Source organism: Dermacentor andersoni, chromosome 7 (assembly GCF_023375885.2).
Source record: "Dermacentor andersoni chromosome 7, qqDerAnde1_hic_scaffold, whole genome shotgun sequence".
NCBI lineage: Eukaryota > Metazoa > Arthropoda > Arachnida > Ixodida > Ixodidae > Dermacentor > Dermacentor andersoni.
Genome location: NC_092820.1, coordinates 113,675,030 through 113,747,118, shown reverse-complemented (window position 1 = coordinate 113,747,118; position 72,089 = coordinate 113,675,030). Strand labels below are relative to the sequence as shown.

Sequence of the window (72,089 nt, the reverse complement as noted above, 5' to 3'; positions counted from 1 at the left end):
ACAGACGAGTGATGCGATCACTGGTTTGACGTTTCGTGGGTAACACTACCGCTCGTCTACAAGTTAAGTCTCATGCGCTACATACGCCAAGACTGCGTGACGGCCTCGTAGTGCCAGCAACGGGCCACAGGAAGACGTATCATATTAATGGAGTGACACGTGAAGGAGATAGGCTAGTGTAGTAGGACAATCTCTTCGGCCCATTTTTATTTTGCTCTTAACATACAATGTCTTTCTCGTCTCCGGACCGGTCGAGCTCTTAAACATTACATTTTGACCTGGATTCTTCGCGTACGCAATCTCGCGATAACCATTTTTTCCAGCTATGCTGTTAGCTTCTGGTTGGCCGGGATTTTTCGCGTCTGCGTGCGCGCTTTTATCAGACAAAAACAAATGGCAGTGCAAGGCTCTGTGTTTGAGTTGGCGCGTAATAGGATTAACTTTACAGCGAAGCTGCCTATTGCTAGCCGATTTGTCCGTCCATCGGCTGCCTGTACGCCGAAAGCTCCTCCGGCGCAACCCCATGCGCTTGCGCAAAAAAAAAGAAACAAGAGAGAAAGAGAGACGCGCGATTAGCCAACACCATCTAGATAGCACAAAGCTTGTTTACTCTGATGCATGACGTCACGCTACCTGGCCCGAAATTTTCATTGACAAGGCTGTCGTGGTGAAAGTGGTGACGCCAAAATCACTCTTGCCTACTCGGTAGCATTCCCATTACATTCTATGGCAGTCGGACCAGGTAACATGACGTCATGGATCGGAGCGAAAAGCACTTGCACTGTCTAGGTGGTGTTGGATTGGCTGCGCCAGTAGTGACGTCGTAGCTCTCCATCGCAGCCGAGCGCGCAGCTGTTTCTCTTCGGCTCCGAAACGGGTAGGCCACGCCTCATACGTACTCCTTAGGAGCAGGCAGCTTTCGATCAACAACGCCGCTAGTAGAACTGCGAACGAACTCGTCTCCATCGTGCCGATGCTGCAGCCACGGCACATGAATAGGCTCGTGCAGCAGAGAGCAACTGCGTACTGAGAACTGGGCAGCCTACAAAGCCGCCGTTTAAAGAACCGTCGGGATTAACCCAGTGACAAACACCGGGGCCGCACGTTTCAGCTTCACTGGTTAACCATCTGTACGTAGTGCTTGGACGGTGATTTTTTTTCGTATATTCGAATTACATTCGGATGCCATCATATGTGCAGGTTGTGCGTACGTCGTATTCTGCGAATTTCCGGGCGCATCTTACGTTGAGAAATATTGATCAATTAGTTCAATACCACACTTGCGCTAGTCGGAGGGCCTAGAAGAACACGCATTTTTCTGACGCGTTCTACTTCTAGCATCCATTTGGTTCAAGAATGCGCTTGCGATTCTCGGAGGGTCTAGAAGAATAAGGATGCAAGCTGCACTTCCGGTATACGAGCGTGCAGGCGTGACGTATGTTGCTTGTCGTGATGTGTTACGTCGGCAACAGCTTTGCTGTACGTCCACTTTCACAGTGTGGAATGAAGGCGGATTTCTTTAACGTATCGTAACTTTCTTTTGTTGTTTCCTGTTGCCGCGCGCGTGTATCAGTTGGAGTAACTTTCCCAAACACCTCACTACCAAAGCAAACGAATGAAGTTTCGTACCACGAGCTAATTTTATGTGCTTCGGCATATTTTTGGGTGCATGACCCTTTATTTCTGGGCTACCCATGGTCATTCAATATAGCCAGATTAGTACGTGAATAATTGAACCGCTAAAAATAAATGCAACTGGCAGTCAATCGTGTCAAAGACAGAGCGCGAAGAGGAATCAATTGCGGTTGAATTATTCGTTCTTTTGCGGCTGTCTTCCACACGCAATCGTCAACAAAACGACAACTGTATCCCACGCAATATATAGATTGTATTTATTGGTAGGAAAGACAGAGAGTCGACCTGAGATAAGTTTTTCATGATCGGTCGAAGAAGTGTGGAGTGGCGGCGCTTCATAACATCATTTCTTCTTTCGACAACCTTCGTTAAAACTTGGCAGCACAGAAATATTGCACATCGCGCTTTTTATTCGTCGGAAAACATTGCATTGCTTCCTTCTGTGTGCTTTTTTGTCTACTAGATTCGCACGTTTCTTGGTCACATCGAGTCGGGTGATAAGCAATTTTTTTTTTGTAACCGGTAGTGGCCCACGGCCACTACGTGTGTACAATGACGACAAGTATAATAACAAGAGCTGGAACGCTACAGGCCCACAGTGCTACTGTATGTTTGCCTTTAAATGACGCAATAACCGCACTGCACAAAAGTCGAGGCACGTGTACCCACAGAGTGCTTAACTGAGTGCTTCATTCGAAGAACGAGAAACAGAAAAAAATAAATGAATTAAGCAATGAAGATTCCATGCACTGCAGAAAGGGATGACTTTAAGCATGTTACGGGTGGCCTATCTACGGCTAGGAGATGGACAAATACAGTATTTGCAAAGTAAGTACCCTGCTTTGCATTTTCGCTCTGGGATCACTGTAGAACAATAATATATATTGCTGCGAGCGCCCTCCTTGAACTAATGAAGAAGAGGACGACCACCGTGACGCTGCATGTGTTCAGCCATCTTGGCCATCTCTGAAAACAGTTGGTTTATAAACCGTGCTTCGCTTTTCATTTGTTTGATGTCCCTTCACACATTGGTGGAGCTGCGAGGTATTCAAGCAAGACAACGGAGCTCCGATGTGGCCGGCCCTGCGGTGCGACCACCATGGCAGCCAGCCGCAACGTGCTCCTACGCTGCGAACCACGACTGTGTAAGCCGACTCTGGAGAGCCTGGAACGTTTAACGAGACCACTGGCATAGACGTTGATGACTGGCTGACGCAATAGGAAGGATAAGAATAACGATGATGCGATCACAGTCATTCGGACCTGACAGTCATGCTGTCCAATGTGGCCCTTTATCTTAGTGGATCGACGAAATTGTGGGTTAACAAGCCTGAGGCCGAACATGAGAGCAGTGATACATTTAAGCAAAAGCCCCGTGACCTATTCGGTGAGGCTACCAGTCGGAAAATTTCGTGCAATGAGCAGCCATAACTATTGTATCATGAATAAATTCTAAATAAAATATCATGAAATGATAAATAAAGCATGATGAAGTAAAAATATCATCATCATCATCATCAGCCTGGTTACGCCCACTGCAGGGCAGAGGCCTCTCCCATACTTCTCCAACTACCCCGGTCGTGTATTAATTGTGGCCATGTTGTCCCTGCAAACTTCATAATCTCATCCGTCCACCTCACTTTTTGCCGTCCCCTGCTACGCTTCTTTTCCTTTGGAATCCAGTTCGTAACCCTTAATGACCATCGGTTATCTTCCCTCCTCATTATATGTCCTGCCGATGCCCATTTCCTTTTCTTGATTTCAACTAGGATGTCATTAACTCGTGTTTGTTCCCTCACCCAGTCTGCTCTTTTCTTATCCCTTAACGTTACACCTATCATTCTTCTTTCCATAGCTCGTTGCGTCGTCCTGAATTTAAGTAGAACCCTCTTAATAAGGCTCCAGGTTTCTGCCCCATACGTGAGTATTTGTAAGATGCAGCTGTTATACACTTTTCTCCTGAGGGATAATGGCAACCTGCTGTTCATCATCTGAGAATGCCTGACAAACGCACCCCAGCCCATTCTTATTCTTCTAATTATTTCAGTCTCATGATCCGGATCCGCGGTCACTACCTGTCCTAAGTAGACGTATTCCTTTACCACTTCCAGTGCCTCGCTACCTATTGTAAACTGCTGTTCTCTTCCGAGACTGTTAAACATTACTCTTGTTTCCTGCAGATTGATTTTTAGACCCACCCTTCTGCTTTGTCTTTCCAGGTCAGTGAGCATGCATTGCAATTGGTCCCCTGATTTACTAAGCAAGGCAATATCATCAGTGAATAGCAAGTTACTAAGGTATTCTCCATTAACTCTTATCCCCAATTCTTCCCAATCCAGGCCTCTGAATACCTCCTGTAAACATGCTGTGAATAGCATTGGAGAGATCGTATCTCCCTGCCTGACACCTTTCTTTATTGGGATTTTGTTGCTTTCTTTATGGAGGACTACGGTGGCTGTGGAGCCGCTGTAGTTATCTTTCAGTATTTTTAAATACGGCTCGTCTACACCCTGATTCCGTAATGCATCCATGACTGCTGAGGTTTTGACTGAATCAAACGCTTTCTCGTAATCAAGGAAAGCTATATATAAGGGTTGGTTATATTCCCCACATTTGTCTATCACCTGATTGATAGTGTGAATATGGTCTATTGTTGAGTAGCCTTTACGGAATCCAACCTGGTCCTTTAGCTGACACAAGTCTAAGGTGTTCCTGATTCTATGTGCGATTACCTTAGTAAACACTTTGCAGGCAACGGACAGTAAGCTGATCGGTCTATAATTTTTCAAGTCTTTGGCGTCCCCTTTCTTATGGATTAGGATTATGTCAGCGTTCTTCCAAGACTCCGGTACGCTCACAGTAATGAGGCATTGCGCACACAAGGTGGCCAGCTTTTCTAGAACAATCTGCCCACCATCCTTCAACAACTCTGCTATTACCTGATCCTCCCCAGCTGCCTTCCCCCTTTGCATAGCTCCTAAGGCTTTCTTTTCTTCTTCGGGCGTTACTTGTGGGATTTCCAATTTCTCTATACTATTCTCTCTTCCATTATCGTCGTGGGTGCCAGTGGTACTGTATAGATCTCTATAGAACTTCTTATCCACTTGAACCATCTCATCCATATTAGTAATGATATTACCGGCTTTGTCTCTTAACCCATGCATCCTATTCTTGCCTATTCCTAGTTTCTTCTTCACTGCTTTTAAGCTTCGTCCGTTCCTAAGAGCATGTTCAATTCTATCCATATTATACTTCCTTATGTCAGCTGGCTTACGCTTGTCGATTAACTTCGAAATTTCTGCCAGAACTGGCAATACTTTCGAATTAAAAATATGCGTACCTGTAAAGAATGTGGCAATATTGTGTGCATTTTATCAACTTCACGTTTTGGAAACACGTACACTTACCAAATCATTTATTCTTTAAGATATTTTTTCGTGGAAATGTTCTCGTATATGTGTTTCTTTTTCTACAAATGTGCATGCTGCTCTGTGTGCCGTGCTGTGTTTGGCGCAAAGGCCTCTGTGAGGCTACTAATCCTTTTGTTTCTGCTCCTGTTTCTGTTCCTGCACATAAAGACACAAATAAATAAAGAGCAGGAAAATCGCTGGGGAGAAGCAGCTGTCAACTCGAGTTCAAACGTCGACAGAGTCATTCCTGTCTTACATACAGGATATGCTGACAATGGGTCGTAAAGCTGACAGCGACATGCTACACTCTGACAAGGTGGACAACGTCCTGAAGGGGATAGTTGACAACACATTCAACGCAAGTGCAGAAATTGTGCGACCGTTAATCTCATGATAGTAGAGTGCAAGGGCTTCGAGCAGGCGAAACGTCGCTGTATTGAACGAACATTCGCCCGGCTTCCCAATACCACCACGCCATCTTGGTGTGAAGAGCACCCACCATCTAACTTTTCACGGCGTTCGGCCGCATTGACGGGGATTTTTCACCGCGAAATCGCAGCGATGGCTTCAGCTAGCCTCTTTCACCACTACAACGCCGGTGATTCGAACACGCCAGCAGTTTCACTAGTTCAAGCCATGGTGCCAGACGAACTCGCGGATCTCGCAGTAACCCGCAGGGGCGTCTGCGTCAGCAGGCGTTTGGTGTGTTGCGACACCACGGACCCGAGCACACGAGGGCTGGACCCTCCCGCGTGTAGCCGTGCGCGGCTTAGCCGTGTCTGGGGAAAAGGGGATCCTGGTGGTTGAGCCGATGCTGGGTGTTTGGACCATTAAGGCCCCCCGGCGGAGGCAACACACCTCTTCGGCCTCTGCTTCACACAGATGGCACCTCCAGGCTGACCCACCTGGGGGAAATCGGCAGTCGCCTTTTCCTGTCTCTCTCTTCGCACATCTTCGTCTTTCCCTCTCCCTTTTAGTCTTTCCTGTCTTCTTTTTCTTCTGATAACTTCCAACATTCCTGGCGGCGAGGGTTAACCTGGTGTGGTATGACCTACCTTGGTTATAACATATGTGGTTATGGCGACGACGTACAGTTGGCATGGCAGGGCTTGTTTCACCACATACCCTGCCTTGTCCCCTTGTTGGGCTTGGTGGTGGGTGACTGACATCGTCGCTGAATATAAACATATTTCATGGGAACTTCCAACCCTTTTTCAACCGATCGTCCCTCTAAAAGGGGGCGCACCGATGCTACATTTCAGTTTTCTCTCAAACCCACTCAGACTTTCCCGAAATTTCACGTTGTACACAGTGAAAAACCTGACAAGAAGGCAAGAACGATTTCACCATTCATTGTGGCGAAGTATCTCACAGAGACCATTGGAGGCGGCTATAAAATCACCAAGCTGGCCAGTGGCGACTTGTTACTCGAATTGAAAGACAAAGCACAACACGACAAGCTAACGAACCTTGTACAACTCGGAGACATCCCCGTCAGTGTAACAGCACACCGAACCATGAATACGGCCAAAGGCGTAATTTATGACATTGACTTGATGGATTTGACCGAAGAAGAACTCCTGGAAGGATGGAAGGATGAAAATGTAATAAACGTACAAAGAATAAAGATCAGACGGGACAATAAGGAGCTGCCAACTAAACACCTCATAGTTACCTTTGGCTCTAGCACGTTACCAGAGACAATAGAAACTGGATACATCAAAATCAGAGTACGACCGTATATCCCCAACCCGCGACGCTGTTTTAAATGCCAGAGGTTTGGCCACGCTTCCCAGAGCTGCCGAGGGCGGCTAACATGTGCAAAATGCGGCATCAATGATCACTCCGCAGATGACTGTAAGGCGGAGCCCCATTGTAGCAATTGTAACGGTGGCCACCCTGCATATTCTCGATCATGCGTGGTCTGGAAAAAAGAAAAAGAAATAATTACGATAAAGGTAAAAGAAAACATAACTTTCAGAGAAGCACGAAAACGCATTGCACCAACATTCGCACAGAGCACATCTTTCGCCGAAGTGGTACGTCGGGGGGCAGCACCACAACGGCACTTGGCGGACGCCAGCGGGACGCATAGCGAGCATGTGGCAACGCTATGCGTTGCCACATGCCACAGGCTGCCCTACCTCTCCCGAATTTGACCCCAGCGGAGGCCCCTGCTAGTGCTGGCACCAGTCAGCACAGCTCAGAGGTCAACACAAGCCCATCAACCACCAGCACGGTGGGCTCCAAGGCCTTGTCTTCCGAGACAAGGCCTCCACGGAAAAGACACTGCTCGCAAGAGCACGTGTCCAGTGCCTCTCAAGAGGCCATGGACACAACACCCAGTCAGAAGGCGCAGCTGACGCCTAAGGAGCGGCGCGATTTTCTCGACCGCTCCAGGAAAGACAAAATTCCAATTACAGGACCCCAAAAGGGCTCTGTAACCTAAATGATGTACATTCTCTTCGACACATAGCACAACATTTATTTTAATATGGATACACTAATTATTCAGCGAAATATCAGAGGCCTGCTTTGCAACCTCGATGATATCCAAGAAATCCTTAATGAACTAACTCCAAAAGTGCTGTGTGTCCAAGAGACTCACTTGAAATCCAAACATAAACACTTCCTTCGTCACTATGTTATTTTTCGGAAAGATCGCGATGATGCTTTCGCATCATCAGGCGGTGTAGCCATCATAGCAGACAAATCTATAGCCTGTCAACACTTACAGCTACAAACGCCCCTTGAGGCAGTGGCCATTCGAGCTGTACTTTTAAGTAAACTGATAACCATCTGTTCCTTGTATATACCACCGCATTTTCAGCTTCACAAACAAGAATTCCAAACATTAATAGATCAGCTGCCTGAGCCATATCTTGTGCTTGGAGATTTAAATGCGCACAGCAACCTATGGGGCGACTCGCGCTGTGCCGCGAGAGGTCGCTTGATTGAACAGTTCCTTTTTTCTTCAGGTGCATGTCTTTTGAATGAGAAGGAGCCCACATATTATAACATAGCAAACAAAACATACTCCTCAATAGATCTTAGCATTGCATCTCCTACCCTTCTACCTTACTTTAAATGGAAAGTTATTAAAAACCCATACAGGAGTGATCATTTCCCTGTAGTTCTAAGCACACCAATGGCTAATGAATGCCTTCCACAATTACCTCGCTGGAGAACTGATTCAGCTGCCTGGGAAAAATTCAAAAAGCTTGCTTCTTTATCCTGGGACGACATGTGTGCTCTAAGCATAGAAGCTGCGGTTAAATATTTTACGGTTTTTCTCCTTGACGCCTCCTCCAAATGTATCCCTGTAACAAGTGGATTGTCCACGAAACGCCGTCTTCCGTGGTGGAACGATGACTGTCGAATAGCGCGTAAGAAACAGAACAAGGCATGGGCTTTACTTCGGGATTCTCCGACGGCAGAAAATCTTGTCAATTTCAAACAGGTCAAATCCCAGGGTCGGAGAACGCGGCGACAAGCTAGAAGAGAAAGTTGGAGAAAGTATATATCGGGCATTAACTCATACACTGATGAAACAAAGGTTTGGAATAGAGTGAAGAGAATAAACGGTCGACAGCCTTACTCGCTGCCTCTGGTAAATACTCAAGGCGACAGCATGGAAGATCAGGCGAACTTTCTTGGCGCACATTTCGAACAGATTTCCAGCTCGTCGCACTACTCTGAAACATTCCAAAGATACAAAAGGCAAATAGAAAGACAACCATTAGAACGGAAAAGCACAAAATGCGAGGCATACAATAGACCTTTTTCCATGGCGGAACTTCAGGCAGCACTAAATAGCTGCAACAAATCTGCCCCAGGTTCTGACCGCATCCTATACGAAATGCTAAAACACCTGCCGTCTGAATCACAAAAAACCCTTCTTTGTCTCTACAATTCTATATGGTCTTCCGGCCACATTCCCTCTGCTTGGAAAGAGGCCATCATAATTCCTATTTTGAAACAGGGTAAGGACCCTTCTGTGGCAAATAGTTATAGGCCTATAGCATTGACGAGCTGCTTATGCAAAGTTTTTGAAAAGATGGTAAACAGTCGCCTGGTCCACTATCTAGAAATAAACAAGAAATTAGACCCATATCAATGTGGTTTCAGAGAAGGCAGATCGACGACAGATCAGCTTGTGCGCATGGAAATGTACATCAGGGATGCATTTGTCCACAAACAGCTTGTATTATCAGTATTTCTTGACTTGGAGAAGGCGTATGATACTACGTGGCGCTTCGGGATCCTTCGTGATCTTTCTGCAATGGGTATTCGCGGCAACTTGCTGAGAATAACTGAAAGCTATCTCTCTGACAGGACATTTCGTGTTAGAGTTGGCAACGTGCAATCTCGACCATTCGTACAGGAGACAGGTGTACCGCAGGGTGGAGTACTGAGCTGTACGCTATTGATTGTTAAAATGAACTCCCTACACACCATATTACCTCGCACGCTCTTCTACTCAGTCTATGTGGACGATGTTCAGATAGGGTTCAGGTCGTGTAACCTTAGCATTTGCGAGAGTCAGCTACAGCTTGGCTTGAATAGATTCTCAAAGTGGGCGGATAAGAATGGTTTTAGATTGAACCCTCAAAAAAGCACATGTGTCCTGTTCTCAAGCAAGAGAGGTGTACTTCCAGAACCAGATATTAACCTTAAGGGAGAAAGACTAACTGTCAGCCTTGAGTACAAATTCTTAGGTGTTATCCTCGACAGAAAACTCAACTTCATTCCACACCTAAAATATCTTAAAGAAAAGTGCCTGAAGACCATGAACCTCCTCAAGCTGCTCTCTCGAACAACTTGGGGCAGTGACAGGAAGTGTCTGCATAGCCTGTATAAGAGTCTCGTACAATCACGCCTCGACTACGGAGCCGTGGTGTACCACTCCGCAACAGAGACTGCGCTAAAGATTCTTGACCCAGTCCACAACCTCGGTATACGACTGGCAACAGGCGCCTTTAGAACGAGCCCTGTTGAAAGTCTTTATGTTGAGTCCAACGAATGGTCCTTACATCTACGCAGAACATTCCTAAGTTTATCATACTACACTAAGGTAAAATCAGACACCGAACATCCATGCCATTCCATCGTTAGCGACCTCTCCGCTGCCAGACTTTACCGTAACCGCCCACTTATTAGAACTCCTTTGAGCCTGCGCTTGGAAGCAATGGCAGAAAAAACAGACATACACTTCCCAGAAAATATTCTAATGCCTCCCACTCGCCTTCCACCGCCTTGGGAATGGCAGACCATGGAGTGCGATATCTCTTTTGTTGCAATAACGAAACATGCACCTGAGGCACACATACTATCACACTTCCTCGAACTCCAAGCGAAGTACTGCTGCGCCGAGTTTTACACAGATGCTTTCAAGTCATCTGCTGGTGTCGCATATGCAGGTCTTGGGCCAGTTTTTTCCACCTCCGGTACTCTAAATCCTAACACAAGTATTTTTACGGCTGAAGCGTACGCAATACTCTCAGCTGTAAAGCACATCAGACAAACAAATCTGAATAAGGCCATCATTTTCACAGATTCGTTAAGCGTAATAAGGGCCTTAATGAGTTTTCGAAAACATAAGAACTCTGTTTTTAATGAGCTGTACATACAACTATGCCTAGCATTAACGTACAACCAAAACATCGTCCTATGTTGGGTACCTGGTCATAGGGGCATAAAAGGCAATGTAGCTGCTGACGAAAGTGCAACGTCAGTCGTCTTTAAGGAAACGGATGTGAATAGACCCATAGCAGCAACAGAACTTAAGCCCTTCTTACGCCATAAACTGAGGAAGTGCTGGCAAGATCAATGGGATAATGCAATATTGAATAAGCTACACGCTATCAAACCAAAATTAGGGAACTGGATAACTGAAAGAATAGCACGACATAAGGAAGTACTTCTGTGTAGATTAAGAATAGGACATACGTACGCCACTCACTCCTACCTTTTGACGGGAAGCGAACCTCCGACATGTACCAAATGTGGCAACAGGCTTACAGTTATTCATGTTCTTATCCAATGCACTGAAATAGAGGCAGAAAGGAAAAAAGTACTTCCCCTCCGCTTATCTGCAACACATACCATTACACCCAGCATTCTTTCTCAGCAATGAACCCCTTTTTACTTTTCAATCAGTATTAAACTTTTTAACTGAAACTGACACCTTAAGTGTAATTTGGCCAGGCTACTTGTAGCACGGCCTCCACCTGGAGGTCGTAGCTGCAATGAAATCATTTTCTAGAGCACGTGCCTCCCAGCCCTTGCTTTCAAGGCCTTGCTGAGGCACTAGTGCTACAGCCATCACATATTTTACTGATCATCCATATCTCGCGAAACATCTATTTTCGTCGCAGGCACCATCAGTCACTGTCATTTTTTTATACTTGTATTTTACGCACTCCAGAGCGAATAAATTTTAGGCCCTTTTACAGCCACATTGCACCATATGTATATTTTCCATCTTTTAGCTAATATTTTAGGCCACTATGCAGCCGTGTATCATATACTCCCCATACTCCCCACAATCAACACTCACATAACATTGACAAGCACGGATCATCGACTTGGCGCTCTTTGGCCACATCTGGCCCTTGCGCCAATAAACTCTACTAATCAATCAATCGGATCTCGCAGTATGCGTTGCTTATGCCGTGCGCAGTCCCATAATCGTTTCTGTGGCCTTGACATTGTTCCTTGTTATCAACGGTTCGCTCCACGATCTAGGAACCCCACTGTTAGGGCAACTGAAGATTCTCGGCTTATTTTGCTTTAATTGCCGCCGTGTTGAACATTTTGTTCCGTACTGCAACAATCGCTGGTCGTTCCGGCAACGTACTCCATCCTTGGCCCATGTCCCCCGCCTTGAACGAAGGCCTTTCGAGCCACTATCTGGCACACACCCATGCAATCCAGACGCTTCCAAGAATGTTCTTGCCGCGCGCTGTCACCGAGAGGCCAGCAGACGCGTTAGTCACCTTTTCCGCTGCCTGTCTTCCCCGCCACCTCGCCGGGCGACTTCAGCGCACACCCTTTACTCCGGAAAACAGGGCGATGCAGCGCCCAGAGGTAACGCTGCATTCAACAATAATTGACTGTGCGACTGGCCTTCTGCAGCTGTATTTCACTCTCCAAGCCGATTATGCAAGGCCTCATTCGTCCAAACAACATTCCGCCAACTTGCGGCAAGTTTTTTTTTCATTCAATTTTATTTCCATTAATTTCCATCGTGCTTAATAAATGAAATTGTTTACTAAACACATTAAGCAGAATTTCCCCTATGTTGTCCTTGGTGTCAATGTCAGAAACGGCGGTTATATATATATATATATATATATATATATATATATATATATATATATATATATATATATATATATATATATATATATATATATATATATATATATATATATATATATAACCGCCGTTTCTTCCCAGCCATTACGCGGAATTGTTCCTCATTTAGACGTAGTCATAAATGACAAACAGTTTTTTTAGTGTGGCAACGGCGCAGTCCATCAGTCCACGCCAGCAGGATCCAGTCCTGGCCGACCGCGCCCAAGAGCGCCCAGCCGAGCCTGGAACCGCCGCGCGCCCTCACTAGTCACTTTGTCCTCCACTTCGTTGACTACTGGCTCCGATGCCGGAGTTTCCAGACTGCCCCTCCCTCTGGGAAGGCACCATGGTCATGCACCAGGCCACGCAGGCGTCGCTATTGGCCGTGGAACGGGCGCTGCCCGCCTTACCCATGATCTTGGTCCGTCCCGGAACGCACCCGGGGTCCCACGTTACGGGTGCCAATGAGGCAATGGCGCAGTCCCTCAGTCCACGCCAGCAGGCCGCAGCCCTGACCGGCCGCGCCAAACAGCCCCTCGCCGAGCTTCGGACCACTGCTCGCGCTCACGCGTCAGTTTGTCCTCTTCGCTTCACTTCACTTTATTTCCTTAAGGGGTGGGTACAGGAATAAGTATTTGCATATAGAAAAAATAATTGATTAAATATGGCAGTTATACAATCAGGAAATGTAGATGGACAGGCGGTTGCAGTGACGTTGTGTGGAAGGCCATTCCAGTCTATGTTGAGTGAGGAAAGAATGATGCAGCAAACGTTGTAGTGTGAGTACGTGGACGAGCGGAGTGCGGAGTGAGAGGCATGCGTAGTGAAGCGCGTGCCGGAGGGCTGACGTAGGGCGGAATCTGGACTGAGCTGAAAAAAAAAACTTATGGAACAAGTACATACTGGCGATTCGACGACGACAAGCAAGGTTTGTTAGACCGGATTTCGTTTTTAAAGGTGATATGCTGGTATCGTATGATTAGCACGAATGAATGAATCTAGTGGCTCGAATCTGTAGTGATTCTAGCGAAGTTAGATAAGGTTAGGGCTCCAGATAGAGGATGCATATTCTAATTTTAGTCGTACCAGGGACTTGTATGCGAGAATTTTACATTTTGCGGTGCGTGGTACAAGGCGCTACTTCTTCAGCTGGTCAATCCGATGCCGGAATTCCCATAATAATTTGAAAATTGATAGACTGTAGTAAACGACAGGTAATACATTGTTTTAGACCATTTCCCCTTTTGCTGTTGTTGTCTTTTGCGGTTTCTAATTTGCAGCCTGATTTGACATATTCAGCGTCTCTGCAATTCGAATTGTCGTAGAATGTATCGGAAGTACGGACATCTCGGTATGGGGTGTGGGTAAATGTACTGAATGCTGATGCCAAGAAAAAAAAAACGAAACGAAAACGCGACAGAAACGAAGAGTCGGTGAACAGAAGGGTCCATTCTGTACAAAAATTTTTATCAAAAAGTTACAGTGACGTTAAACTTTGTTAAAGCGGGTGACTCGCATGCGTATGGGTGCTATAGTGCACACGACGACATCCGCCCTCGCTGCGCCTTCACACCTAGACTGTTCGCATCCCAGATCGTATTCAAGGCAGCGTTTGTGCGGCCGCGCCACACGAAGCAGCCATCGGTGTAGCATACCCCATAAAAACATTGAACGTGGACACGGTGCCAAAACGCTGGCGTGAGGAATCGCGGCAGCAGCAGCGAGCGAAGTGACCTTCATGCTTCTGTCACTTGAACGCAAAATAAGCGGTGAGAATACAGCGCACGCAAGCTAGGAGCCGTCGGCCCACCTAGACTGTGCCCCCAAAGTAGGCCGTTTTCAAGATAAAACGCGTGCGACCACGCGCGGCTATGCGCGGCCGAACTACAACGCCCCCGCTCCATCCCCTTCCCCCGGTAACATGGCGAAATGCGTGCGACGGAATGCGGCGCGATTCTTCCCGGTGCGCACGCGAGGTTTAGCTGCCATCGACAGCTCGCCGTCGCGCGCTTTCACTCGCACACACAGCGTACAGCGGGGGAGAACCACGTTACCACGAGACAAACGCACTACGTATGCATCGCAAAGAAAACCAGTAGCAACTACCAGAGGAGGTCAACCTAGCGCGCATCCGCCTACCTTCCTCCTCGACCTCGCTCATCCTTACGCACACATTCCTGCCGTGCGTTGAGCGCGCTCCTTCGTACTATCTCCTGCGCGCAATTTTCGTTAGCATCCAGGCGCCTTCCTAATTCGCTTGCTTCGCGGCCTGATACAGCGCCGACTTGAAGAGCTGGGCAGTTACGTCTGCGAATAAAAAACGAGAGAATATGTAACAACACGTCGTCATAAAAAGTCAACATAATGAAGGTACATTTTTAAAACGAATTCTTTTTCGTGCAATGCAAGTGAGGGATGACTGGTACAATCATAATTTTCTTTGCGTATGCGCCAAGCCTCGACAAATTAACGTGTTGTCTTGTCACGAAGCCTGGCTAAAACAGCGCTATGAAACGCAGGGGCGAATCCATATTCTTGCTGCGCAAAGGTAAGCGTGACTGCGTAATGATTGGGTGCACATGAATGAAGCTTGGTACCTGATTGTGACATTGAGGGAGCCCGATGTCTCAGTACTGCATTGTTCAGAAGGCTGTATTTGATTACCTTTACCATTACAAATCCCACCCATTATTTTATGTTTTCACAAGACCTTCCCTTCGCCTACATTGCCAACTATATTTGGGCGCGCGTTTGCACCGGGCCACAGTGTCGGCTACGCCTGTTCGCATGAAAAATGTAACAATATGCTGATGTCGCGGAACGTCACGAAGGTGAAAAAACACGCAATAAGATGACATAAGCTCAAGGAACAAAATCTCACGACAGAGACATACAGACAAAAATATTACAAGGACTACCGGTACAACCGAGAGCAATAGTGTACGGACCGCAGGGTCGCTGACAAAACATAATTTCTTTGTAATTACCAGGCATAAACAGAAACGGCGAGTGCACTAGAAAGTCCGTAATGCCAAGTTTGAACCGCAGTCTTTAATTCGAAGATGTATTCACAGACAGAGAAGAAAGTGAGTTTTATCGCGCAATCCCTGGTCCGTAGACATTTTCTCACGGGTGTACATTACAGGTACGGAAGATACCGCATATTATTTTTTTACTGCTTTCTTAGAAGCGGTGAGTCAGCAATGTACCTGCCTCACAAGTTCTCCTAGCCTCGCGGAACCGTAGGACATTCCAGATGCCACGTGATAAGGTAAGGAAACTTTCCTCTTTCCAGCTCGGCGCCTATATCCAGTGGCTACAATTAGTGAAGAAGGTAATGCCTTGAATTATTGTTATATAACCCCTGATTATGTAAAAAATTACATACGTTAGTCGAGCCGCGACTAATTCCACGTATTAGTAAACGAAACCATACATTCTAATACTCGCGCATCACGAAGGCGCGTGTGCCTCATCGTCCGACTCCTGCGGTAAGTCAATAATTGGCCATGTGACGAAGTGGTTATATCTATCGGCGCATAATTGGTGAACACATTAACTCCACGTGATAAAAGACGCGATATAAAATAAAGCCCAGTCGGTGTATACTTGAGATGGTAGTGTAATACGGCGGAATTCGGGGTTACCTGTTTTTGAGGCGCCGCACAAAGAGTCGCTGTTCCGCTTTGCAGGTGGTCGTACCTCCAGATTGAATCCAACGAACGGGTTCCAGACGAGCTCCAAGCTTACGCTGCCGGTGCTGTCGAGGCGCACCTTACGCGGCAGCTGATGGAGTACCACTGGATAAATATGTTCGGACGGTACTGCGAAGACCAGGCAACGTACTGTGACAAGCTCGCGCAGTTCTTCACAGAAAACTTGAAGTATTCTCAAGAGCAACAGCACCTTCTAAGGAAGAATGACTCCTTCTGGAACATGGTATTACAGTGTGCTATTCTTTTTTTATATATGTGACAAATTTCGTTAAACTAGTTATAAAGTGTGGTAAAAGTGACAAGTTTCAGCTTATTGTTTGTCAGCGTGGTGTGAATGCAAGAAAAACATTGACAGTTAATTACATTTGGCTAAACTGCCACAAAATTTTAACAAAGCGCAAGAAATACCTTTCATTCTTTAATCGCATTTGATCCTTCAACTTGAGTAGCAGAGAACAATATTTCATTGTTTATCAGCTAATACTCCATGCCACAACTTTCCTCCACTTCACGGAACTGCACCACATTTTGCAGCGACAAACTTCTAGATGTTCTAATCGCAGGTGCATCTTCAAATGAAGCAGCTGGCAGGCCTCAGCGATGCCTTCGAAAACAAGCAGCTTGATTTTTCCAGTGAAATTTCCAGTGTTTCAAGAATGGTGTAAGTATATGCATCTATGGAAAGTAAGGTGCATTGCTTTATAATAAAATTTAGTTCCGCTCCCTACAAGTGACGCCGCATTACATATGTGCACGGAATCGAAGTAGCGGTAGCTTTCTTTAGCAGTGTTGCCTATTGAGCGCCCTATACGTTAAATGCAGCGACTTGTGCTTAGCGGGATCAAGTCGCACAGCTGGTGGCTTTTTGTTGGCAAGACTAGTCACCATTTTTATCTACGCCTGTGGTGGTCCATATCTTGCGAGTACGCTGCTTAGCCATGTGCTTTCTAGTAAACAAGTCATAGAGAGAGAGAATAAGCGTTTAATAATCTGAATCAGTGAGAATGACTGCTTCTTTCTTCACCCAAGGCGGGCGACCTCCTCAGTCCAGCTACCGAGTGGCCTGTGCTGCTTTCCAGGCCTGGTTCACCAGCTTGCGCTGCTGCTCCCAATCTGGGGCAGCAGCCCCAGAATGGTGCTTTGGCGTCCCATATTTGCTTGGCGTCCCACGATTCTTGGAGGCCTTCATCGGTGCTTCTGTCTTGAATTCTTCATTCTCTGTCTCTATTTTCTTCATTTCTTGCTTCTGCAAGGTTAGGACGCCCCATCACTATGTGACAAAGGGTGTCGGCGCCCTGCAGGACAGGCAAAGTTATGCAAGTTATGCAAGTTATGCAAGTATGGGTTGCGTGCATTTTATTAATTGTAATGCCGTGTACTAGGAGTTTGTTTGGAGATGCCACAGAGTGGCGGTCTTTTCTCTGGTTAGCTTGGGGTGCGGTAGAGGCTATACGTTTCTCTCAAATTTTTAATGCTGCAGGATATCCGTATACTTCTTGATAATATCCTCGGACCTCATCGCCTTTGCGAACTCATCTGGCAGGAATGACCGGCTTGTACGATCTCGGGCTGCGGCGTGTGCCGCTTCGTTTTCCGCCAATGACTCGTGGGCAGGGGTGCACGCGACTTAGGTATCGGGGACTAGCGTGCATTTTGATATCTTTTGCTGGATTTTCAGTGCGTTGGTGGATATTTTGCATTTTTGAAGATTACAATGCGCAGATTGGGAGTAGCTCAGTATTGCGGCATTTTCCGTGCACGTGGAGATTGCCCACCTCTTCCGTCATGTCCGCATCTCTTGCGAGTATCGTGGCAGCAGCATTTTCTTTGCCTTGGGCATTAATTGCGCTTATTGCGAAAACAGGTATCCTTGAGTGCTTTGCCGTATCCGTGTATCTTGTGTTAGGGTCTCCAGATATCTTGTGCTGTCGCCTGTCTTCATTATGAAAGTTTGTATGTACATTGTTACAGTATGGTACGTCCCGGTAGCGCGAGAGCGGAAGAAGACGAGGTCGACTGTTTTGTGACATCGAAGAAGGATATCATATCCGATACTTTGGTTCGGAGCCCTCGTTATTGCGTTTAATTAAACACCGGTGCAGATCTCCTACATCGTCGCATTTGGTGGGATGTGCGGGTTACGCTCGCTACGACGCTGCGCTAGATCTCCTTAGTGGGCGCCACATCGGTTCCGTCACGGCGCCTTCAAACGACACCGCCTCTTCCACACCCGCCCAGGCTCCATCACATCTAGTGCTATCGCACCCTCATGACCCAGGGATTTTCACCGGCACAAATGGCATAGGCCTCGAAGACTGGCTCACCTGATATGAACGCGTAAGCAACAATAACAGATGGGACGCGAGACTCACGCTTGCCAACGTAATCTTCTACCTCCAAAGCACGGCTCGCGTGTGGTATGACACACACGAAAACCTGACTAGCTGGCAAGTCTGCAAACAAAAGATTCGTGACGTATTTGGAAAATCTGTCGGACGTCAGCTATCAACTAGAAAAGAGCTTGCGACACGGGCTCTGTCATCCACAAAGTCATATATTTGCTATAGACAGGGCGTGCTGACTTTTTGTAAAGACAGACAGTTGATGCCCTCCTTGGGGGCGTGCCAACGCATCGCACAAGCTAAAAGGCGACGCCTCGCACAGCGATTCGGTCGCCGGCCAAACCCCACGGATACTTCCTCCTGATTCAACGTTCCAGCGTTTGGTAAGCCGTCAAGTACACCTACCGCCACGGTGATCGTCTGTCTGGAACTAGAGGCCGTAGCTCCAGCGATCCGTTATTCCCGACCACTCGACAATGACGTGACGACCGTATCGCTCCTTCAGTCTGTCATCTTTGCCGTCAGCAACCGCTGCCCTCATCATCTGTTCTCAGACTGCTTTTCGGTCGCCACCACCGAGATGCCCACTTTGATCCTGGCTCACTGATCCTCTGGCGGCCCTTTCGTCACGTAGGCCTCTATGAAAAGCTGCTGCCGCGTTACGTTGCGCCCTATCGCCTGGTGTGCTAAGTGACTGACTTTACACACCGCGTCTCCCCTGCGGTTGCCCAGACTGTGTCTGCGGCCCTGGCTATAATACTTGTACGCAAATCGAGGCTCAAGCCCTACCACGTGGAATAGCGCCATATACCTTAGGCAGCACCAGGACGGCGCTTTTGCTCCCGGGGTTCCAGTATGGTATGTGCTGGAAGCGCGAGAGCGGAAGAAGACGCGGTCGACTGTTTTCCGATACTGTAGTTCGGAGCCCTCCCTATTCTGTTTACTTAAACACCGGTGCAGATCTCCTACACCGTCACAATATTGCGGTCTACTAGTGCCACCGAAATTGAGTAGCATGTGTGCGTTCGGATTTTCGATTTGTCGTACGATCTCGCAGTTGTTTCCGCGTCCGCAGCCGAAGTAGCACGCTTCTACCGGTGGGAGTAAATTATAAGCATTTCAATGGGGCCCATTTTGTGCGCTTCTGTGAGCTCCTTCCACGTGTGTTGTAGGTACAGTTTGAGTAATCGTGCCCTAGGTGCTCTTTCGGGAATTCCCGATGCAGTCATAACAGCTTTCCCAATCAGGGTGCTTAGTTTTTTTATTTCTATTTCCTCCAGGGCCAGATAGGGGGTGCCATACGCGATCCAGCTCCTGATGAGCGCCTGTTCGATACGCAGCGTGTCTTGCTCTTTAACGCTATGCCTTTGATTCGAAACTTTCTTAACGAGGTGCGCAGTTGGGACAGCGATGTTTGAAGTTTAGGGAGTGTCGCGGCTCCCAACCCGTCCTTGCATATGACAAGGCCAATGATTCGCAACAACTCCACTCGTGGTATTTCGATTCCCCTAATCATTACGCTCGGATCGGGTTGCTCGTAGTCAGCTGGCGTGCCTCGAGCTCTGGCTTTGAGCACTAAAAATTCTGATTTTTCAGGTGCGCAAACTAGCTTGCATTTCTTAAAGTAACGTTTGATTCAATTTACTGCGTTCTGTGGTGCTTTCTGTTTGCCCTTAGATGATGCTTTGGTCCATATTGTTATATCGGCTGCGTAAAATGCGTGACTGAGCCCTTCTATTTCATTTAGTTCTTTAGGTAATCGCACCATTCTGACGTAGAAGAGCAAAGGCGAGATTACCAAACCTGGAGGCGTTCCCTTCTTCCGCACGTTGAACTACTTTTCAGTTCTTAGGTTGCCAATCCCACTGGTGGTCGTTTTGTCTGACAAGAAATTTTCTACATATATGAACAATCGCTCACCACAGTCGGTCGCCTGGAGGTTGCGGAGCACCGCCTCCTGTGCGACGTTGTCAAAGGCACGCTTGAGGTTACTTGCCAGAATGGGGTACCTTTGACGTTTTTCCAGGTAGCCTAGTAGGTCTTCCGTGAGTTCTAACATGCTATCTTGCGTAGAAAGATGTTACCTAAAGCCAAACATAGTGGTCATTTTCTTCGGAATCAGAAGTGAGGTGTTCGTGCGCCATGCGTTCCATCAGCTTTCCTACACTCGGTGTCGGGGAAATGGGGCGGAGTTTCCCTGGTTGCAGCGGTTTGTAAGTGCCTTGCAACCATGACGATTTCAGCATGTTTGCATGCTGCTCGGATTTCGCCCCTCTCATAGCACTCATTCTTGAAATTTAGTAGATTGTTTACTTATTTCTGGTTGATATTTCGGAGGACTTTGTTAGTGACCTTGTCCATTCCCACTGAGTTGTTTAGAGTTAGCTTTGCTAGTGCTGCCTCAATCGGAGGGTGCGGAAAGGATCTCTCCAATTTTGGAATGGGTGTGCCCTTGCATGACTTTGAGTTACTCTTGCTCTGGCTTTTCGTCCAGTGGATTACTTTTGATTTCGTCCAATGCTTGCTACTCTGTACCTTGGTAAATGTGTAATAACATTGCAAGGCTATGACCCTGTTGTGTCTTGGTTTTTGTCTTGGTAGAAGTGACTTGAGAATGAGTCATGTCTGTCTTGTGCTTAGCGTGTCTTTAAGCTGGGCACAGGTTTGGTTCCAATTTTGCCTGGTAAGTTCTTCATCGTGACCCTCGGCCAATTGAGTAATGTGGACGATACATTGCCTGAGTTTTCGGCTGTGTTTCATCTTTTTCCATCGTCTGAGAAGTCCTGGTCGGACCTCCCATAGGTGGAGGAGGTGTGCGTCGACTGCTGCTGTGTCCGTTGTCAATTGAATTTCCTTTACATACTTTTTTCACTTCCTTGATGACGGTGCAGAGTCAAGCTCCAATTTCATCAACTTTGGCGGCTTCGTCACTTTGCTGAAAGCGGCCCAGTCTGTGAATTTAGTTCTCCTGGTTCTCATCTGAGTCTTGTGGTGCAATATATTAAACTGTATGATATGATGATCGCTACCAAGGTTCTCCTCGAGTATGGTCCACTGGGCCCCGGTGATGCCCTCAGTAACGGCTAAATCGGGCTGTCGTCGCGAGAGAGGCTGTTGCCCTTTCTCCTGGGCTCGTGCGGGTTATTCCACAGCGTCAGATCACATTGCTGTGCTGCGTCATGCACATCCGCTCCTTTCTTAGTGGTTTGATGGTATCGCCAAGCCGTATGTGGTGCGTTAAAATGCTTAGGTGTGAATGGCCGAAGGAATGAGGAGTCAATGGTTTGGTTTGGTTAGTTTGGGTTTAATGGCACAAAGGCAACTAAGGCAATGCTGTGCCAGGAAGAGTCAATGTTCAAGATAGGCTGGTTTCATGTGGACGCACGACATCGTCTCTTCTTTGCAGCGAACGCCAATCTTCAAGGTTTTCTCTGAGCGCGAAACTACACGAAAGGGTCCTTCATAGGAGTCAAGGAGTGGAGTCCTTCAAGGAGTCAAGGGTGGCTTGATAGCGTCGTGCAGCAGAAAGACGTGCGTGGTTGTGTCAGAAAGGCCACGAAGGAGTGAAGCATGCGAGACGACAAGTACACCCTTTCAGAACCAAACTCCAAGTGCTTGATTTTTCATGCGCCCCATAGCTCGTGCGCAGAGGACTGCTCTGGTCAGCTGAAATGTGGCGACCACTATAATAACCAGGAGCACATACTTAATAGTCCAAGCCAGTAGGCAACTTGGGTAACTGCGTCGGGGTAAGAGGCTAAATATATACAGGGCTGTCCCAGGTACTTATAGCCAGAGTTAAGAAATATGCGAATGCCACGTACCTGGACAAAACCTCGGTAATGTTGCTTGACGTCGCATGGAGATGCTCAAATTATATTTTAATTCCGCCTAATTAGATAATTAACCTTCATTATTCAACTTCAAAATATTATCATTACATGAAAGGTGCGAACGAGAAAATCGTAGAGCGACATGAAAAACTCCCGATACAGCTTTCTGTTGCTGAATACGTGCTGCATAAACGTACTTTTCTGAGCGGGAACGGAACCCGCAAATACACGCAAAGTGCCTCGAGCGGCTAGTCGCACGTCTGCTGACCAGCGATAAGGTCCACGCCTGATCGACCATGAATCACAGGCATTAAACGAGAGGCCACGTAAAAACAAACGCACAGTTTAATCAACTGAAATTATGCCCTTCACATGATAAAAAAGAATACAAAAAGAAACTACAAGCAGACGGTGGAAAGCTTCGCAACTGGAGTACGGGTCACACGCAACACAAACACTGCCGTGACGCGTGACACAAACTCACCACACGGAATTTGCAACACTTGCGAAATAATAGATAATAATAAATAGTAACAACAAGAAAGCAGTGCTGCAACAACATATTACCACAGTAAGCAAGAAAGAACTTCAGGCACAGCAAGCCCATCCAAGGACAGACCCAGCTCAGTCACCCGAGACACCTGCACCCTCCACCGACACGCCATCACACCAAGGCATACAATCAATGGACACAACCCAAGACGAGCCCCAGGAGGAGAAGACCACTGATCCAACCCCCAAGAAACGAGCACGCACCGAACCTACACCCACCGCTGTCCCTGAGCAGAACACCGACACGTTATCGCACCAAGGCACAGAATCAAAGGACAAAACCCAAGACGAACCCCAGGAGGAGACGACCACTAACCCAACCACCAAGAAACGAACACGCACTTCATCACGACATTACAAGGACCTGACCCAATTGGAAACTCAGCTCGAAAACAAAATTGAAGCGTTCGCCAACACCTTCGCCAGCACGGCTGCCGTGACCGACCAACGATTGGCGCGGCTGGAGGAACTGATCACCACGTCTTTCCGCACCATACAAGAGCGTTTCGAATTCATTGAACACACCCTCAAGCTCATAGTGCGCAGCCACATCTTTTCAACGGAATTCGCCAACCACCAATAACCTCCAAGAACAGACGCAAGCCCCACCCTCGCCCCAACTATGCCCCAACCCCAATCCACAATAGGATCGCTACCGGGCCTTACGGTCTGGCAATGGAATTGCCACAGTTACAACAACAAGAAAGTAGTGCTGCAACAACATATTACAACAGTAAACAAGAAACGCGACAATATCCTGTTGGAAGAAATCGCGACGGTGACCCCCACCCTCCCTGGGTAGCGCGCTCACGTTAGCCAAGCTGAGGGACGGGACGTCTGCACGTTCGTCCGCAAAGGGCTCATGTTCATCGAGCACCAACTCAAACACGGCCGCAGCAGGGTGGAATACGCCTTCACCGAAATCATCCCAAGCAAACAACGGAAAGGCAGCCTGTTCATCGCCAACATCTACAGTAACCCCAAGCACCAAACACAGAAATTCAAGACCCTACTACACACAGCCAGCACCCAAGCCAGAGACAACACGTTGCTGATCGGAGGGGACTTCAACGCCACCCATCGAGCGTGGGGTTACGTGAAGGACACGGCCAAGTGACGGGGCTTATTACAGGATACCCTGAACCACAGCTGTGTCCTAACCACGGACCCCGCGCATCCTACCCGCATCGGCAACTCCGTAGCACGAGACATCATACCAGATCTTACATTCATCAAAAATGACTACACGGGCGTAGACCTGGGCAGTGATCACTACATCCTCGAAATTACTATACTCAACCAATTACGGAGCAATACCATTAAACACAAGTGGACGGACTGGGACGAATTCCGTAAGGGGCGCCTCACCACAGCACATCACAGAGATCGAAACCTGGACGGCGGAGCTCCACGATGCAGTGCGCTCAGCCACAAAGACCATAGAAACAGACGAGGACGTCATCATCATGGACAGCTGCCTGGCCCATCTGATCGAGGCCAAGCGTTCGATACAGGCGCGTTGGAAGCAGCACCGGTTGGATCGCAAATTGAGGAAGAAGGTGGCGGACTTAAACAGGGCCATTGAACACCATTGCATGCTCCTGTGTCGTCAGCAGTAGAACGAAATCTGTAACCGAGCTGACAGGGAACTGCATCGCAGTTGTACATGGAATCTATTTCGGCACCTCCTAGACAAAACAAAGACCAAGTCATACCAGCGCGACCGCTTAGCTCGCCTCATGCAGACCATCACACAACAACAAGGAAAAGACGCTCTTATCAGAAGCCTGGAAGCCAAGTGTCTGCCAGGCACGCCAATGGAAACCCATCCGCCGTATGGGGGGCTGCCCAACGCGTGGCTCGACCGAGACATTACCATATCAGAGGTACGAGTAGCGCTGCACGAGCTGAACACCCGCTTAGCAGCCGGCCCCAATCTCGTTACCAATAAGATGCTACGCAACCTCGACCATGCTTCGATAGAGGCCCTAACCCATTACTTCAATAAATGCTGGCATTCGGGGAAGCTCCCCCGACAGTGGAAAACGGCAAGAACGATCCTGATTCCGAAACCGGCCACACTACTGGACATCGGCAACCTGCGTCCCATCTCGCTGACGTCCTGCGTGGGCAAGGTGCTGGAGCATGTTGTCGCCAACCGGTGGCAGGAATACCTAGAGAAGGAAGGCCTCTATTCTGACACGAGGATCGGCTTCCGTCGCAGACACAGCCCACAAGATGCCATGTTACAACTCAAACAAGAAATCATCGACAACGAGACACAAGACAGCAAAGTAATTCTGGGTCTCGATTTACAAAGCGCATTCGGCAAACTCAAACACTTAGCCATATTAGCACACGTATCAAGACTCAACATGGGGGAAACGAGCTACAATTATATTCAAGACTTCTTGACCAACCGCGCGTTGCAACTGCACGCCGGAGACCTCAAGGTCCCCGAACACAAGCTCGGTAGTACGGGTACTCCACAGGGTTCGGTTATCTCGCCGTTGCTCTTTAACCTCGTCATGATCGGGGTAGCGAGGGCAGTAACGGGGACCGGCGTCCGGCATACGATCTACTCCGACGACATTACCCTGTGGGCGGCCGGTGGCACCGACGCCAGCATCGAGCAACAGTTGCAAGTGGCGGTTACCGCCATCGAGCAGCACCTTGACGGCACAGGCCTAATTTGCTCGCCCGCTAAATCCGAGCTGTTCGTGCTCACACCGCTTCGACCGGGACGGAAGCGCGCTCCCCTTCGGGAGTGTGACCACATCAAGATTCTGACTGCATCGGGGCAATGCATCCCCGAAGTTCCCAAGATCAGGGCCCTGGGCCTGCTGGTCAACAAGAGCGGCCGCAACGACGAGACCATCAACCAGCTTACCACCAAGGCAATGGACGCCTTCAGGCTCACACACCGAGTCTCTACACGATGGGCGGGCATGCGTGAAGACAGTCTCGTGCGCCTGTTCCAGTCGTTCGTGATCAGTCACATCGCCTACGTTGCGGCCTACCTCAACTGACACGTCACTGACAGGACCAAGATCAACACGCTGATCAGACGGGCTTGCAAGACGGCGCTGGGTTTAATGGAGACCACGAGTACGGCTCGGTTACTACAGATCGGCGTCCATAACACCCTAGAAGAAATAGCCGAGGCGCAGCTCACCGCGCAATTCAGGCGCCTCTCTACCACCAAGACGGGCCGCAGTATACTGACGTCCCTGGGTTACAACCCCCAAGCTCCCAGCCGGCAACCGTGCGAGATCACAGATGAGGCGCGGGCCCACATTTACGTTGGACCCCATCCCGAAGAACATGCACCCAGAGTACAACCAAGAACGGCGGCAGGCGCGGGCCAGGACCCTCACCGAACAAGACGGCCAACAGTCGCACGCCGGGTACGTGGACGCAGCGGAATACAAGCGGGAAGGCTTCGCGGCAGTGGTCGTTGCGGCGGCTACTGGCACCAAGACAACGGCAGCGAGCGTGCGGTGCACGAACGCCTATACGCTGAGGAGGTTGCCATCGCTCTGGCGATCACCGAGGCCGAGTGTCGCACCGTGCTCAGCGACTCGAGGAATGCCGTGCGCAACTTTGCCAAGGGGCGAATATGTGCGCCGGCAGCCGCCATCATCGGCAAGCTCCAACTTGAAGACCGCGACAGCACCGTCCGTATCAAGTGGTTCCCGGCGCACGCCGGCGAGTGTGCATCCTCACCGAACCACAACGAGAAGGCCCATTCGGCGGCGCGAGCACTTACTTTCCGCGCCCCCGAGAGTGACCGTTCTGTGTGGTCGTTCGAAACCAAGGACAGATTGGCCAGCTATACCGAAGTAAACGAGTGTTATCGCTTAGCTCGACGGACAATGCCGCCTCCCCACCCGGCACTCAGTCGGGAGGAGGCCGTAATCCTAAGGCAAATACAGACCGCGTCACTCCTCGCCCCCGCAATGCTGCACGTGCTTAACTCAGATCTCTATCCGAGTGGGCGGTGCGGTGTTTGTGCAGCGCGTCCGGCGGACCAATGGCACATCATGTGGGGCTGTGCCAGGTTCCCGACGGCAGCTACCTCCAGGGCTTACCCGCCCGAACTTCAAGGTGCACTGCAGAGTGCAGACAAGGACTCACAACTACGGGCCGCCCAGCAGGCCCGGGGTGCGCTCGAAAAGCGCAAGCCTCATGACCCGCTACAAACGGGCCCAACTGGGCTAGTGCAGAGTAGGGTAGTGCAGAGTAGGGCCAGCGTCACGACGCGTTGAACCATCGTTTGCCGGCACTTTATTAAAGTTATCCTTGTCCTATACCCGATAGAAATGAAAAAAAAAAAAAATCGCGCTTTCCAGCTCGTGAAGATGGTCGAACAGCGAACCTGTGCTGCGCTGCCGTTGAGCTTTGGCTTCTCGGGAGCGCAGCTCGGGGTCAACCTCCCGGTGCTGCCGATGTGTTTCCGCGTCGGAGGCGCGAACTTCGGGCTCGGCCTCAATGCGCTGCCGTTTAAACTCGACATCTCTGGCACGCAGCTTTGGGTGGGCCTTACGACGACGAGCCTGTTCACGAGCCAACTCTCGCTGACGCTCGTGGTAGGCCGCTTCTTCCTCAGGAGAATGACTATTCGTGGTCTTCCCATAGTTGTAGCTGTTGTGTCGGCTGGCGCTGATGTAGATAAGAGCACTCTGCGAAGTGCGCATGCACCACTATGGGTTAAAAGCAGAGTTCCGCTTGCTAGCGGGTGCTTTTCTTGTCCGAGCCTTAACCCACAAGCATGGGTTAATAAACGTCGTTCACCCGGAACTTGTCTGCTCCTTTCAGCTCGTTTGGTGGAAAACATTACTGTAGCTGGGATGGAATGTGCGGAACCAACAATCCAAAGCTCTTTATATTGTGCGCAAGGCAAAACACTGCAGATGCGGGCGCTGCAATCGTTTTGACGATTGGTTGAATTTGTTTACGATTGACGTCTTTGTGCTGCTTAACGAGGTTGCACACACGGTCAGCTGCGACGGAGGGAAGGACTTCAGTGACGGTATGCCGGCAGTCCGCCGTTGTCGCTCGGCAGCATCCGCCCGGCATTGCCGCTTGCGATTCTTCTAAATTAAATTGCTTCAAAATTAAGTTTGTCCGTCACGTAAGACAAATAATGGCGCATACCGCCTTAAGAAATGCTCATACTCCTGTAACGTGACTTTTATGAAACGGAAAAATTAAAGGCAGACTAGCTTCCTGACTATGCTATAGTATTTTCACCGTAGTAATTTATGAGCTACATTCAAGTACGTTATTTGTCATCATTTATTCAAGTGCTATAGGTCTTAACATCGGCGCTATGAGGCGGGGAATAGAAAAATGGGTAGGCATTGGCACGAATTTGTCCCCACTCCGTACTCGTGAATGGCGGCTTGCATGTACCTGAAAAGCAAAGTAGATAAGTGTTATACATTGCCTGTGGCGTTGACCTCTGGGCTGATATTCTCGATGGCGTTTGCACTCAATAACTTGCAACAAATGGAGACGCTGCATGTTTTGATCGAAATCAAACAGCCTTGTGAGAATAACGGGAAGCATTCGCGTTATAGCGAGATCATGCAATGCACACAATAGATAATCGTGTTTTACGAACAGCAAGTCTATTAAAGAAAGAAAAATCGGTATCCAGGCATGAGACGATTTAAAGAAAGTTGCAAGGTAGCAGAATGCTTGCTTGTTAAATGGATAAATCAGAGATAGCTTGCTTTAATCATGCGCGCTGATAGTGGTGATTACATATTCTCGCAGAAACTTTGAATCAAGCATGTTTCGCCTATACTGGGATCATTTGCAGTAAAAATCTATAGGACGGCACGAGCCCACTCATTAGTCAAATTAAAATGTCAGGAAATGCTCTGAATTTGCTTTACATTTCAGTTGTTACTTAGTATGTTTCCAAGATTTATCGCCATAGTACTTTTTTCTGAGCCTATTTTTGTATCCATTGGTGAGTGCGTTGAGCATGCCAAAGCCTTGCTAGGTGGCGATAGAAAATTTATAAAGTACATTTTATTTTCACATTGTGCAAGTACCAACAGCGCACTATAGGGTATTTTGGTAGAGGGGAGCAAAGCCGCAAACGATATTGACGAATGAGACCACACATATTGCGGAGACGATAACACGTATAACATCTACACATCATCCATACACACTCTGGTGCACCTATTGTACGTGTATATCGGTTCAGTCTATCTATGACTTTTAAAGTAAATTCTCTCGTTGAGATTTCTACCGTTTTTACTGGCGCTCTGCTATCCTAAACGCCTGCAGGGGTGAAATGTTTCACCTGTTGCCTATGCATTGTTTTGGCCAGGCAATACCCGGCGTATAGAAACACCAAATAACTTTTTGACTGATGAGTCAGCTGAGAAGCAGGAAGTTGCTGAGGAATACCATTCCCGCTCGAATTTTCGTTAGCGTGATTTTTTATCCACTCGTAGCCTTGCAAGAAATGTATACTGATATACAACCAGTGGAAAACCTTGAAATAGATGAAAACCAACGAAAGAATGTGTTGCCTACTTTGTTTCTTGTGCTATATTCATCACGTGTGCGTAACTTTATGACTGTTGTTTACCAACGCTACAGGTACCTCAACGCCCTCGCAGACATTCAAGACTTCGAAAATGTTTTGGGACGAACGCCAAACTTATACTCTATCGATAGGATACTAGCCTGCTCAGCACTTGTCAAGATCATCGGCGACTTCGAGGACCTCTACTTCGCCCACACCACCTGGTTCCTCTATAGGGCGATGCTACGCGTGCAGAAGAAGTACATTTTGCCATGGCACCAAACAGCTTCAAGGACTACACCGGGTGAGCGAAAGCACGCTTGCTCGATTTGCCTTCATCAATAATACTGTTGGCGGCCAGCACATTCGCGCGGCTGCGTTGCCAATTTTTGTCGCGAATGAAGTGTACCCGAAGCGTTAAGATCTCCCCGCAAAACAGCTTTCATGGGGCTGCCCACTGAGGTCGTTCTCAGGAAGAACTTAGAATTCACTCTTCTTCGTTATGGTCGGGGCGCAAGTTCATTTGCTTATGGGATTATGTCTTTTAGTAATACTAATTGGCCACAGCTTCCTGTACACATGTTCCCCTGTATTCTGACGCCTATGAGTAGGAATACGTTTGCAGTTAGAAAAAGGAAGCCATCTTAGAACTCTAGGTGGGCTTAGCACGATGAAGCTGTTTCTACGGCGGTGACTACGAAATGACGAAATGTAAAAAAAAAAAAAAATCGGCATAACCCATCTTGCGATGGCTGTCGACGGTAATGTGTTTAGGATGGAATCAATATAGCGACACAACGTATTCCCATCGCCAAAACCAGTTATGTATGAAGCGTGAACTGCAGCGGCGCTCCTCTTTCGCGATTTCGAAAGAACACTCTCCCTATGCATGTCCTCCGAAATGCATGGCGCGCCGATGCGTGCGAACGCTGAGAAACGCTTCAAACGGCAACCGGACTCCTCCATCGTTCTTCTTTCTGGAGACGCTGCGCCATCTAGACGCACTGCCGAAAAGCGTGCGCGCGGCCTCGATGCGTGGCGCCGCTGTACGTCCGAACGCTGAGAATTGTTCCATTGCTTTCCGCGCATTCCGTGGCAGGTACACAGTGACCCATGGTGGCGATAGGCTCATTGAAAAGCGGCACATACCCACTGTGCTTATGGCACAGCTCGATAAGGCGTTGTTGTGAAAGACGTTCATTGAAAAACTGCACGCACTGAGTGTATTTGTGGTACAGGTAGTGCTACAAGGCAGTTAAGAAGGTTTAGGGAAGAAAAACAATTTTAAGGCCATGTATACAGGTATGCTAGGAAATGCATTCGGTACCTGAATAAATCAAGCTGACTAGGTGATTGTGTCACCGCCGCGTTTCAAAGAGGATGCCAATAAATCACCATCATCATTATCGTCGTACCATGCCACTTGCCTTGCGATGTAACATGCGCGCTGCGTGGCATCTATACGTGTGCCCTTTACATTGCAGTTACATGTTTTTATACAAGGAGGTACTTCATGTAGCAGTCCCATAGTTAGCGGTGCAATGTAGATATGGAAGTCTTGAGGAAGAAAAAGAAGGTTATGGAGATGGATAGATATTGATGTAATGTAAAACATGTATGTCATATGTGATTAATTAAAGCAGGCTAGGTGATGGTTTTCAGCATCCCGATTCAAAGCGAATGCCATTTAATCGTCATCATCATAATTAGCAACGTATCGTGCCGTTAGACACATGATGTGACATGCGCGCTGTGTGACGTCTATACGTACAAACTGTGCATTGCCGTTCCGTTATATTCCACCAGGGGTTCAGACATGTGGCACTTCCACATAGCAGCGCGTATATGGTCCTGGTTAATTCAAGCAGGCTAGATGGCTATTTGTCACCATCCCGTTTCGAAGGGGATGCCAATAAAACATCATTATGATCGTCATCGACAGCAGCGCACCGTGCCACGCGTGAAGGGATGTGACATCTGCGCCGTGTAGTCTGGTTACCTGTATTTACTATGCGGCACACGTTGTGGTGCCTCCTCGCTAGATACAAACCTCTGCTGAAGAAACGAACCAGGCAACTTCGGGCTCGGCAGACCGCTGTGCAGAGAGTAGTACAAGCCGCAGCTCAAGACGCAGCCTGCAGCCGATGCCAGGCGGACAGTTGATATCCTCCTCGTGAAAACGGCGCGAAGAGACTTCGCGGCGAAGACCCTGTAGTGCATGATGCCAAAATGAACCGCCTGTGGAGCCGTTCGTCCTGCTTATGCTGTGACTGTGCTGTGTGTGCCGCGCATGCCTGTGACTTTATTTTTTAAGTACTGGGTTATTGAAGTTGTTCCAACGGTTTATCTTGAACCTTTTCCCTCAGCACAGCTGCCCAGTGCTCAAACATTCGATAATGGACTACAGAGTGAGCCAGGTTGACGGAAGAACCGTTAAATACAAACGTAAATAGATATATATATATAATGACTGATAGGTAGCCCCTAGGAAATCCGCGAAGCCTTCTAATAATGCTAGATACTTAATTCAGGTTATTTTAACGCGATTGTCATTTTGTGGGAACTTCACGCACTTTTCGCTATGTCCGTGTGTAAACTCTTGCACGTGCACTTGATCCATTGGGTATGTGCCAGTCGGTATGTCGCACTGGGTATGTTTGAGTGGAACGGCAATAAAAATGTGAACGTTCTTGGCCGGTGCTCGAGAGGGTGCAAGTGCCACTCGGTAGATGCCCAGTGAAGAAGTTAACTTGCCCAGTGTAGAAGGCAAGAGGTGAAGAATCGCACTTCTAAGTTACCGTTGTATAGTCCTATGCTATACCAGTCAAATCTACTTTTGCTTTACTTCTAAGCACACGGAAAACCACCTGCGTCTTGGCCAATCCCCATGGTGGGTATGCGCCACTGTTTAGGATACAAGACAAGACCGGCATTATTAGAGGCGCATAGTGCGGACGAAGTTGTGAAATGAACAGAACGAGATAAGAGCATGATTTGAGCTAGGAGCGTTAGAATACAGAAAAGTTAACATGTTGGTAACAAAATAAGTGGGGTACACACAAGTGAAGGATATGGCAATTGCAGTCTGCTTTGACATTGATTCAATGATAGTGGCATTAAGGGTGGACACCTGCAAAGACCTGCCTTTGCTCTCAATAAAGCTTTTTTTTTTGTTATTTGTCAAGAAGTTCATCGTGAGATAGTTTCTGTCGGAATTGTTCATCTGCTAAATATGGGCGACCAAACATTTGAGGTAGCACGGACTGCGCACACTGGGCACGCAAATGGTGCTAGTTGCTCTCGCTGTTCGCAAATACGCGCTGAGCGGCTGCTTTTTCGCATTACAGCGGCGAGCATACGCCGACAAGTGCTTACGATCGAGTATAGTGTTATCTACAGCATATGGTTTTGTAAAGTGCGTTACCTTTCGTGGCTTTCCGTACAGAGGACGTCGTGCCAGGTCATACCATGACGATAACAACGTATCCCGGGATGCTTATTTCGTGGGACAGCTACTACCTAACTTCAGCTGGCCTTGTAAGCTTTCTTTATTGCTTTCAATGTGTCAGTTAGGAATGAAACGCGCACAGACAGATAGAAAAAATGCTCTGTTCGCATCTCCATCTCCAAAAGCGCATCTCCATGGGGTCAATTAGGTAGTAGCACCCAGATAGTATTAGTTCCTATGCGGGACTGAGGGGAGAGAGACACACGGCTGGGGCGGGGAGCAAAGGTTCTGTTTTGGCTAGCATAGCAGCCATAGGTAGTGAGATGCTTTTGTTACCCCTTTGAAAATATATGTTCAAATAATAAGTGCTGCTATACGACATGCTTACGTTTGCTGTCGGGACGAGGGTGTCGAACACTTAATACGAGACATATGTTCGATGGACTCGTTTATTGCGGCCGAAATACGTGTGCAATGGCGTTTGGTTTGGCCGCCGCGTATACCGCTCTAGCGAGTATGAGTTATACCTTAGTTTGACGTACGATATCGTTGAACAAAAGAAAAAAGAAACCGACATAATACAGACGCAGGAACCATAGCTTCAGTGTTACAGTAATGGTAACGTCAATTTCCGTATTTAAAACAACCACCACAGTCTTTCAATTTAATTTGTTTTTCACGGTGGTTTTATTTCACGCAATTTTTGTTCCTGTTATTCGCGTTTTCATGAGTTTCTTGCTTTAATATTTAAAGGAGCTGTCTGAAACTTATAACACCATCTTTAAGCAGCACAGAGAGCTTTTCAGAAATGCCTACTATCGGCAGTAGCTTACGCTGAAAACGATGAGTGAGATTAGAGCAGCAATGTGTGAAGGTCGGCAGTATTCTGTCGGCGGAAGCGCTTTGTAAAATAATGCGTATTAGTCTGCACGGTTCTGGTGGAGGACCGCAATCAGTCCCGCTGCAAGGGAGAAACGAGTGCTGGTCTGAAACCGCAGTTGCAGACGAGTCGTTCTAAGTGAGATATTTAAACGTGTGAATCGCAGGCAATCACGGAGACACAGCTATTAAACGAGAATACGGATCTGAACAAGCTGGTGACTCCCACTGGCGTGGTCATGGGCTGGATTCGTGCAGCTGTGGCCTCTCGCCTCTCCACAACCGGTGAAGAGTGGGCGCGCACCATGTCTAAGGAAAACAGTGGCACGTCAGTATACGGCGATTCCTACGGCACGAGAGTCTCTGTAGGATACGTATAGATATGTGTTAGGGTGTTTTACCGTAAATTCATTTTTACTAGCATTATGACATGCTGGAATGGTGCAGTGAGCAGCCTGCCCCTCCGAGCGTTAGAGGAACGCCGTCGTTTCTGCGAAGACGATACGAGAGTGGCGCTTCGAAGAAAGGAAGGAAGGAAGGAAAAGGTGGAGAACGCAAGGCAGGGAGGTTAGGTAGTTTAGCTTAACCGGTTTGCTACCCTGCACATGGGAGCGGGATGGGGGGGATGAAAGATGGGGAAGGGAGAGAGAGAGTGGTGCTTCGAGCAGTTGACGCGTGCTCGGGACCCAAAACGTGAATTTGTGACGACGCGTAGCTTGTCAGTTTGAAAACAAGGCATTCCAATTTTCCAGCTTGCTACTCATTTATCCGTTGTACATAACTTTACTAGTCCACAGTAAAAAAAATACCAGAAATAAATTAGTTGTAAGTGCCAGCGCACATTGTGTCATTGTGGTCCTAAAGAACGGTTAGTCTTACTTGACTGCATGTAAACGGCACATTTCGCAACCTCATGAAGTAAGCAAAAGCTCAATCTATGTAGTACCTCCATGGCAGAAAGGTTATTGACCGATTCACTAGATCCAAAGGGAAACAAACCGACAACGCGCACACGCAACGCTGAGTGTTATTGCACTCCGAAGCAGAATAATGAGAAAATCAGAATTAACATTGGTGATTTGACGTCCGGCAAATGCACGGCGAAATATGACGGGAGCGATAGCCGAAGGTTCCGGATTGATTTTGACCCCCTGGGGGTTCCTTGAATTTGATCGAAAATCACGGTGCATCCCGCTTCCATAAGGCTGCATCTGGCTGTAATCAGCAGCGCAACCCGAGCTCGACCTGTTCGCAGACCCCGTGCACAGCAAGCGTGGTGACTGCGTTTATAGCCACTAAACGACTGTGCCGGCTTCGAACCCTACGCTTCGAAAATATGACTGGAAAAAATAGGAATATTAAAAAACACTAAATAAACGTTCAAGACGACAAAACAGTGTAGTAGAATTGAAAAAGAATCAAACTTTCTTTCGACTATCACCTGTCCTCATGCAAGTTCTTTTTTTTTTTTAATTTTCTTTCTACTTCACGATAATGCTGATCCCACGCAGGAATTTTTTAGAGAAGTAGACGAATTCAGGGTGTCCGTACAAGCCTCTTATACCCAGGTTCAATGATCAATGAAGTAAAGATAAAAGACGCAGTGTATAGATCACTGTTTGGGCTGCAGACACTAACTAAATGCGTGTTGAACTAACTAAAAGCGCTGAACTATTTATCTTGAATATGCAGCAACGTTTCCCACTATACTGGTAGGACTAGTGCAGCTTTCTTCGTATGCAGCTTGGCTGTTTCGTTTCCCTGTTATTGAACTATTTATTCAACACGTATGCAATATTACGAAGGAGAGGGGGAACGGGAGAATAGGGACTTTACCTGTTCCTATGCTGCACTGCACATCACCGTCTGTTGCTGGTCTTGAAAGGAAAGTGCCCTCTTTCTTTCGCGAACGTTTTTATAGAAATCCTCCTGCCATAGGGTTTCATCTCAGCTTCAGTCAGGGAGGTCAGTGAAGCCTTCACTGTCAGTGAGCGTGACCTCGAGTCGTACTGTGTTGCGCAGACGTAAAAACAGCAATAAATGGTCAAGCTATTGAATTCGTACCGGTGGGGTCGCATTTGAGCAACTTGACTGTTTCATCAATCCGCCTTGGTCAGCCAAAGTGCCCCAAAGGGCGACAGCGAGGAAACAGGCAAAACGTAGATGTGGGTGAACAAGCATCAGCAGCGCAAATATGACGTAATGCGGCGGCAGGCTGGGCGGAACAAAATGACAAAGTTATATTGACGCGACTTAACAACGAAGGCAGTAAAATACACAGCGAATGCAAGGCATTTGCTGACCTCAAAAACACAGCAAATATGAAGAAAAGCCGAATTATCAACGTGCCCAATATTCATTATATTTCGGGAATCTCAATTCGACGCTCGACAGTAGTCAGCGTAACTTTGAAAGCAAAGTTATCAGAGTTGAAGCGCCGGAACGTAAAGCTGGCGAAAGTACTAGTGTAGCTGAGCTCTGCTTAAAAAGATAAAATTTGCTGCACCTTGGTTTTTTGTTTTCAACGTTTCGCCTTCGAGAGAAAGTGACAAGTTTTTCTGTGTGACAAGTAATTTAGAATCAGAAGTACTGCGCAGGCCCCTACCCTCTACCACCCACTCTGGTCTGAATTAATCAATGTGTAGGAATTGGCTGCACTTGTCGATCAATCTCCACCGCTTGCCTACTATTAATTACAGCAAATTAAACGCGAAGAGAAAAAGAAAGGCGAGTCAACAGTGGTCGATCACCTGTGCTCAACTTGCTATAAATGTCCTAAAATTGCCCTATTTTGACGAAGGTGGTTAGAAAGTAGCGTACAAATGCCGAGATACTACAAACTCCAAACTCACCTGAAGCAGCGAAAGAACTCGCTATCCTTAAACAGGAAACTGATGCACACTCTGGTATTTCTAAATGTTTTAACAGTGAGTCCGCACCTACTGTTCTTGGCAAGCATATAAAGGAGCACTCTCTGCAACCGTTAACAAATGACGAATAATGAAAGAATACTGAGAAAGAAGAAACCTATACTTTTGCTTAATGGTGTGGTACACAAGAAGTCAACATGTCTGCGTCATTATTTCTTTGGTAAGAAAAAAACCAAGAAACAACTAAGAATAAACGGTTGGTACAGCAACTTCCTTTGTGCGTCCAGACTTTGATATTATGTGCTTTCACGTTAATGTTTGAAAATAGCACGAACTGGGAGACACCTATGATTTCAGTTTGCTTGAGTAATTTGAATCACTTTTAGTCCGTGAGCAATTTGTCCTGCTTTGCGGGCCAAACACTTTCGATGCCTTGTGTTGCCTTTTTTGTTGGGCTAGTTTCCTTGGTAGAGTGTATAAGCGCGACTGGACGAGGACGAAGAAAGAAACAGATACACAGACACAAAAGCAAAAGGTCGAAATGTACCACTCAATGTTCTTTTTTGCTGTTACGTTTGTTTCCGCTCGCACGGTATATATTTATCGATGCGTGCGAAAATAAAATCTATAGTTGAAAGTGAAGCGCTGTGTCTGTGTATCTGTTTCTTTCTTCGTCCTCGTCCAGTCACGCTTATACACTCTACCATGGATTCTAACCAACTAGCCCGCCAACGTGTTTTAACCTAGTTTCCTTGTTGCGCTAGGCCACACATAGCATCAACCTGATCCATATATGAGAATCAGTATATAAACTATGGTTACCCGCAGAGTGTTTCACGTGGTGCCTCATGTCATGCAGGGCGAACAGCCAAAAGCTTGTTTTAGACTATAAGCTTTTCCGTCCAGGAGCGCCTATTGCCAACGGAACATTCTGGATGCACGAACAAATGCCGTGCGTATTATTGTTTCTTCTTGTTGCTTATTTGTCTGCTTGTGTGCGAAATACTTTGCCGGACGACCTGAGGCTAGGGACAAGTTCAAAGTTATGATGGTGCTTCGTGCGATGTTAACTAGTTGCATCAATTGTTTGAAAGCGCTGTCATCTTAGTAAAATACAAATCCGAGCTTCAGAGTAGCTGCGAAGCTGCAGATTTTGTACGGTTCGTTGACATGCATGCTGACATGAACCGTCTTTGAAATGTAGTCTCAGCGTCTCCTCGTGATTTCTCTCTTTGTGCCTGTCCTAACATGCAGCTAAAACGTTTTGCATTTATGATGAACAAGTCGCTTACGCTATAGGCAGGTTGCGGAATTGGGTGCCCTTTAGATTATATTGAGCCAAAGTGCTATGCTGATTACCTTTGTCAGTTAATACCGCCTATTGGAGATGTTTAGGTGTGTTTGTCTGATTGTATGCGGAGCGGGTGAAGAGAAGGCGGAGTATATCGCGCATCTAATAATTGAATGTGAGGCAACGAGTTACAGAACTAATTAACTCGTAAGAGTGGCAGCACTCCCTCAGCAGTCATGGAGGCATTACGGAATCAGGCTGTAGACGAGCCGTATGTAAAAATATTGAAAGATTTATATAGTGGCTCTACAGCCACAGTAGTCCTCCATAAAGAAAGCAACAAAATCCCAATAAAGAAAGGCGTCAGGCAGGGAGATACGGTCTCTCCAATGCCATTAACAGCGTGTTTGCAGGAGGTATTCAGAGACCAGGATTGGGAAGAATTGGGGATAAGAGTTATTGGAGAATACCTTAGTAACTTGCGATTCGCTGATGATATTGCCTTGCTTAGTAACTCAGGGGACCAATTGCAATGCATGCTCACTGACCTCGAGAGGCAAAGCAGAACGGTGGGTCTAAAAATTTATCGGCAGAAAACTAAAGTTGTGTTTAACAGTCTCGGAAGAGAACAGCAGTTTACGATAGGTAGCGAGGCACTGGAAGTGGTAAGGAAATACATTTACTTAGGACAGGTAGTGACCGCGGATCCGGATCATGAGACTCAAATCATAAGAAGAATAAGAATGGGCTGGTGTGCGTTTGGCAGGCATTCCCAGATCATGAACAGCAGGTTGCCATTATCCCTCAAGAGAAAAGTGTATAACAGCTGTGTCTTACCAGTACTCACGTACGGGGCAGAAACCTGGAGGCTTACAAAAGGTTCTACTTAAATTGAGGACGACGCAACGAGCTATGCAAAGACGAATGATGGGTGTAACGTTAAGGGAAATGAAAAGAGCAAATTGGATGAGGGAACAAACGCGAGTCAATGACGTCTTAGTTGAAATCAAGAAAAAGAAATGGGCATGGGCAGGACAAGTAATGAGGAGGGAAGATAACCGATGGACATTAATGGTTACGGACTGCATTCGAAGCTAAAGGAAGCGTAGCAGGGGGCAGCAAAAAGCTAGGTGAGCGGATGAGATTAAGTTTGCAGGGACAACATGGCCACAGTTAGCACATGACTGGGGCAGTTGGAGAAGCATGGCAGAGACCTTTGCCATGCAGTGGGCTTAATCAGGCTGATGATGATGATGATGATTAGTGGCAGCACTCAAAGTTGGGCGTTGGGATAAACATGCCCGTTCCCTGTCGTCGATGCTCTCCATTGCGCCATCGTTGTTCGAACGAGCGTTCAGGCTCATGGAGTGAACTCTGTTCAGGTGTGTCTTTGGGCTCGTTACATCATGCGTATTTGTTATACAGCGGACATTTACCGAAAAATTTACGGCCTACAAAACTACTGGCCACAAATCGTCTTGTACTCTAATAATTTCCTGCTCCTATCAATGCCCCTAACATTTTTTTACGTATTTCTTCAATTATTTACAGAGGAATTGTGCATTACGAAGACCTCAGTGCACGATTACGTGAGCAAAAATACTGGGCCGGCTACAACGTGCCGTAAGTGGGTTTAGTTTATCTGAGAACAACTTTCCAAACGGCTACAATAAAACCTCTGGGTTCCACGGTGGCAGGTGAACGGAGGCGGGTGTTGGAACGCAGCAAACTTCATGTAGTAACCTCAAAATGTCTGTGCTAGTATTGGGCCTGACCAGCCGTCTCCTCCCCTCCTGAACCTTCTCGTCCCATGAAAAGTGCATGCTCCGCCCCCCTCTCCACAAAACAATTTCTGGCGACGCCAACATGCCCCGTTCAAGTTGTACTCTTTGCTTTTTGCCGATTCCAGAGATTGCGTTATGTGGTTTGAAGTAAGATGCTCCGGTGTGCATTAGGAAATACGATAGTTTCTAAAGGTAGGTTTTCTCGACTAGTAGTTGAGCGCATGCCTCCTCTCATACAGCAAGACAGTACGGTCTACAGGAAAACTCCTAAAGACGTTGGTTATTATTGATCGATTATGTGCTGCCTGGTACACCATCATTTCGAGCGCAGCTCTTAGGAGCTGTTCTTGCGGCGTGCGTGGGCGTCGGCGTAACCGAGCGAACGAGCACAGCGAAAGATTAAAGCAGACGTGGAGCGCCACGGCGGATGAAAGACGCGAGGAGGATAGCGGAGGAGGGTATGGCGAAATCGTGAAAGCCTCGTGCGGCCAAGGTGGCTACGAGATGGAGCCAGATTAGCGCGCATCGTCTGGGAGGTCTGTCGGCGGCGGCTGCTGTGTATCGCGCGCATGCGTCACCCACGCGCAGACTCTCACGTTCTCTAGATTAGCGACGCAGTCACACCGCCCTTCACTCCGTCTGAAACGTGCCCCACGAGGAAGGTTTTATATATATATGGCGAAATGAAAACACGTATAGAGCTGCGCTCAAATTTCGCATAAGGGAGTATTGTAATCATCGGTGAATTTTTTAGTGACACAATCTGCCGAAATTTGAGAGTCGCAACACCACAAGGTTTCCTATAACTACGAAAATGCAGTGCAGTGAACTCGACATTGCTAAAAGCTGATTCATGGCGAAGCTGGCGAGTTAATATTTAGTGTGACATGCTGTGACGCCTACTTTCGCAGACACTAAATTAAAACAACAAGAAACTTGCATACATACATTCAGTGTCAAACTAAATAAGCTTTTGATTCCATGCAATTGAGTATCTAGTCGGGAAACGCCAAGATTATTGTTTGAATATCGCATACATATCCAAAGTATTTTTGTGCCGCTTATATGTTGTTGTTTCGGAGGTATCATTTATACGCAAATGTTTTTTCCCTCTTCTTCAGCTATTTCGAGGACATATTTACGATCTCCGGTCAACCGGCCAAAGTGGAAGGGTATGGTGACTACTACACACACGAGAACTGCCCTCGCGCAAAGTTGTTCAGAAGAGACCACACCAAACTAAAGGACTTGGATTCTGTTACCGCTTACATGAGGTATGGAAGAGCAAGCATACACATATGTCGCCGTGAATCTGTGACAAATTTTTCTGATTTAATCATCTGCTTACTACTCATGAAGCTGAGTAAGTCTCTTTTCATTGTTTTAGTGACGACGATCTGCCATGTGGAGTCGCGTGAATAAGTTGGCGTAGGTTCGCCTACGTGTAAAAGGGATGTCATTGCATCGTCCAATTTATGCAGGTACAACGATTACAAGAACGACCCTTTGTCACGCTGCAACTGCACGCCGCCATACAATCCTGTGTTTGCCATCTCAGCGCGCCATGACCTACTTTGCCCGTCGGGGAAGTACGACGCGCCAGGAATGAATCGACGGGCTGTTGGCGGTATCGATACAAAGGTAAGATAGATGTTTACGGAGAATTCTGTTTTCCTAAACACAGCCATTGAAAGCAGGGGTCTCCAGTTTCCAGCCAACATGTCATGCTTGCAGGATTGTGTCTCAGTACACCACAACGAATAAACATGGCGAACCAAGCCACCGCCTCGTTTGTTGTGTACCTTGGGACGTTACAAGGGCTTACCTTTTTTCCACAGGATAACTTGCTGATAATAATACTCAGGACAACATGGCACAATAAATCATGAAGGGCCACAAAACTAATTAAATAAATGACCCACATCCTTGTCGATGCAGTACGAAGCTGCAAAGGCAGTCCATCAGTGTTGCTTGGATCCAATGATACGTAAAATGGAAGTAACCCGTTAACAAGAGGAATTCAGTGAACACAAATGAACTCCTACGCTTTGCCTTACAGCTTCACGTGGTTTAACTCGCAATCCAATGTTTTCCTTCACAAGTTTTTATACTCGGAAACCTCTGCACAAAGCAGAGCGGAAATAAAGAAAGAACGCGACAGAAGCCATTTCACGAGGTCTGTCGACAGTTATACGATGAGCATTCAAGCAATGTAGCAACGCACTGTGTTCAGAATCTGTAGTGGTCACTTTGAGTCTTCGCTTTCTTCGGCTATGCGCGACATACACTGTCTCTGATATAAGCACACTTTTATATGATACTCGCTCGCCAAAATATCTGTGAGCACGGCGACATGACGACGAGGAAGTAACAATGATGTAATGACGAAGAAGGAATTACATCAATGGTCCGGGGATGGCGGTAGGACAACGACGGTATGATGACAATGTGGTGAAGGTTATGAAACAATGACGATGGTATAATGGGGACAGCGTGACGACAGCTGCGTCAGGACAACGGCATGACAACGAGTGTGTAATGACGATGGCGTGACGATGACCGCATCAACATGAGGGTATGACGAGAATCTGATCACGAAACTGGAATGACGATAATTAAACGACCAGGAGAGTATTATGACGACGATGGCGATACAACGGCGGCATAATCACGATTGAGTGACGACAGCATGATTGCAATAGCATGAAGAAAAAATGACGCCGATGGAACGAAGAAGGCAATAAGACAACGCGATGATGTTTCTTAAGTGATGACGACGGTAAGATGGCGGTTTGACGGAGGCAACATGACAACCATGGCATTACGACGACGGCGTGAACAGGATGCCGTGATGACGGTGCCATGGCAAGACTCAGATAACAAAGTTAGACTGACGACGATGGAATGACCACGATGACATCACGGCAACGGTATAACAGCGAATGCATGACGACGAATCTAAGAGGATGACGGCATCACTGGAATGACGACGACTGTATGGTGAAGGGGATGTGACAACGGCGGCATCATGAGATCCGACAACGCTGAAGTGACGGTGATGGAACGACAACAACAGTATCGCGACGACAGCATCACAGTGAATGTAAGAGTGCTATAGAACGACGATGGCGTGACGATGACGGCATGACTAGAAACCAATCACGAATCTAGAAGAACGATGATGCAACGAACGCAATGACATCACGACCACGAGCACATACTTTGTGGCCTAAGCTGTTAGACAACGTTGGCCACTCGGTCGCCGTAAAAGGCGTGGCGACGACGGCATGGCTACGGATGTGGAACGTCGTTGTCGTTCCACATCGGCCGCCAAGCCGTGCGTGCTGGCGCTGGCTAACACTCGCAGGGTTAATTTTAGTAGAGAAACATAACTACCCCAGAAATTGGATGGGGAAACGGTGCCGTGGTGGCTCACTTGTTAAGAGCATTGGACGCAAAATCCAAAAATGTGGGTTCGTATTCCGCCTTCGGCCTGTAATTTTCTGATCGTGTTCATTTCCGTTCATTTATCACGTCTTACGTTCAATCAAGAACAAGTTTTTTCCGTTATTATGTTTTTGGTGTCATTGCTTGTTATATATTTACAACATGACTAATCAAAGCCACGTACCCCGGTTTTCTTTTTTCTCAAATTTCACACACACACAGACACACACACACACACACACACATATATATATATATATATATATATATATATATATATATATATATATATATATATATGTATATATGCTCATCGCAATAAAACTTGGAGAGGCCTTGACCCGTTATGAACACCAACCAACAACCTGAGCCTAGCTTCTCCTCAGCTGCAGACACGCTGCTGTTTGTTGGACACAGCTTTCAAAACTCCTGTTTGAAGGGACAGCACCCGGCACGCTTCGGATAACAAAAACTTCGTGAAAGATGATGCGACCCCGCCAGATTTTTGCCGGTCGAGACATATGCAGGTCAATGTAGACGTTGCCCATCCGAGGCATCGATGGCGCAAGTTATTTCAATTATCTTGCTCGCGCTTAGCAAAATAAAGGCAACTAATTGTCACGGACGCAATCATTATATGCTTTTCTCGTTTGTAAAATATGCTAGTATTTTAACCATACTACAGACATCTCATATTTTGTGCAAATGACAGCGCAAAAGTCGCAAAGAAAGCTGCAGAGAATATAAACAGCAAGGATGAAAGATTTAAATTGTCGCACCGATTACGCGCACCACTTTACTATCCTAAACTCACCGCACCGCGCGTCTTTCTGCCTAAATGTTTATAAGCAATAAAGCCGTTAATTGTAACGAAATTTTACATATGTACTTAATGGAAATTGCTGTTTATATATCAGTTCGTCCGTTTTACCTATGCCCGTCGATGGGCTTTACTTCTTCTGTATTTGCTCCGCACAATATGTTTACTGAACTTAGGCTAAAAACCAAGCTGTGCGCGATGGCTTTTAGTTTCTGCTGTGTACTGCAAAGTTTCTCCAAGAGATGCGTTACAAACCTAAATCTTTATTTAAAGATCCTACTTTAAAGCTGCATTTTCTTCAACATGCACTATAGTTCTGGCACATTTTGGCCAAAGGTATGATTGCGCCACAACAACCATCAATGCTATTACAGTAATCATGATTTCTACATAAAATAGTTGCTTCCATATAAGGAATTATTTCGTTCAAAAATCTTTTCGTACCTGCATTTCAAATTGTAAATCGTGTTGCGTTTCCGCGCAGGTGACAAACCAGGATCTTTTCGCGTCATCAGAGTTTGTTGCTATCAGTGGACCAACATGGGAAATGCTGCCTCCTTTTCAATGGAGCACCAGCGGGCTGCCAGATATCCACGTCGGCCATCCTGACAAGTGGCAGTTCGGACCCGTTCATCATAAGTGGAACGAGTGACGAGCGGCCACACCAGCACATCACAGAACCTGAGGATAGGTGGAATTCTTCGTGTTTTGTCGTCTCTTCAAACCCAGTAACTGGAACAGTGTATTCCTCCAATAAACGCCCATGTTTCGTGGATAGCACAGGAATGCAAACAGTGTCTATTCTATTTGCAGAATCTGCGTGTAGAACAAGGCTGCCAAATGACCTTGATTTTTGCGAAACAACCTCTGCTCTAATTAAAGGATATGCAGGGTCGTATCGAGCTATTTCCAGCAAATATTTCCTCCGGATCGAGTTCGGAGTCGACTCATATTTGCCATGGGACTGTGACCTTACATGGATGGCTGAAGACGATAATATGTGACTGCATGTAAAACAAGGGCCCAGATAACAATGAAGAATATGTTTCATCTGTAGTTGACACGTACGTTCGCTAAAATGCCCCATAGAGTACGAGGAAACTGACAGTACTCGCACCGACGCCGTGGTCACAGAAAGTTGATCGTAATGCTTCTCTATGTTTCTATTGTCAATTCAGAAACAGCCATTAAACAATTACGAATCTCTTGTTGAAATTCTGTAGACTGATGCAAGCGCAATCTTTGGTTACTGAAAGTACTTAGGTGACGTCGGTTGAATCCATTCCCTCAAAAGAATATCTTATATTATGAAAACATGCGTGGGTTTTCGTTAGAAAACAGCTTCATTTTTAAAGCCCAGGTCACGAATATGCATCAAAATATTATTAGATCGCATGTTTTTCTTCACTGTCTCTCTCTCTCTTTTTCTGTATCAAAGTATACCTTTAAGTCGCATTTGTTGTCGTGTTCAGGTTGAAGTTAAAGGATACTATGAGTGTTCTCCACTTGCTCCCCGCAGGGGCGTCTGCGTGAGCAGGCGTTTGGTGTGTTGCGACACCACGTACCCGAGCACACGAGGGTCGGACCCTCCCGCGTGTAGCCGTGCGCGGCTTAGCCGTGTCTGGGGGAAAGGGGATCCTCGTGGTTGAGCCGATGCTGGGTGTATGGACCTTTAAGGCCCCCCGGCGGAGGCAACACACCTCTTCGGCCTCGGCTTCACATAGACGGCACCTCCAGACTGACCCACCTGAAGGAAATCGGCAGTCGCCTTCTCCTGTCTCTCTCTTTCTAGAACCTTCGTCTTTCACTTACTTTCGACCTTTCCTATCTCCTTCTCTCTTCTATTCACTTCCTTCTTCTTGGCGGCAAGGGTTAACCCTGTGTGGCTATTCAACTTTGGGTACACCATATTTGTTATAGTGGCGGCGTACGACTGGCGTCGTGCAGACTTGTATGCAAGCTCGGCCGCGTCCTCTCGTTGGGCTCCGTGGTGGGCGGTCGGCGCTGTTGCCGAATTTTTATATATTCTCGTGGAAACTTCTTTCCCTAAACTTCCTGATCGCCCTTAGAAAAGAGGGCGCACCGAAGATGTCTTCAAGTTTTTTGGCAACAGAATACAAAGCTTTCCCCGATTCCACGTCATCCACTCCGACAAACCTGAAAAGACGATGAGAATGATTTCACTTTTCGTAGTGTCAAAATGTCTTACGGAATCACTTGGCGCAGGTTACAAGGCATCAAAGATGGCTAGTGGAGATCTCCTTCTGGAACTCCGCGATGCGAAGCAACATGAAAGCCTTCCTAACCTAGTTAAATTTGGAGAAATTCCAGTCAATATATCACCGCACCGAACTATGAACACCAGCCGTGGTGTTGTCTCTGACAGAAGCCGAACAGCTGACAGCTGACAGAAGCCGAACTGATGGAAGGCTGGACCGAACAGAATGCTATCAATGTCAAGCGAATTATGCTAAGGCGCGACGGTAAGGAAATCAAGACAAAGCATCTTATACTCACTTTTGGCTCAAGCATCCTGCCTGAGACAATCGAGGCAGGCTTTGTAAAGCTACGTGTCAGACCCTATGTCCCAAATCCTCTTCGATGCTTCAAATGCCAGCGTTTCGGACACAGTTCCCAGAACTGCCGAGGCCGGCAGACAAGTGCTAAATGCAGTGGCAGAGACCATACGTCTGAAAAGTGCGAAAGCGCTTGACACTGTGTCAACTGTGATGGCGAGCACGCCGCATACTCACGTTAGCGCCCGTCATGGAAAAAAGAAAAAGAAATCGTGACGATAAAAGTTAAAGAGAATATTTGATTTAAAGAAGCGCGCAGGCGGGTTTCCTACCTGCCTAAGAGCAGCTTTGCCGATGTGGCGCGTCAGGGGGCAGCGCCACAACGGCCTCCGGCGACTGTCCGACCCACACCCAGTGAGGCGGCAGTGACGCCTCCCCCCCCCCCCCCCCGGCGGCTGCAGCTAGTGCTGCTACGCCAGCCAAGCCGAAGGGGCCATCTACCTTAGAGCAGCTGGCCTCAAAGGTCTCTTCCACAGGGACGAGGCCTTCTTCTCGAACGCAGCGCTCGCAAGAGCGCCTGTCCAGCACCTCTTCCGAGGCGATGGACACAACCAGCCAGACGGCGTCGCTAGCGCCTAAGGAGCGGCGAGATTCTCGCAATAGCTCCCAAAAAGAAAAGCACCGTATCTTGGCGCCCTCAAAGGGCTCCGTGAGGTAACTCGTCTTTCTTAAACACACAGCACATAAACCACATTCAACATGGATACGCAAATAATACACTGGAATGTCAGAGGTCTGCTGCACAATCTTGATGATATCAAAGAACTATACAGGTATACTCCAAAAGTGCTGTGTGTACAGGAAACACACCTCAAACATACACAAACAAATTTCCTTCGACAATATGCTACATTTCGTAAAGACCGCGATGACACTCTCGTCTCATCCGGCGGTGTTGCAATCATTGTAGACAGAGATGTTGCTTGCCGGGAAGTAATACTTCGTACGCCCCTAGAGGCAGTTGCTATCGGAGGGGTGTTGTTTGATAAGCTGGTCACTATCAGCTCTGTATACATCCCTCGAAATTATCAACTTAATAAAAGCGAATTTCAAAACTACATAGATGAACTTCCCGCGCCGTACATAGTTGTCGGAGATTTAAACGCACACAACAGTTTGTGGGGAGACTCTCGTTGCGATGCAAGAGGTCGTCTAATTGAAAACTGTTTTTTCCTCAGGAGCATGTATACTTAATAAAAAGGAGCCGACGTACCACAGTGTGGCACATAATACATACTCCTCGATAGATTTAAGCATAGTGTCGAGTACACTAATGCTGTACCTTGAGGGGTCCGTTTTGAAGAACCCCTTTGGATGCGACCATTTCCCAGTTATATTAAACTTGACCAAACAAGATGAATCCTTGCCACATGCTCCCCGGTGGAAGATCGAGTCGGCTAACTGGGAACTTTTCCGCGAACTAACATATACAATCCGGCATGAAATTGATTCTTTCAATAGAGACGATGCTGTGTCGTATGTTACATGCCTTATAATTGAGGCTGCGAGAAAATGCATTCGTGAAACTAATGGAATGTGGAATAAGCGTCGTATCCCATGGTGGAACGAAGAATGTAAAAAAGCACGGGAAAACCAAAACAAAGCTTGGGGACGACTTCGCGACTTTCCAACCGCCGAAAACTTGATTAATTTTAAACAAATAAAGGCGCAGGGTAGAAGAACACGTCGACGTGCTAAAAGGGAGAGCTGGGAGAAATACATCTCTGGCATAAATTCTCACACGGACGAGACGAAAGTCTGGACAAGAGTCAATAAATTAATAGGCCGGCAGACGCATCCTCTACCCTTGGTAAGCACCCACGGTGAAAGCCTGGAGGCTCAGGCGGATTGCCTAGGTGAACACTTCGAATATGTCTCAAGTGCATCGCACTATACGGAATCTTTCCTGAGGTTAAAAGAACGTGCAGAGAGACAGCCTCTTAATCACAAAGACTCCTCGAATGAAGCTTACAATCGTCCATTTAACTTAGCTGAACTAAAGGCGTCTCTCGCTTCTTGCAAAAACTCGGTGCCAGGCGACGACCGCATTATGTACGAAATGATTAGATACTTACACCCTGAAGCACTGAAAACGCTCCTATCTCTTTTCAATGCCATATGGATGGCTGGGTATATTCCGTCCTAGTGGAAAGAAGCCATAGCCATCCCGATACTTGAACAAGGCAAAGACCCGTCCTTAGCCAGCAGCTACAGGCCCATAGCACTAACAAGCTGTCTGTGCAAGCTGTATGAAAGAATGATTAACCGGCGCTTAATCTCTTTCCTAGAAAATAGCAAAACACTTGACCCCTTCCAGTGTGGGTTCCGAGAAGGTAGATCGACAACAGACCAACTCGTCCGCATCGAGGCGAACATCAGAGATGCGTTTATACATAAGCAGTTCTTACTCTCGGTATTCTTAGATTTAGAGAAAGCATACGATACCACATGGCGCTTCGGGATTTTGCGAGATCTTTCCGCGATGGGGATCCGAGGAAATATGTTAAACACAATCAAAAGCTACTTATCCAACCGCACGTTTCGTGGGCAGCGCTTTATCTAGAACATTCACTCAGGAGACTGGGGTGCCGCAAAAGGGTGTGCGTAGTTGCACACTTTTTATTGTAAAGATGAACTCCCTGTATACAGTCATAACACGCACAATGTTTTATTCTGTATATGTTGATGACATACAGATAGGTTTTAAATCTTGTAACATTGCGATCTGCGAGCGTCAGATACAGCTCACATTAAGCAAATTATCTAAATGGGTGGATGCAAATGGCTTTAAGATAAATTGCCGCAAAAGTACGTGTATACTCTTTTCGAGCAGAAGAGGCATAACACTAGTGCTGAAACTCACCATCAATCAAGAGCAACTATCTGTGAGCAGTGAACACAAATTCGTGGGAATAATTCTAGATTCCAAGCTTAGTTTCATCCCCCATCTGAAATATTTGTAGGCAAGATGTTTGAAAACGATGAATATTTTAAAAATTCTGTCTCGCACAACATGGGGAAGCGATCGAAAATGTCTCCTGAACTTGTACAGGAGCCTTGTCTGTTCTCGTCTTGACTATGGTGCGATATTCTACCACTCTGCAACACCGAGCGCGCTAAAAATCCTAGACCCTGTGCACCACCTTGGTATCCGCCTAGCGACCGGTGCTTTCAGGACAAGCCCTGTAGAAAGTCTCTATGTAGAATCAAACGAGTGGTCACTACGTCTACAGCGGTCATATTGCAGCTTTACATATTATCTGAAAGTAAACTCGAATCCTGAACACCCTTGTTACACAATTGTAAATGATGTTTCCTGTGCCACACTTTTTAATAATCGGCCTACAGTCAGGCAGCCCTTCTGGCTCCGTATAAGGAATCTTAGTGAAGAAATGTCCGTCCCACTTGTAGAACACCAACTAATGCTTCCAGCGAAGCTGTCACCGCCGTGGCAGTGGCAGCTCCCGGATTGTGACACGTCGTTTATTGAAGTCAGTAAACATGCTTCTGAGATGAACATTCGAATGCACTTCCTGGAACTTCGGTCGAAGTATTGCTGCCCGGACTATTACAGCGACGCATCTAAGTCACAAGCCGGCGTCTCTTATGCAGCAGTTGGTCCGTCCTTCTCCGACTCTGGCATCTTGCATGCGCAGACAAGGCCTATGCATTATTTTCAGCTGTGAAACACATCAAGCAATTAAACCTAGGAAAGTCAATTATATATACCGACTCTCTGAGCGTTAAGGCGTTAGTATCGCTTAAAAAGCACAAAAACCCTGTAATTAATGCCCTTTATACGCTCTTGTGCGCTGTATATGAATGTAATCAACGTGTCATTATATGCTGGGTGCCAGGGCACAGAGGTATTGAGGGTAATGTGCTCGCTGACGAAATCGCCACATCCACAGCAAGAAAAGGTTTGAACTGTTCCATAGGTGTCCCCGCCATAGATTTAAGACTTTTATTCGCAAAGAATTAAGAGATTATTGGCAACACTTGTGGGACTCGCAAACCTCGAATAAACTTCACTTAATCAAGCCACATTTAGCCACCTCCCCATGTATAGCAAAATTACGAGAGACTATTGTCGCGTTCTGTCGACTAAGAATAGGGCACACATACAGTACACACAACTTCGTGCTGACTGGTAAGGAACCTCCTACATGAACACCAGGAACCTCCTACATGTGGTAGATGTGGTAAAAGACTGACGGTCATCGGCGTCCTCGTGGAATGTAGGGAAACAGAATGCGAGAGAAAAAAGCACTTTCCCTTGGCGTATCAACACCATATCGCATTACATCCAGCACAATTTCTCGGCTCGAACCCGTTATTGAACACCACATCAGTTTTAAATTATTTAAATGACATTCAAACATTGCACATTATCCGACCAAGTGTTACGTAGTACGGCTTCTTAGCAGAGGCTGCTGCTGCGTTTGTTACATTAGCATAGCACGTGTCTCCAGGCCCTTGCATTCAAGGGCCCCGGTGAGACATCAGTGCTGCGTTCACTACATGTTTTGTTTCATCATCCGCGTGTAACATGACAGTTCCATAGTTCACATCTCTGGTCATCGTCATTGTTTTATTACTTATTTATTTTACGCAATTCAGAGCGACTGATTTTAGGCCTATTTACAGCCATGCCACATCCACCATTCGAAGTACATTACTTCACTTCACGCACAATGCATTGAAAACCGATCACCATGTGTATGGCGCTCCTTGGTCATATCTTGCCCTTGTGCCATAAAACCCCATACATCATCAAAGAAAAAGAAATAGTCACAATCAAGGTAAAAGAAAACACATGATTCAAAGAGGCACGCAGGCGGGTTACATAGCTTCCTAAGGCCAGCTTTGCCGAAGTGGCGTGTCAGGTGCAACGTCACAACGGCCTCCGGCGGCTTTCCGACCCACAAGCTGTGAGTCGGCAGTTACCCCATCTGCCCCCGCGGTGGTTGCAGCGAGCGCTGCTCCGTCAACACAACAGACGGGGCCACCGACCCCGAAGGTGGGCGCAGCTGAGGCTGCCCCAACCTCCCCGGCCCCTTCCAGCGCTGGCAACAGCCGGCGCAGCTAAATCCCACAGGGAGCCCCATCGATCTCCGGGCTGGTTGGCGCAGGGGTCTTACCCTCCAAGGCGGGAGCCTCGCTGGTAACTTCCCGCCCGCAAGAGCACGTGTCCGGCGCCTCACCAGAGGCAATGGACACTACACCCATCCTCAAGGCGCACCAAGCGCCTAAGGAGCGGCGAGGCTCCCTCGAACGCTCCCGAAAGGGCAAAACCCCGATTACAGGGCCTCGAAAGGGCTCTGTAATCTAAGGCATAACTTCCGTTTCCGTACACACCGCACCTATTGACTTCCAATATGGATACACAAATGATTCAATGGAACGTCAGAGGACTTCTTAGAAACCTTGATGATGTGCAGGAACTCATCGAACGAGGCCTTCATTTCCATAAACGTACAATTTATGGGGGATTTAAGGAAAAAGTTGCTCGCAGCAACTTGACGGGGCTTAAACCCGGTCTGAGGGCAGCAGCAGAAGGCACAGGCACTGATATAGAACCGACAAAACAAATACATTCCAAACAAAAACACATTCCAAAAGTGCTGTGTTTACAGGAAACACACCTAAAATCGAAACACACAAATTTCCTCCTACAGTATGTTACGTTTCGCAGAGATCGCGATGATGCTCTCGCATCATCGGGCAGTGTTGCCATTGTTATTCAGAAACGCATAGCGTGGCAACGTTTGCAGCTACAAACGCCCCCTGAAGCAGTGGCGGTTCGTGCTATTCTCCTAAACAAACTTATCACTGTGTGCTCGCTCTACATACCCTCACATTACAAGTTAACTAAACATGAATTTCAGTCCTTCCTAGATGAATTGCCAGAACCTTATATTGTTCTTGGCAATATCAATGCACACAACTGCCTGTGGGGCGACCCTCGTATAGATGCGCGAGGACGACTTGTTGAACAATTCCTTTTCTCTTCTGGTGCGTGCATTCTGAATAAGAAAGAACCCACATATTACTCTCTTGCCAACAAAACCTTTTCTTCAATAGATCTCAGCATAGGTTCTCCTTCTATTCTCCCTGAACTCGAATGGCAAGTTACAAACAATCCTTACGGAAGCGACCACTTCCCCATATTGCTACGAACAGCTAAAGAAAACGAATATCCACCACAGGCTCCTAAGTGGAAGATTGATACAGCTGACTGGGAGAAATTCCGAACTCTCAGTAGTATTTCATGGAATGACATGTCCTCGTTAGGAATCGATGCTGCTGTGGAATATTTTACAGCCTTCATAATAGGTGCCGCAACTAAATGTATATCACAAGTAAACGGCTTGGCATGCAAACGACGTGTCCCGTGGTGGAACGAGGACTGTAGGATCGCTCGTAAGAAACAGAACAAAGCGTGGGGGTTGCTACGCGCCTCTCCCACTGCGGAGAATCTGTTTAACTTGAAGAAAGTGAAATTGCAAGGTAGGCGAACACGCCGACGAGCTAGAAGAGTGTTGGCAGAAGTTTTTATTCGGTATCAACTCGTATACAAATGAGGCCAAAGTCTGGAACAGGGTTCATAGGATAAAAGGGCGACAAACATATTCACTTGCTTTGGTAAACACACAAGGCCAAACACTGAAAGATCAGGCAGACACACTTGGGGAACACTTTGAGAGCGTGTCGAGCTCAAACCATTATTCGCAATCCTTTTTGAAATACAAACAAATAAAGGAATGTAAGCCAATAATACGAAAATCCAGGCAGAATGAACCTTATACCCGGCCTTTCAGTATTGCTGAGTTGAGAGCTGCCTTGAACAGATGCGAAAGCGCTGCACCGGGACCTGATAGAGTCATGTATGACATGATCAGAAACCTACATACTGACACCAAACTTACACTACTCACAGTTTTCAACGCTATTTCGGCTACGGGATACTTCCCATCTACATGGAAAGAAGCGATTGTGGTCCCCGCTCTTAAGCAGGGTAAAGACCCTTCCTTGGCGGCAAGTTACCCTCCGATAGCTCTTACAAATTGTCTTTGTAAGCTTTTTGAAAAAATGGTTAACCGCAGACTTGTACATTTTCTTGAACTCAAAAATATGCTCGATCCCTTTCAGTGCGGCTTCAGAGAAGGGCGGTCCACAACCGATCACCTTGTGCGCATTGAGGGAAACATTCGCGACGCCTTTCTACATAAACGATATTTCCTATCCGTATTCCTCGATATGGAGAAGGCGTAGGACACTACGTGGCGCTATGGAATCTTGAGAGACTTGTCGGGAATTGGCATCCGTGGCAATATGCTCGTCGTAATTGAAACCTATTTGTCCAACCGTACATTCCGCGTGAAAGTTGGCAATGTATTGTCGCGACCTTTTACACAGGAAACTGGTGTACCTCAAGGAGGTGTACTTAGCTGCACGCTCTTCATCGTGAAAATGAACACCCGTCGTGCTTCATTACCGCCAGCCATTTTTTATTCTGTTTACGTAGACGAGATACAGATGGGCATCAAATCCTGCAACCTTACAGTATGTGAGACGCAAGTACAACAGGGCTTGAACAAAGTGTCCAAATAGGCAGAAGAAAACGGATTTAAAGTGAACCCTAACAAAAGTTCTGGTGTGCTTTTCACAAGAAAGAGAGGGCTCATTGCAGAACGCAGTATCGAAATGTATGGTCAGCGAATTCCTGTGAACAAAGAACACCAGTTCTTAGGCATCATACTTGATTCTAAATTAACTTTTATTCCACACATAAAGTACCTCAAGGTCAAATGCTTAAAAACAATGAACTTACTTAAAGTGTTATCCCACACAACATGGGGCAGCCACAGCAAATGTTTAATGAATCTTTACAAGAGCCTCATTCGATCACGGTTGGACTACGGTGCCGTGATGTATCATTCTGCAGCCCCGAGCGCGCTAAAGATGCTAGATCCGGTCTACCATCTAGGAATCCGACTGGCCACTGGAGCTTTCAGAACAAGTCCCATTGAAAGTTTATATGTAGAATCAAATGAGTGGTCACTTCATCTGCAGAGAACATACATCAGCGAAACATATTTTGTGAAAGTCCACTCTAATCCTCAACATCCGTGTTTTAATACCATTAACGATATGACATATGCTACACTCTTTCATAATCGTCCCTCCGTAAGACAGCCTTTCTCGCTGCGTGTGAGGGAGCTTAGTCATGAAATGCATGTCGCACTCCTCGAGCTCCGCCTAATGCATCCAGCCAAGCTGCTACCTCCTTGGGAGTGGCAGCTCATACAATGCGATATATCTTTCACGCAAGTTACAAAACACGCTCCAGAGATTGAAATACAAATGCATTTCCGGGCACTCCAATACAAACACTCCTGCACGGAGTTCTACACATATGCATCGAAGTCACGCGACGGGGTGTCCTATGCAGCCGTCGGTCCATCCTTCTCGGAATCCGATGTACTACATCCGGAAACCAGTATCTTTACGGCTGAGGCCTACGCACTGTTGTCGGTTGTAAAGCATATAAAGGAATCAAAACTCGAGAAATCAGTTATGTATACGGACTCCCTTAGTGTTGTGAAGGCCTTGATATCATTCTGTAACCACAACAATCCGGTAATTAATGAACTCTACTCTGTCCTGTGCAAAGCATGTATATCTAACCAACATGTGATTATATGCTGGGTACCTGGACATAGGGGCATCGAGGGTAACGTTCTAGCGGACCAGATGGCCACATCAATTTCAACGCATGCAGTTAATCCTACTACTTCGGTCTCTGTCACAGACCTGAAGCCTTTCTTAAGAAGAAAACTGCGAAACTACTGGCAACGCCTGTCGGACCCGGACACAAATAATAAGCTGCATGTAATAAAGCCACAATTAGGTTTCTGGCCTCCTGTAACAAAATCCCGCCGGACAGATGTCCTATTCTGTCGTCTAAGAATAGGACACACATTTGGTGCACATAAATTTTACTCACGGGAAACGAGCCTGCAACCTGTGGTAGATGCGGGGAGAGGCTGACCGTCCTTCACGTCCTCCTAGAGTGTCGGGAAGCCGAATCTGAAAGAAAGAAACATTTTCTCCTAGCATACCGGCAGCACATCCCCCTTCATCCTGTTATGTTACTTGGTCCAGAACCACTCTTTGACACCAACGCAGTCCTAGGTTTTTTGAAAGATGTTGTGTTGCATGTTATTAGCCCCACGCGTTCGTAGCGTCTCCTCTCTTCAGAAGATGCCGCTGTGATACTTATTTAGTATAGCACATGCCTTTAGGCCCTTGTGGTTCAAGGGCTGTGGCGAGGCACTAGTGCTGTAAGCAGTTTAACATCTCGCGTATTTTAAATAATGCATCATTCTTCTACGATGGATTTTAATGTTCATAGTATTCGTCATTAGTCATCGCCATAATTTTATAGATCGTAGATTTTACGTACTTTACAGCGACTATTTTTAGGCCCTTTACAGCCAAGTCACATCTTCACAGAACTCATCATTATCACCACGAAATCACTAACACTGTCTTGGGGCTCTTTGGCCATATCTGGCCCTTGCGCCACTAAACCACACACATTCATTCATTTTAATTATTGCTACTTCCCCCATATCAAAATTCGGACTACACGTTGTAAGCGTCGCTGATTTTCATTTCATTGTTCATGTGAACGAAAGCACAAGCTCACGCATTCATAAAAAAACAAACAAAAAGAGATGCATGTGCACACAATTGCAAGCGCAAGGCGGCGTCATTCAGTCATCGCCTGCATTCGCATGCAGTGAACGGCACAAATATTTTATGGGGCCAAGGCAATTTCGAAAAGTAGAAAAAACACGAAAGTTTTGCGTGCACTGTTAACCGCAAAAAGGGAGTGCAAGCGATTATCAAAGCTGTATTTGCTTAAAGCAAGGTCGGACGCACGGAAAACTGAGCAAGGTGAGCTCGCTGTACTTTCGGGGGCGAAAACACATGGCCCGGAGTGTGGGCACCACCTCTATGCGGTAGTAGGAATCCATCCTTTCCAGTAGAAGCTGCTGGCAGGAATCTTGAGGTACGTGATTGCGCGCGTGCTGCAGGATGTGAAAGATCACGACACTAGATGAGTTTGTCCGCACAAGCTTTTGGCAGAGGATTTGCGTACGGTATTTGGCATAATTGCAGTGCTCCACTAGCCAATACCGATGGAAACTGGCATCTAAACACGAGAGAAAAAAAAGCGACATGGCTGAGAGCTTCAACGTTGGTTAGTGCTTCCGGGTTGGCTGTCCTGGCTGAAACTCCGTGTAGGCGGTAACGGAGGGCGTCGTTCGACGCGCGAGCTTTGCGAAGTACGAGACGTGGCCACGCTTGAGTATGCGCCTGACCATCGGACAGTGTTAACGTGAAACCTTCATTGTCTAAATTTTAAGTGAAATTCCGGGGTTTGGCGAGCCAGAACTACGATAAGGTTACGAGGCACGTAATGGGTTGTAAAGGGCGTCGAGCGCCGCCGCCGGCGTTTCAGCCAATCGGGTTCAGTCGCGGTTGCTAAGCCACTGTGTCTTCTACATTTTCAATATATGCATCCAGGAGATTCTACAGACTAAAAAATGCGGGAAGATAGGTGCTGCTGCGGTGACGATTGGTTGCCGTCTTGTTGCGGGTCTCTTTTTTTCTTTCTCGGTTTATATATATATATATATATATATATATATATATATATATATATATATATATATATATATATATATATATATATATATAACACAGTTACCTCGTTAACTCGTACTAGTAAAAACCGGAACAATTTGGAAATAAACGGATTTTCGAGTTGAGCAATGTTGCCCAAATTGCCGTGAAAAATCAAGTTCTTTTAAAGAAGATCACTATTTACCTGCTCTTCAACAGCAGCTTCTAATCTTGCTTTTTGTGAAGATTCGAAAGAGTTCGTGGCATTGCCATTTTATTTAGCAGAAAAAGAGAACTGCGTAATGCTGGTCTACTGTGCGGTCGCGCTCGGACCTCGGAAGGCGTCCTCTAGCTGCTTGACACATCGCGCGAGCCGATCTTCCCCGCCCCAGCACTCAACCTTATTTCGCAGAAGGCGCAGGGAATTCCTCGTTTCGGCAGATGTTGGCACCTCGCGAGGTGGTTCGTCGTCGTCGCCATCGTCTTCGCTGTCGCCTGCGTTTGTGGCCTTTTCAGCGATTTCGGCGTCCGTTAGTTCTCCTGTGAGCGGCACATCCTGCTCGCATAGTGCGTACTCGTGAAAGGTCGTGTCGCTTTGAGTTACACCGTTACCGGTAAGCTTTACTGCCTCTTGGCAGCATTCCTCACAATCTGTGAATTCACCTGTCTCCGCCTCCGGCAAACTGGCGGCACGTGAAAATGCAATTCGATAGCGCGGCACAGCGATGCAATTCGATAGCGCGCTAGCGCGGACAGGGGTATTTTTTTTTATTTTATATTTCGCGGGCTTTATTCAAACGCCGAAAAGAAAAATCGCCACGCAGCATCTAAACGGTTGCCGCAAGAAGTGGATCGGTCTTTTCTGAAAACCTCTACAACGCAACAAAACGTACTTCAAAATTGTGCCTAATTCATCTTAGATAATCAACTAATTAGGTGGAATATAAGAAAATACTGTAACGAGGGCCGCATTACGGCAAACCATGTGCCATTTGTTTCATTCAGTTGCGGCTAATCATATTTTCCTTTTTTTCTCTTAATCCTTGGTTCAAGTTACGTGAAACATCCTCCATAAAGGGCGCATGCACTTGGCAACAAAATTTACGACCGGAGGAAAGCAATACCGCCGTAGACGTGGAGTTCGTATAAGCACATAAAATAGGTTTCGTACAGACTTGTTCTCATTGAATGTCAATGCTCCCAATTACGCAAGAGAAAGCACTCTTTCAGGTATGAATCGCGCTACTTTCCAGCTCGTGGCTCCCATTCGTTGGACTTGTCTGATGCGCTACACAGGCACGACTCTCTGAGCGAGAGTTTGCGAATAAGGTTCGCCCATTTTGCCGGCGCTTGCTGAACGTAACGCTCCCGAACCTCCTGTGACATTGGAGCAGTTGCGGTGTCAGAGGATCGCCTCAGTCGCGATGAGCCGTACGCTCGCGGATAAAAACAATGGGAACGTGTGACGCTGTTTGGAAATAACCCACGTATGTGCATGCGGGTCGTTTGACGAATACAGAAAGTAGAAGTGAAGTAAAGTTAGGCGGGCGGTTCATACACAAGAGCAAGCTGGCATCGTTTCGCGCGACAACACAAAATGACAATGACAATAAATAAATCATTTACATTATTATACGGCCACATTCTAACAGAGTACCTCTAGCATCGAAGCCCGACACTGTAATTATTACACCATGGACGGTTACGACACACAACGGTGTGCGTCATAATCAGATTGTGATTTTCCCATGTAAAACTTGCGGAATTGTTCAAAATCAATTACCACGTCATCATCAGTCAAAATGTGCCCCGAAAATGGTCGGAAAATAGCGCAGTCTCAAATTGTAAGGCAATCCCGAACACAGTACAGTCTAAAATGTCTGGCGATTCAGATAATAGTGAAGCAAAAAAAAGAAAGAACATTAAGCCGACGATCCTCCAACTCCCCACGCTAGGGATGACGCCGTAGTGTGTCGTGCGCAGTGAATCAGCGTCTATGCCACCCACAACTGCCTCACGAAAACGTAGTCTCTCATTGACTTCAACTGCAGGCTGAATCTTTTTAGGACTTTTTCTTTACTCGTTTAATTACTCTGTTGCTCTAGTGCCAGCATTGGTAAAACTTGGAAAGGTCATTTAGTGGTCATATGATGTGACAGGTGCGGAAGACTATATTATAGAGCACCGCAAAATGTTTACGAAGCATCGCAATTGTTTCTCCATGAGCCGTAAAGAACACTTCCTGTTTTGACAACAAATAGTCTGCGTTCTGCTCTTCTTTTCTTAGGTAATTGCAGGCAATCACGGGGTAAATGACTGCAACACAGTGTCGTTATCCGGCTCTGATTAACCGAATTAACGATAGGTACTTCATGCTTTGCTAAAGTATACCTGGCAACCAGAAACGACCCGGGGAATTCATGCTGTGCGCTCGACGGGCCCGTATATAGAGCTTTGCAAAAAAGACATCTGCATTATATACTTTGTATTGGCTCATTGGTCGGGGACCCACCCCGCCGTCACCCCTCCCCGTCAGCTGCCTTATTCAGAATGAAAAGGCTGGTTGGCTTCATGGAGTTCGTAATCGTATTTGTGTTCCCCTCTAGGCCGATATACGAGGACACTTCACAGGTGAGCAGCTAAGCGTATGACGGTGAACAATGTATTTGGGGTTTCGTTGACAGTTGTGCCAACTTGTAAAGTCCGTTTAAAACGCACAGGGAAAGTGTTGAAGGTCTTGTTTCATCTTCGGAAAAAGGCAACGGGAACACAGTTCTTCAAACGAAGTTTAAAGAGGCGCTAAGCCATAAACGAGTTTTTGAGTGGCTTGGGCGGTTAAACGAAGGGGAAATAAGCTTCAACAACCATCGTTATTCCGGCCTTTTGTCGAATTCTTCTACCCGCGAAATTTTTGAAGAGGTTAGAGAGAAAAAAAAAAGAACAGTGACGGTCGTTGCTACAGAATTTACAAGATCTCAGAACCTGTTGGCATAAATTGGAGGTTTTATGAGTGTATTTTGACCGTTCGTGGAATATGTGCAGCGAGGACTTCATCCTGCGATTCCTTCCTTCAATCAGTAATTTTCATGAGAATGTTGCTAGAACATGCGAAGGAAATGCTCAAAATTGTGGAATGTGGGTGATTGGCTTCTCCGTCACAATGGCGCATCCGCTCGCACCGCTTTGCCTCTGGCGTGATATAAAGTCGTGCGCTTTGTGATTTCTTTCGAACCTTTTCTTTGCTTTTACATAGAAGGAAGTTCAATCGACGACTAAGCTTTCCTACTAGAAAAGAGGTGAAGACAGGTTCGCAGGGTCCACACACGAGCATTGAGCTTGAAGAGTTGCAGAGTTTCTTCGAACATTGTCGGAGAAGATTGGACAAGTGCGTTGGTTTCGATGCAGCTTATAATGAAGGGAACTGGCTGCTTTTTTCACAATGAAAGTAAGATTTCTCTTTTAGAAACAGTTCGCTTCTTTATTTGTTTTCTTTTTTTGTGGGACGGAGGGGGGGGGGGGGGGGGTTGGGATTTGGGTTGGAACGCACCCTGTTCGCAATGTTCTTGTTTGAGGCCTCTGTGCTGACCAACAAATATTTTTGGCCTATTTGGCTACTTTGTATGCTGGCGCATCGTACTTTTGGTTGCCTGTATGGGCTTGTAGACGGTTTCTTTTTGCAGAAAAAGATGAGCCGGTTCTTCTTACGTTATTTCGTGAAAGACCAGCATTCAATAATTTCTGTCGCAATTTCTGTGATCGTCCCTGATAAGCGATAGGCTCGCCGCACGGTTGAGAGTGATGCAATTCGATAGCGAGCGAGCGCACACAGGCGTTTTATTTTATTTTTTATTTCGCGATCTTACTGCAAACGCGAAAAATAAAAACGAAATCACTACGTGGTATCTATACGGTTGCCGCGAAAATTGGATTGGTCTGTTTTGAACACCTCTACAACGCAATGAAGCGTATATTAAATATTGTGCCTAATTGATCTTAGATAATCAAATAATTAGGCGGAATAAAAGAAAATACTCTAATGAGGGCCGCATTACGGCAAACCATGTGCTGTCGGTGTCACTCAGTTGCGTTAGACCAAATGTTTTTTTTTTCTTAATTCTTGGTTCAAGTTACGTGAAATATCCTGTGTAAAGGGCGCATGTACTTGGCAACAAAGTTTACGGCCGGAGGAAAACAATACCGCCGTAGATGTGGAGTTCCTATAAGCGCATAAAATACGTTTTGCACAGACTTGTGCTCATTGTATGTCAATGCCCCCAATCACCCACTAGAAAAGCACTCTTTCAGGTATGAATCGCGCTACTTTCCAGCTCATGGCACCCATTTGTTGGATGCGCCGCACAGGCACGTACAGCTGACTGAGTGTTTGAGAATAGGGTTCTCCCATTTTGCCAGTGTTTGCTGAGCGTAACGCTCGCGAACTTCCTGTGACATTGGGGCAGTTACGGTGTCGGCGGAACGCCTCAGTCGCGATGAGCCGTACGCGCCTGCATAAAAGCAGTGGGAACGTATACCGCTGTTTGGAAATGACCCACTTTTGTGCATGCGGGTCATTTGACGAAAGTAGAAAGTAGAAGTCAGGTAAAGTTAGGCGGCGGTTCGGACACAAGAGCAAGCTGGGATTGTTTGGCGCGACAACAAAAAATGTAAAAATAAAAAAAGAATTGGAAGGCGGTTCAACCTAGAGTTGAGGTCGATGAAAGAAAAGGTTTTCCTGAGCGAGTGGGGTTGAGATAGGGGCGGAGTGATTGCGCAGGGCCCTCTATCGCTGTTAGCGCTCGCCTCCTGTGAGTGGGACGAGGGCGGGAATTTTAAGTTATATTACTGCACTGTCTTCGGGATCGGCACACATCTTTTAGACTGCGTGCACGATATTCGGGGATGGCATACATTTTTACGTACGTTTACGTGTGAACTCTAAAAAATTTCTGGAGTTTTAGGTGTCAAATTTACTATTTAATGTCAGGCACACCTGTTTTGGAAGAAAAGCATACGTTACGTAATGGTTACAGTGTTGGACTTCTGTTCTAGAGGTCCTCTGTCTGAATCAGACCGTTGGAAAATATTATGGATTTTTTTTTGAAATAGCAGTTTCGCCACCACGGCGAATCAATGGATTCGGTACCACATTGCAGAATATTACGCGAAGTGAGGCTCGTAGTTTTAGTGGCCATGTGAACTGCGGCAAACATAAGCTGACGGATGTAAATACGCGTGGTATGGCGTGCGCCAACACACATGAACAGCGAGAACTCGGTCAGAGCGAACCCTCCGCGGTTGCTTAGTGGCTATGGTGTTGGGCTGCCAGGCACGAGGTCGCGGGATCGAATCCCCGCCACGGCGGCCACATTTCAATGGAAACGAAAAGCGCACACACCCATGTACTGAGGTGCACGTAAAAGAACCCCAGCTGGTCAAATTTACCGGAGTACCCTAATACGGCGTGCCTCATAAGGAGAAATTGGTTTTGGTACGTAAAGCACCATAAATCAATCGATGAGAGCGAGCAGCATCGGTTAGAGCTACAGGGTCTTGTCGGCGTTGGGACTTAGCCTCGACTTTGTATTTATTTATTTAAACATACTTTACCGGCCTCTAGAGTCATTGTGTACTGGGGGAGAGTACACTCAACGAGTATAATACGTAATAATGAGGATCCATATGATAATACATATACAAGAAAATGACCTGACTTGGAAAGGCAAAGTAGAAGGGTGGGTCTAAAAATTAATCGGCGCAGAGCTAAAGTAATGTTTGACAGTCTCGGAAGAGAACAGCAGTTTACAATAGGTACCGAGGCACCGGAAGAGGTAAGGGAATACATCTACTTAGGGCAGGTAGTGACGGCGGATCCGGATCATGAGACGGAAATAATCAGAAGAATAGGAATGGGCTGGGGTGCGTTTGGCAGGCATTCTCAGATCATGAACAGCAGGTTGCCATTATCCCTCAAGAGGAAAGCGTACAACTGCTGTGTCTTACCAGTACTCACGTACGGGGCAGAAACCTGGAGGCTTACGAAAAGGGTTCTGCTGAAATTGAGGACGACGCAACGAGCTATGGAAAGAAGAATGATGGCTGTAACGTTAAGGGATAAGAAACGAGCAGATTGGGTGAGGGAACAAACGCGGGTAAATGGCATCTTAGTTGAAATCAAGAAAAAGAAATGGGCATGGGCAGGGCACATAATGAGGAGGGAAGATAACCGTTGGTCATTAAGAGTTACGGAATGGATTCCAAGGGAAGGAAAGCGTAGTAGGGGGTGGCAGTAAGTTAGGTGGGTGGATGAGATTAAGAAGATTCCAGAGACAACATGGCCACAATTAGTACATGACCGGGGTAGTTGGAGAAGTATTTGAGAGGCATTTGCCCTGCAGTGGGCGTAACCAGGCTGCTGCTGATGATGATACGAAAAATACAGTGTAAGAACGGCGCTAACATACGGTAATGTGGTGCGAAAATTGTACAAGGGACAAACCGAATGCTTTTGAGCGCGAGAGGTCGATGAATAATAAACTTACACAAAGTGAAATATAATCAATACATTTGCAGAGCGAGCTGGACATATTGTAGTTATGAAAAACAGTATTTAAGGGATAGTAGCCCTAGTCGCCCAGCGGCGCTCTAAGGATAGGGCGCCCCTGGCATTGAGCTGCAGCGTGCGTCGCACACGCAGCTCAGCCCGTTTTTGTTGCTGCACCTAGACCAGCGAAGTGGTTCTGGCGCGGCTGCGCGCCCGCCTTGCTTCAGTGCGATTAGTATTCCGCTGGAGCTTCTCGGCTGGCGTTCTGAGAATTAATACGCTAAGGCGTGTATGCGGGATGTATGGAGGATGCCGGATGTATATGCCGGATGGGTTTCGGCAGCGGTGCTTCGCTGCCGAAACCCCACGCGGGCAGGTGCTGCCATGGCTACTACATGTGCGAAAGTGATGGCGCGAGCCAGCAGGGACTGGCCTCGGCTGTGTTACAATTTGTTCCAGCAAGCCAAGCTGTCTGACCAGCTTATCCTGTGCGCCAGCGTGTTCGACTGGAACATGAACCCGCCCGGACATATTTCGTCATCTGGCGTTCAAACTGCGAAGCAAAGTGAAATCACACAGTTAATGTGCGTATTGTTCCTCAGAGAACATTTTAAAACTTAAGAAATCAATATTTTTATGTACAATTATCGACGACGGCGAAGGGTCGCGCGGAGTGTTCATATGGTCGATATTGCGATAAAATTGTGCCATCCTCTAAACGAGCTGGCTTGCACCAGGGAAATCCTTAAGGATGTCCGATTCCGCCTATTGAAGTATCCGCATGTAGCCCTCACTCTGTCTATCTGTATAACCAGAGTGAGTTGAACATGACTTTAGCGATTGCTAGGACGTGTTTCTTTTCTGGCATGATCTCCAGACGATATTCCTAATACTTTCCTTAAGGGACACTCTGAGTGGAAGGCACGTTACCTAACAATTATTTTCAGGAAGTCACTTGAGACATTTGCAATTCCGTGTATTTGGAAAACTGCTAACGCGGTCCCAGTCTTTCAATCTGGTAAAAAGCAAATAATCTCTAATGACAGGCTGATTTCCTTGTTATCAACTACATGCGAGTTAGTTAAACGCGTTATTCAGGAACAAATCTCGAATTTGTTAACAAAGAATAGTGCTACCTAAACGTGCCAGCATGGCTTTCAGCTCGGTTTCTCGAGAATAACACAACTCCTTGAGCTTTTTCATAATGATCATACGGTGCTAAATAGTCGATGCCAACTGGACGCTATATTTATCGATTACGCCAAAGATTTCGACTCGGCCTTCCGTAGAAAATTTCTTCTAATGTTTCGTGAAGTTATAAGAGATGACAAACCAATTACGTCGATTGTCGATTACTTGCATCAGAGAGCCCTGTACGTTTCCTTTAACAAAACTAAATCTAGTACCGTTGAAGTGAAACGCGGTTTGTTCTGAGGCTCTACATTATTGCCACTTTTATTTGTATTCTACAATAATGACGTGAAGGTCACTCAAAACAAGCCAGTCAAGCTACGATTATGCGCAGACGACTGTGTATAGTATTTTGAAGTCTCGAACAAAAATAACCAGTTATTATTAAGTTATGTTTTAATGGGAATAACATCCTTTGTCTACGTCAGCTATATTAAATCTATCTATCTATCTATCTATCTATCTATCTATCTATCTATCTATCTATCTATCTATCTATCTATCTATCTATCTATCTATCTATCTAATCTATCTATCTATCTATCTATCTATCTATCTATCTATCTATCTATCTATCTATCTATCTATCTATCTATCTATCTATCTATCTATCTATCTATCTATCTATCCATCAATCCACCCACCACCGTGATGCCATTGTGGTTCAGTTGTCATGACTGCCGTTTTATCTCACTGTCGTCGTCATGCCTTCTACTTCCACCAAGTGGTCCAAGTAGTCTAATTGCTTGTACCATTAAGTATGAGCTCGTGGTCGTGATGCTGTCGGGGTCGTTGCATCGTCGTCATTCCAGCTTTGTCGTCCGATTCTCGCCATGCCGTCACCGCACCACTGTGGTCACACAGTCGGGGTCATGACTTGCTGGTCATGCTGTAGTTTAAGTCATCCCATTTTCATCATGCTGTCGTCGTCATACTGCATTCGTCGTTTCATTGATGTTAATTGTTATTCGTCACTCTATCGTAATCATGCAGTCGTTATTGAAACGTGATTATGCCACCTTGACCTGCCGTTATAATAACACAGTCGCTATTATGAATCTATTGCCAGAACACCATCACCATACCCTCGTGGTGGCTCCACCGTCGTCAAACAAGTTCAAGTTCAAGTTTTATTCTTCTTCTAGTACAGACTAGAAACGTCCTCCCGGGCTAAAAGCTGCCGTCAGCAGCTTGACTGGACCCAGGAGGCGTTATACATGGCAGCGCGATAACAGTAACCTTTTTGGTACAAAAAACTTAAGCAGAAGTTTACTAAACATAAAATTGAAAACTCAGATACATGCCTATGAAAGGATATGTAAGAAACAACACGACATTTTAGTACAAATAAAAGAAAAAGGCAAAAAAGAAAAACATGGTCATTTATATGCATCGTTATACATGAATATATATGTTATAGGTTAACGAAATACATCTTCAACTCTTCACGAGAGAATTTATTAGCGTAAACATGACTATTTAGAATTTTCGGCAAATTGTGTTTAATAGATTGTAACTTATACTCGGTGCGAAAGCGCGGTACAAGCCAAGGTTCAGGATTTCTGAAATGCACAGTTATGTCATGGTGCTTTAAGGTCGCTAGTGATGTAAGAAAATCTCTCCATTCTTTCCTTGCAAAATAAAATATTTGTAAAAGACGATATTCGTAGTACCAATCTACCCATATCATTTGGTATGTTTGTGATAATGTTTTAGTTGTTGCTCGGGCTTCAATATTAGCAATGTGTCGGAAAAGTGCCTTTTGTAATGTAACTATTTTATTTATGTTAGTTCGTGTTGTCGTTGCCCATACTAAACTGCAATAATTAAATTGCGAGGTGAACAATGCATGATAAATTTGTAGCTTGGCTTTTGTCGGCATGTAAGCTCTACAGCGAGATAATACACCGGCGACTGCAGAAAACTTGTTTCGAAGGTTATTAAAATGAGCATCCCAACTCAAATGACATGAAAATATTACTCCAAGTATATTGTGTTCATTAACTAGTTCTATGTGTTTGCCTAAATAAGTGATTGAATGTTCCAACTGAAAAGGTTTGTTTCTGGCTCTGAAAAGAATAGCTTTCGTTTTAGTGGGATTAATTCTGATCACATTTGAATGTGACCAATCAGATAGTTTCATTAGCAATGCATTACACCTGATAATTAGTTCGTTTGCGTCTTTTCCACAGAAGAGTATAGTGCTATCATCCGCATATATAAAGAAATCAACTGTAGGATCTATATTTACTAAGTCATTATTATATAAGTTAAATAATAGAGGGCCCAAAACACTCCCTTGCGGCACTCCATTTTTAAGTGTCAAGAAAGAAGATAGGACGTTGTTAATACATACACACTGAGTTCTATTTCTGAGATATGATTCCATTAAAGTGAGTGGATGTCCGCGTACTCCATATATTGATAGTTTATATTTAAGAATGTCATGACTGATGGAATCAAATGCCTTGCTAAAATCGATGAAGAGCCCGAGGGCGAATTCTCCGTTGTCTATGCTTTGCACAATACTTTCTTTCAAGGATAAAAGGGCGGATTCCGTAGATCTACCTTTTCTAAAACCAAACTGTGAGTTTGTTACTACATCATATCTGTCTAGAAACTTTGTTAGGCGCGTAGCAATAATTTTTTCTAGCACTTTGGAAAAAATGGGTAGGACAGATATTGGCCTATAATTAGAAACATTATTTATATCGCCATGTTTGTATAGCACAGATACTTTAGCTCGTTTCATGCCGTCTGGGAAAGTCGCCGATTCTATGGCTAGATTGAATATATGGACCAACGTGCGGATAAATGGCAAGTGATGTAAGACATATTTTATTGGCTTAATTTGCAAATTGTCAATATCCAATGCATTGCTGTTATTAAGATTTTTTATTGTTGTAAACACCTCATGTTCGTCAGTTGGCTCCATAAATATAGTTTCTGAAACACATTTATCTAGTGAATGCATGACTTGGGAGTCATGGGTGTGCGTAACGCTTGCATTCACAAAATGAGTATTGAAATGGTCTGCCAGTGCTTTACCGATCAATTCGCAATTTGCGTAGCCTATCGACTTGGGTGCACTACTTTTAGTTTGACGACCTAAAACGTTATTTATTATTTTCCAAACCGCATCCGGACGTTTCTTGTCGATTTCAAAAAATAGACGTTGATAGTAATCTATTTTTGCCTGCCTTAGTATTTTATTCAGTTTATTTCTTTCGGTTTTGAATTCCTTAAGTTTAATTTCTGATCTGGAGTGCAAGAACGCATGATAAAGGCGGTTCTTCTTTTTTATCATTTTGATGTGCTCACTCATAATCCACGGTTTTCGTATCTTTTTTGATTTCCTACCTTGCTTGAAGGGGAAATGCGCAGTATAGATGCGCACAAATAGTTCAAGAAACTTGTTATACGCTTCGTTAACATTTTTTTCTGTTAACACGGAATCCCAGTTTTGCGTACCTACAGCTAGACTGAATAAATCCAGTGCTTCGTTAGAAATGTGTTGGTAGGTAATTCAGTGTTTTGTTTGACACTGTTATCTAATGCGTACACTTCAAAGACTGGGCAGTGATCACTAATATCATTAGAAAGTGTACCCGCGGTGCAGACTGAGGTTTCTATATTTGTAATAAGAAGGTCGAGGGCAGATGAGGTAGATTGAGTAACCCTCGTTGGTGTAGTGATCAGATTGGTAAAGCCAAATGATAGTAGTAGATTGTTTAAATCCTGCACATGCTTATTTTTATCTAAAATTTTTATGTTGAAGTCGCCTCCACAGACAAAATGAACATTATTAAATGAACAGAACTCCAGTAGCTTACCAAAACAATCAATGAAATTCTCAATACTTCCACTCGGAGGGCGGTATATTACTGATAAGACCCTTTTCTTGTCCTTGACAGTTAACATCTCGCAGTCAAGACTTATGAATGTGAACTCTTGCATCAGTTCGTAATGGTAATTATTTTTAGTATAAAGGGCAATGCCACCCCCTCGCCTATTCTGACGGTTTAAGTAAAAAGGAGTATATCCATCCAGGCCGACGACATCGTAGCTATTTTGAAACAAAGTTTCAGAAATCATGATGACATCGAACTGGAAAGAAATTGGTTGAGAAGACAAGAGATACTGTCACTTTTGTGAATAGCGGAACGGGAATTGAAATTCAAAACAGAGATAAGCTTGGTATCTGGTAGATGAACGTTTTGTGGTAGCGCAAATTCAAAATATTTCATTTTGAACAGAAAGTACAAGATTTAACACAACATTTAGCATATCTTCGAAAGGTCTTCGTGATGCTGTATTCTTACAATGGGTGTGTCGGCCGACTGCCTCGCGAATATCCTGCCATTATACGACCAGACGGACTTCCATCCATGCTCACGTTTTCTACCGATAGCGATTCCAAGTAGTTGCTTTAGGGTAGGGCATAGGTGCTCGTTCACGTAAATTTTGCGAGTGTTATCATTTCCAATATCCTTGTTAGAAAGACGTGCCCTCTTTGCCTTGTTAAGCACAGCATCTCGCTTGGTCCTGGATTTAAACTGCACAATGATATTCGAGTTTTCTGGGTCTCGGGTGGGTACACGGTGACATATTTCAATGTCAGTCTCGACAATTTCTTCTTCGATAACTTTCCCGATCATCTGAACGGTGTCCAGCACATTCTCACCAATTCTCACCAAACCAGATTTGTTACCCGACTTTCTTCATACCGTCGTTGTTACATGCTAACATCCTCGTACAGGTTTCATGATACATAACTGCGAGTTGGCCTAGTTGGAACAGATTCATTTTTAAAAAACTTTTCTTGCGCAAAACAAACAGGGACTCTTGTTGCTCCTTTTTTTGTCCCTATTTTCTATGCGCAAGAACGATTGTTGAAAAAAGGATTCATGATACAGTCATATTTACGCCATTTTCATTATAGACTCGTCATCATCTCATTATCCGCATGCCGTTGTCACGCCATTGTCGTCATTGCGTTGTCGTCATACGGTCGTCATACATGCGTTGTGATGCAGTAATCGTGATGCCGTCCCGGTCCCTACATTGTCATTGTAACACCAACATCCGACTCTCGTCATGGCATCGTCACCAGCCTTTGTCGTCACACAATTGTCGTAATCTTGACAAGTGTGCTTGTTTGTCTTTGTCGGGCGACCACACTTCGTCGCCTAACAGATGTCGCGCAGCGCAGGACGCGCCTGCATGTATCGGAAGTTTCTGGAATGTTATCGATGGTTCCATCCGCTCTCTGTCACCGAACTTTCTGTAACCTGATTTATTTATTTATTTAAAATACCGTACATGCCCGAAGAATGGGCATTGGGTAAGGGAAACAAATTTACACAGTATAAAGAGCAAACAATTATACAAAATTATACAATTGCGCAATGCTTTGTCTATAATAACTCAACGAAGAGTTGTTTACACAAACTCTAAAATTCTAAGATAAAAAAAAGCATACAAGAAGCAAAGCAGACAATAAGTTTTTTTTTTAAAGTAAGAAATGAATGTTTATATCGTGACTGAATTTTTCTTTGTTAGCTTCAGCTACCAGGATATCGGGAAGGTCGTTCCACAAGCGGATGAGACGTGGAAGCGCAGATGAGTTAAAAGCGCATGTTTTGCCGTAGATGCGCGTGAAAGAAAGATGATTATGCAATCTTCGTTAGGTGAATGGAGAACTTGCAGAGCTATTGGTGATGGCCTCGGTCCGTAAACGTACTTGTGAAACAGCAATATGAAAGCTACATCACGACAAGTGTTCAAAGAAGGAATTGTTTTTAATTTGCGGTATACTTTCCTTCCAGTTGTAATTTTGTGAAATGAATCGCGCGGCTCTATTCTGAACTGATTCTAGAATAGTTATTAAATAAATGTAATGAGGGGACCATATTGAAGAAGCAAATTCAAGTTTAGGGCGAACAAATGTAAGGTAGGCTAATTTGCGGACATTTGTTGGCGTCTTACGGAGGTTCCGGCGTAAATGTCCCAAGGATCGGGAGGCATTTCCGCAGATGTTGTTGATATGTGTAGTCCAGGAAAGGTTTGTTCTCAGGGTTACGCCTAGGTATTTGAAAGAAGTAACTACAGGCACAGGATTGTTATTAATATAGTATGAGAAGTCGGAAAGGAAATGTTTGCGAGTTAAAGACATTACTTTACATTTATCTGGATTAAGTGACATTAGCTAGGTGCTACAGCAACTGCTAATAAGTTCAAGATCATTTTCAATTTTTACGTGGTCATCGGTACTAGCAATTTCTCGGTAAACTATGCAATCGTGAGCAAAGATCCGCACATGAGAAGAAATGTTATTCGCTACGTCCTTAATATATATCAGGAAAAGTAGTGGACCGAGGACACTGCCATGTGGCACACCAGAGGAAACGTAAGAGAGCGGGGAGGAAGAATTATTAACCGCGGTGAACTGGTGCCGATTGGTAAGAAAGTTCTGAATCCAAGATAGCGTTGGTGAATCTAAGGAGAACCAAGACAGTTTAGAAACTAGTCGGCATGAGCTACGCGATCAAAGGCTTTTGAAAAATCTAAAAACATGCAGTTTGCGGGTTTTTGTCCAGATTAAAATGTAACTCAGTCGTGAACTCAAATAGTTGCGTGTCGCACTGTAAACCCTTCCTAAATCCATGTTGGTTTGTTAAGAAAAGTTATTATTCTCTAAATGATTGTAAATATGGGAGGTGATTATATGCTCTAGCATCTTACAGCAGATGGAAGTAGGTCAAATGTGTCTGTAGTTTAATGGTGAATTTCTATTGCCAGATTTAAAGATGGGAATGACATTCGCGATTTTCCAGTCTTGGGGAAGCATTCCTGTCGATAGCGATTGCTTGTATGGGCGACACGAATCTTGGAGACCTTTGTTGTAGACACGCGGGTCTCAGCGATTACTCTGGATTGCTCGACGACTGATGTATGAAAACCGACACGGTTGACCCGCTGATCAAATTTTCGACGATCGGCGACTGTGTTCACCGCTTTCGTTGAGCTCTGAGTGCAGCCTGTTTTTCTGGGCGCAGGTTGGCCCAATAAAGTTAGTTTCGTCATTAAAAGTTTTGTTGCTGTGTCGTCGACCGTCACTACCACGTGACAATATTGTTGCCATCAT

General features: G+C 46.1%; 1 protein-coding gene across 1 annotated transcript; it reads left to right on the top strand.

Annotated features, from left to right (window-relative positions):
- The first annotated feature begins 31,793 nt into the window (after window positions 1-31,793).
- On the top strand, window positions 31,794-44,705 carry LOC126534696 (putative phospholipase B-like 2). The gene is made up of 7 exons (XM_072289501.1): window positions 31,794-31,805; window positions 33,892-34,052; window positions 37,454-37,546; window positions 39,437-39,508; window positions 40,791-40,943; window positions 41,151-41,310; window positions 44,421-44,705. The coding sequence occupies exons 1-7, from the start codon at window positions 31,794-31,796 to the stop codon at window positions 44,586-44,588; spliced, it is 819 nt and encodes a 272-aa protein (XP_072145602.1). The 3' UTR covers window positions 44,589-44,705.
- The last annotated feature ends 27,384 nt before the right edge of the window (window positions 44,706-72,089 follow it).

Coding starts and splice junctions, on each gene's coding strand:
- LOC126534696 (XM_072289501.1), top strand. Junction 37,547..39,436: donor TGGATGCACGAACAAATGCC/GTGCGTATTATT, acceptor AATTATTTACAG/AGGAATTGTGCATTACGAAG. Junction 39,509..40,790: donor TGGGCCGGCTACAACGTGCC/GTAAGTGGGTTT, acceptor CCTCTTCTTCAG/CTATTTCGAGGACATATTTA.